This window comes from Schistocerca cancellata, chromosome 10 (assembly GCF_023864275.1).
Source record: "Schistocerca cancellata isolate TAMUIC-IGC-003103 chromosome 10, iqSchCanc2.1, whole genome shotgun sequence".
NCBI lineage: Eukaryota > Metazoa > Arthropoda > Insecta > Orthoptera > Acrididae > Schistocerca > Schistocerca cancellata.
In genome coordinates, this window is record NC_064635.1 from 24,173,846 (window position 1) to 24,245,934 (window position 72,089).

A 72,089-nucleotide genomic window follows, 5' to 3' on the forward strand; every position below is an offset into this window, starting at 1 on the left:
TTTTTAGTGTCTTGATGGCTTTATGGTAGAGAATGAAACAGAGTAGACAAAATGTATTGCACTAACGACTGTTGCTGCCCGTGCTATGTCTGGCTGTTACTCAGTTCCGATTGCCATAGTGACCGCTGTTGGCCCTTCTGTTCAGTGGAGTCACTGTAGCCTGCACCGAGGGTCCCTTGTATGTAAAGGTCTGTCTGTAAGCCTAAAGTAAATCATTAAAGACGCAGTGAAAATTGTAAATTTCATTAAATCTAGACCCAAAAATTCAAGACTGTTTGCCATACTTTGTGATGAAATGGGCAGTGAGCACAAAGCACTTGCCGTCCGGAGTGGCCGTGCGGTTCTAGGTGCTACAGTCTGGAACCGGGCGACCGATACGGTCGTAGGTTCTAATCCTGCCTCGGGCATGGATGTGTGTGATGTCCTTAGGTTAGTTAGGTTTAATTAGTTCTAAGTTCTAGGCGACTGATGAAGTGGCTCTGAGCACTATGGGACTTAACATCTGAGGTCATCAGTCCCCTAGAACTAAGAACTACTTACACCTAACTAACCTAAGGACATCACACACATCCATGCCCGAGGGAGGATTCGAACCTGCGACCGTAGCGGTCGTGCGGTTCCAGCGACTGATAACCTCAGAAGTTAAGTCGCATAGTGCTATCGAGTATCATGTCGTTTTTGGAAACCCAGAATCTACTATGTAGGAATCAACATGGATTCCGGAAACAGCGATCGTGTGAGACCCAACTCGCTTTATTTGTTGATGAAACCCAGAAAATATTAGATACAGGCTCCCAGGTAGATGCTATTTTTCTTGACTTCCGGAAGGCGTTCGATACAGTTCCGCACTGTCGCCTGATAAACAAAGTAAGAGCCTACGGAATATCAGACCAGCTGTGTGGCTGGATTGAAGAGTTTTTAGCAAACAGAACACAGCATGTTGTTATCAATGGAGAGACGTCTACAGAGGTTAAATTAACCTCTGGGGTGCCACAGGGGAGTGTTATGGGACCATTGCTTTTCACAATACATATAAATGACCTAGTAGATAGTGTCGGAAGTTCCATGCGGCTTTTCGCGGATGATGCTGTAGTATACAGAGAAGTTGCAGCATTAGAAAATTGTTGCGAAATGCAGGAAGATCTGCAGCGGATAGGCACTTGGTGCAGGGAGTGGCAACTGACCCTTAACATAGACAAATGTAATGTATTGCGAATACATAGAAAGAAGGATCCTTTATTGTATGATTATATGATAGCGGAACAAACACTGGTAGCAATTACTTCTGTAAAATATCTGGGAGTATGCGTGCAGAACGATTTGAAGTGGAATGATCATATAAAATTAATTGTTGGTAAGGCGAGTACCAGGTTGAGATTCATTGGGAGAGTCCTTAGAAAATGTAGTCCATCAACAAAGGAGGTGGCTTACAAAACACTCGTTCGACCTATACTTGAGTATTGCCCATCAGTGTGGGATCCGTACCAGATCGGGTTGACAGAGGAGATAGAGAAGATCCAAAGAAGAACGGCGCGTTTCGTCACAGGGTTATTTGGTAACCGTGATAGCGTTACGGAGATGTTTAACAAACTCAAATGGCAGACTCTGCAAGAGAGGGGCTCTGCATCGCGGTGTAGCTTGCTCGCCAGGTTTCGTGAGGGTGCGTTTCTGGATGAGGTATCGAATATATTGCTTCCCCCTACTTATACCTCCAGAGTAGATCACGAATGTAAAATTAGATTCGAGAGCGCACGGAGGCTTTCAGACAGTCGTTCTTCCCGCGAACCATACGCGACTGGAATAGGAAAGGGAGGTAATGACAGTGGCACGTAAAGTGCCCTCCGCCACACACCGTTGGGTGGCTTGCGGAGTATAAATGTAGATGTAGATAGTGCTCAGAGCCATTTGAACCATTTTGAACAAAACACTTACTCCTGCCCTGTCAAGTACGCTAGCTGTCAAGAGGGAAAGTGCTGTCAAGTTTATTTGTGCTTCGAGATGAGCTAAGAATCTTTCTGTTGAGGGCAAAAGTGATGCGAAATCTGTGAGCAATTTCTTGGACATGTTAAATGACGAAACTGGCTAATACACCTTTCATATTTGGGTGACATATTCAGTCCTCGTAACAGCCTCAATTTATCGCTGCGAAGGAAGGATGTCCACGAGTCCTACGTTCAAGATAAAATACAAGCAACTATTAAAAAACTTGAAAGGTGGTCCAGTAAAGTGAAAGAGAGCTGTTTTGATGCACTTCTTAGAAACATACGGAATCAAAGTTAACGAGGAAACAGCAGCTGCCATGAAGGAACATCTTGAAGCACTGGCTTCTAGTTTCAGATACTTATTTTGAAATAATTTTACTAGTAATCGCTTAGATTGGAAGTATTCCTTATTAAACATGTTTATAATTTTGATGTTATTGTTTTTCAGCGAATACAGAAAAGTAACAATTAAGTTCAACCAGCTCCATTTTCAAAATGATGGGCCGCCTCTACATAGAGAACTCAAAAGAATCTGATAGCTTCACGTTAATCCTACTGACAGTTGTTTGCTTATACAAGAGTGTTACTTAATATTGATTTTTTGTTGTAGGTATTACTTTCCAAGAATTCCTGATGAACTGCTACGGATAAGTAATCCGTTTGAAGAGAACAATCGTAAAAAGTTAAAACTGTCGGCATCTAAGGAAGACTCCCTGATAGGACTACATCTACATCTACATCTACTTTTATACTCCGCAAGCCACCCAACGGTGTGTGGCGGAGGGCACTTTACGTGCCACTGTCATTACCTCCCTTTCCTGTTCCAGTCGCGTATGGTTCGCGGGAAGAACGACTGTCTGAAAGCCTCCGTGCGCGCTCTAATCTCTCTAATTTTACATTCGTGATCTCCTCGGGAGGTATAAGTAGGGGGAAGCAATATATTCGATACCTCATCCAGAAACGCATCCTCTCGAAACCTGGCGAGCAAGCTACACCGCGATGCAGAGCGCCTCTCTTGCAGAGTCTGCCACTTGAGTTTGTTAAACATCTCCGTAACGCTATCACGGTTACCAAATAACCCTGTGACGAAACGCGCCGTTCTTCTTTGGATCTTCTCTATCTCCTCTGTCAACCCGATCTGGTACGGATCCCACACTGATGGGCAATACTCAAGTATAGGTCGAACGAGTGTTTTGTAAGCCACCTCCTTTGTTGATGGACTACATTTTCTAAGGACTCTCCCAATGAATCTCAACCTGGTACCCGCCTTACCAACAATTAATTTTATATGATCATTCCACTTCAAATCGTTCTGCACGCATACTCCCAGATATTTTACAGAAGTAACTGCTACCAGTGTTTGTTCCGCTATCATATAATCATACAATAAAGGATCCTTCTTTCTATGTATTCGCAATACATTATATTTGTCTATGTTAAGGGTCAGTTGCCACTCCCTGCACCAAGTGCCTATCCGCTGCAGATCTTCCAGCATTTCGCTACAATTTTCTAATGCTGCAACTTCTCTGTATACTACAGCATCATCCGCGATCGTGTGTTTCTTCTTAGAAACCTTTGTTTCAAGAATTAAGCCTAATCCCATTTTGGGTCAAATTAAGTGGAGACTATCGAGTGCTTGCAAACATAGCTTTTAAGTAAGTAATGGGATTCACACCTACTTACTTATGTGAACGTGCTTTTTCTAGCTTGGTTTTTTTTTTTAAATATAGAAACAAAATTTGCTTGCTAAACGACTTACAACTAACAAGCTTCAGTCCAGATATAGAAAGTGTCATTAACACCAAGACTAAACAATACCACAAATCCCATTAAGTTCGCCATTTAATTTGCATGAAATAAAATTGTTATCGGAGAAAATATTGTTTCTTTTCTTCATCCATGTTTCCTCTGCCATTTTCAAAATTATTACTCAGCAAATCATTTTTTCATACAATTCTAAGTTCAGTCTCATATTATGTATAATAGTTATATTACTATTAACTACTGCGTATTGACTGTAGTGGTGGAGTATACTTATGTATATACTGGGTCGCGAAAATGTTTCCAGAAACATAGTGGGTCGCCTTACAAAAAAGTTAAGAAACCACTGTTTTACAGTGACGATTACAAAAAAACAGATCTTTTATTGGGAGAAATGTGTTCGCCGCCAGGGTGACTGTCTTGAGAAATAAATATGTAGACATTGTAAGGTGTCGGGTTTTATGAACTTCTAAGATGAAGTAATTAGAACAGCACTTGTATTTTAATTGCGGTAGGAGATCAAGTTATTTTGAACACGGACATCTCTGGGCAATCAAGATGACGTTACTATCGCCGGTATTGCGTGCTCAAGGGATGATTGGAAGTCGGAATACGGCTCTCTAAACACAATGAAATTAAGAAGTCTTAACAGCAGTTGTACAGTAGAAGTCCCCTTCATTCTCGTGCTCTGTCTCAATCTGGCCAGTGCGCAAGCAGCCAATCTCACTCGGACACGGTACTATACCAGAGCAGATCACACAGAGGAGTATTACTGAGTAGGCAGGTTTCAGAGCTGAAGCGAGCGTATAGCGACGGTGCGGGAGTCGCAATCAGACAGTCAGCTGTAGTCGCTTTCACTGTCGTTTTGCATATTGCTCATGAAAACCACTCATTGCATGTTGTACCACCGTACTGCGAGAGCTTCAGACGTGGTGGTCCACATTGCTGTACACTCCGGAACCTCTAATACCCCGTAGCACGTCCTCTTGCATTGATGCATGCCTGTATTTGTCGTGGCGTACTACCCACAAGTTCATCAAGGCACTGTTGGCCCAGATTGTCCCATTCCTCAACGGAGATTCGGCGTAGATCCCTCAGTGGTTGGCGGGTCACGTCGTCCGTAAATAGCCCCTTTTCAATCTATCCCAGCCATGTTCGAGGGGATTCATGTCTGGAGAACATGCTGGCCACTCTAGTCGAGCTATGTCGTTATGGTGAAGGAAGTAGTTCACAAGATGTGCACGATGGGGGGGGGGGGGCGCGAATTGTTTCCATGAAGACGAATGCGTCGCCAATATGCTGCCGATATGGTTACGCTAACGGTCGGAGGATAGCATTCACGTATCATAAAGCCCTTACGGCGCCTTCCATGACCACCAGCGGCATACATCGGCCCCACGTAACACCATCCAGAAAGATCAGGGAACCTCCACCTTGCTGCACTCGCTGGACAGTGCGTCTAAGGCGTGCAGTCTGACCGGGTTGCGTCTAAACACGTCTCCGACGATTGTCTGGTTGAAGGCATATGCGACACTCATCCCGACCGGACGATTCGGCATGTTGTTGGACCTATATGTACCGCGCTGCATGGTGTCGTCGTGGTTGCAAAGGTGGACCTCGCCATGGACGTCGGGAGTGAAGTTGCGCATCTCGCAGCCTACTGCGCACAGTTTGAGTCGTAACACGACGTCCTGTGGCTGCACGAAAAGCATCATTCAATATGGTGGCGTCGCTGTCAGGGTTTCCCCGAGTCATAATCCGTAGGTAGCGGTCATCCACTGCAGTAGTAGCCCTTGGACGGCCTGAGCGAGGCATGTCACCGACAGTTCCTGTCTCTCTGTATCCCCTCCATGTCCGAACAACATCGTTTTAGTTCACTCCGAGACGCCTGGACACTTCACTTGTTGAGAGCCCTTCCTGGTACAAAGCGCGGACGCGATCGAACCACGGTATTGACCGTTTAGGCGTGGTTGAACTACAGACAACACGAGCCGTGTACCGCCTTCCTGGTGGATTGACTGTAAGTGATCGACTGTAGGACCCCCTCCGTCTAATAGGCTCTGATCATGCATGGTTGTTTACATCTGTGCCGGCCGTGGTGGCCGTGCGGTTCTAGGCGCTGCAGTCCGGAACCGCGGGACTGCTACGGTCGCAGGTTCGAATCCTGCCCCGGGCATGGATGTGTGTGATGTCCTTAGGTTAGTCAGGTTTAAGTACTAGGGGACTGATGACCTAAGATGTTAAGTCCCATAGTGCTGAGAGCCATTTTTGTTTACATCTTTGAGCGGGTTTAGTGACATCTCTGAACAGTCTGTGATACAATATCCACAGTCAACGTTTCTCTTCAGGAGTTCTGGGTACCGTGGTGATGCAAAACTGTTTTTGATGTGTGTATCTCTTCCCCTTTTTATAATCCCGCCCCCCCTCCAACAAAGTAAAGTGCAGCGCACGTTGACCCTGAACGAGCTGTCCAATAACGCCTGCGTCCGCTGATTCTGCAAGCGATAAAATTCGGACAGTACATCTGGAGATTGTGGCGAAGCCATGACACAAGCAAATTATTACAAACTCTATTGGCTCGTCGCTAATGATGTGTTGGCAAATGTGCCAATACCTTGTAGATAGAGGAGGCCTAAATGCACGCTATAATCTAACGCAGACGGGCGTGAGGTCTGAAACAGGATACGTTATGAATGCTATAAAAAAAAGTACGTAGCTTCTTTAATACTTAACTTTAATTCATCCTTGTGGTACATCGCTCTTGATAATACAAGTGAGACTCTCTCCAGAAATGGTTAATGGCGCCTTGCTAGGTCGTAGCCATGGACTTAGCTGAAGGCTATTCTAACTATCTCTCGGCAAATGAGAGAAAGGCTTCGTCAGTGTAGTCGCTAGCAAAGTCGTCGTACAACTGGGGCGAGTGCTAGTACGTCTCTCTAGACCTGCCGTGTGGTGGCGCTCGGTCTGCAATTACTGACAGTGGCGACACGCGGGTCCGACATGTACTAATGGACCGCGGCCGATTTAAAGCTACCACCTAGCAAGTGTGGTGTCTGGCGGTGACACCACATAAAGAATAAAGATGCAGAATGTTAACCCAGTCTGTTTTACTTACAAGCCTGAAGAGTTTTCACATGAAAATTTAGGAAGCTTTACTTTTTACTTTTCAGCGGGACCTCGCGTTTGACACGAGACCAATGGTTGCGTCTTATTACAAAAAATATCGGCAGAGCTCAATACTTCCCCGTTATTGTTCTGAAATATTGGAGCGGACGACACGAACGTTACCGATTCACTAACACGGAAAACGATGACGCGTTTCTAGAACAGAGAAGCGATAAAACACGGCTCGTCGGCGAATAGCTTTACAGCGGCAGGGTCGATCCACTGCCAGGTGATTCGATAGATCGCCACTCCCGGCGGTAATCGCATTAGCGAGCTAAATGGAGTCGATACGAGCCTTTGTACCTCGCTGTGAGCGGGTCACAACGCGTCGCGGCGGTTCCGGCTTAAAACGATTGTAAATGTGCTGCCCGTATTTTCAGATACACGTCTCGTTGTCCACTTTGCAGTATTAAACCTCTGTTCCGACTCGCTGAGTGACCATACTTCTCTGCAACAGTTTTATTCAGCACGTAAAGTAGTCCAGGGCGCGCTCCTGCAACTACAACGGCCGGGGAAGGATGTGTCATTCTACCTCACGCCAGTGCATACCCCCCCCCCCCCACCCCCTCATCCGCCGTGTCGCCTCTATAGTGCTGTTATAAGTGAGTGTCCAGTGCTGTGTGCTTACCCTGTCAGTGTTTCAGCGTTGCGAACAGCCACTATACTGTCGCTAGTTGTGTTTTTATCTCATGCGAACAGAAACCAGACTGTCGCCGTGTCTTTTAATGGTGCATGTCCCCCCCCCCCCCCCCTGTGTGTATTCATCCGCATCGTCGACGCCGTCTTTTTGTATTTTACGTTCCGCCGTTTTAATGTTTTTAACGAAGTCACCGTTTTATCGCCTTTTTTAGATATTGTTTGTTCTCTCCATTGTTTGTTTACGTTCTCTGTTGGCTGTAGAGCAGCGTATTATGCTGCTGTGAGCCCGCCCCTCTCCAGGTGGAGGGAATCGAAAATCAGTAAAGGAAAAAAAAAAAAACAGTGCATGGTTATGAAGGAACTTTTATTCTATTTCATTTTATTATCTGCTATTTACAGATATCTGCGACCAAGATTTTAAGACAGGTGTGTTTTACACATGCACATACAGAATAAACAAATTGATTGAAAACATCATGTTACCAGTAACCGAAAAAATGCCTCTTAATAGCTACAAAACTGAAACACTACAAAACAGTCACACAGCCGCAAATAACGTATGCTAGCGGAATTATATTTAAAACAACCAAAAATGTATCAATAGATAGATTACTCAGAAAGAAGGACACTTAGAAAATGTTGTTGTTGTTGTGGTCTTCAGTCCTGAGACTGGTTTGATGCAGCTTTCCATGCTACTCTATCCTGTGCAAGCTTCTTCATCTCCCAGTAACTACTGCAACCTACATCCTTCTGAATCTGCTTAGTGTATTCATCTCTTTGTCTCCCTCTACGATTTTTACCCTCCACGCTGCCCTCCAATACTAAATTGGTGATCCCTTGATGCCTCAGAACATGTCCTACCAACCGATCCCTTCTTCCAGTCAAGTTGTGCCACAAATTTCTCTTCTCCCCAACCCTATTCAATACTTCCTCATTAGTTATGTGATCTACCCATCTAATCTTCAGCATTCTTCTGTAGCACCACATTTCGAAAGCTTATATTCTCTTTTTGTCCAAACTATTTACCGTCCATGTTTCACTTCCATAAATGGCTACACTCCATACAAATACTTTCAGAAATGACTTCCTGACACTTAAATCTATACTCGATGTTAACAAATTTCTCTTATTCAGAAACGCATTCCTTGGCATTGCCAGTCTACATTTTATATCCTCTCTACTTCGACCATCATCAGTTATTTTGCTCCCCAAATAGCAAAACTCCTTTACTACTTTAAGTGTCTCATTTCCTAATCTAATTCCCTCAGCATCACCCGACCTAATTCGACTACATTCCATTATCCTCGTTTCGCTTTTGTTGATGTTCATCTTATATACTCCTTTAAGGACACTACCCATTCCGTTCAACTGCTCTTCCAAGTCCTTTGCTGTCTCTGACAGAATTACAATGTCTTCGGCAAACCTCAAAGTTTTTATTTCTTCTCCGTGGATTTTAATACCTACTCCGAATTTTTCTTTTGTTTCCCTCACTGCTTGCTCAGATGTATAAATTATAAATTCAAAAAACACAGAGTTTGGAGAATAACTTCAAACGAGACAGTTTATAAAGAAATAGAACCGGTGACAAGTATGAGGTTCATTCACATAAAGCCTGGTCAGTGCATCTACCTTTGCCTTGCACGTAAGGTGGCACCAACTAACTGCGGGTTGGTGGCGCCATCTATTGGTAGAGAGACTATCGCGTGCGCACCGTTTGATGTTGCACAGCACTAGTGTGCTAACAGAAGAGAAGGTAATCACACAAGTTGTCGTCTATTACCGAACATGCAGGCGAGTACGCAGCAACAACCTGGAGTGATTCGATTTTTGGCGGCGGAGGGAGTTGGAGGCCGTGAAATGTATCGACGGGTGAAGGCTGTGAACGGTTACTACAGTCTCAGTCGTTCAAGTGTTGTGGAATGGCGCAAACGATTACTTGAAGGGCGCGAGTCACTGGAATACGATGCTCGTCCTGGACAGGCTCATCTTGTCATCACGCTGGAAATGGTTATGGAAGTGACTGCTTTAGTCTTGGACAACCGCATAATCACCGTGGGCGAGATCCATCGGTTACTGGGCACCGACCACACCATAATGTATCAGCACTTGAACTTTCGAAAAATTTATGAGCAGTGGGTTCCCCACCAACTGACCACCGAACAGCGCAATACTCGAATGGCGCTCTCTTTGAGTCATCTACAACATCATCATGAGGAGGAATACGGCTTTCTGTCGCGTACTGTGACACGTGACGAAACATGGTGTCACCATTTCGAACTGGACAGCAAGCGTGAGAGCAATCAGTGGAAACATGCGGCTTCACCAGCTCCGAGGAAATCAAAGGCCTTACACACCATTTTTGGTAAGGTCATGATGTCCTTTTATGACCACGAGGACCGACAGATTGTCGAGTACGTGGAACGGTGAATCACCATCAATGCCCAGATTTATAAATTCGCTTTACAGAACCTTGGATGAGCCATCAAGTCTAAACGCCGTTGCATGTTACCCAATGGCGTTATCCTCCTGCTTGGTAATGCCCGACCACACACTGCCAATGCGGTGAAGACGACATTGAAGCAGTTTCGGTGGGAAACGCTGAAACATCCACCGTACAGTCCCGCGTGTTACTTTCATGTGTTTGGACCTTTAAAACAAGCTATTCTCGGATATCGATTCGCAACAGACGACGCAGTGTATGACTGGGTCCAGGCCTGGATCCGACAGCATCCTACTAGCTTCAAGGACCGAATCCACCAGCCAGTGTCGCAGTTTTGGCGACTACACTACTGGCCATTAAAATTGCTACACCAAGAACTGATGCAGATGATAAACGGGTATTCATTGGACAAATATGTTATACTAGAACTGACATCTGATTACATTTTCACGCAAATTGGGTGCACAAATCCTGAGAAATCAGTACCCAGAACAACCACCTCTGGCCGTAATAACGGGCTTGATACGCCCGTGCATTGAGTCAAACAGAGCTTGGATGGCGTGTACAGATACAGCTGCCCACGCAGCTTCAACACGTACCACAGTTCACCAAGAGTAGTAACTGGTGTATTGGGACGAGCCAGTTGCTCGGCCACCATTGACCAGACGTTTTCAATTGGTGAGAGACCTGGAGGATGTGCTGGCAAGGGCAGCAGTAGAACATTTTTTGTATCAAGAAAGGCCCATACAGGACAGGTCGTGCATTATCCTGCTGAAATGTAGGGTTTCGCAGGAATCGAGTGAAGGGTAGAGCCACGGGTCGTAACAAATCTGAAATGTAATGTCCACTGTTCAAAGTGCCGTCAGTGCGAACAAGAGGTCACCGAGACGTGTAACCAATGGCACCCCACGCCGGGTGGTACGCCAGCATGGCGATGACTAATACACGCTTCCAATGTGCGTTCACCGCGAAGTCGCCAAACACGGATGCGACCATCATGACGCTGTAAACAGAACCTGGATTCATCCGAAAAAATGGCGTTTTGCCATTCGTGCACCGAGGTTCGTCGTCGAGTACACCATCGCAGGCGCTCCTGTCTGTGATGCAGCGCCGAGGGTAACCCCAGCCATGGTCTCCGAGCTGATAGTCCATGCTGCTGCAAACGTCGTCGAACTGTTCGTGCAGATGGTTGTTGTCTTGCAATCGTCCCTATCTGGTGACTCAGGGATCGAGAGGTGGCTGCACGATCCGTTACAGCCATGCGCATAAGATGCCTGTCATCTCGACTGCTAGTGATACGAGGCCGTTGGGATCCAGCACGGCGTTCCGTATTACCCTCCTGAACCTGCCGATTCCATATTCTGCTAACAGTCATTGGAACTCGACCAACGAGAGCAGCAATGTCGCGATACGATAAACCGCAATCTCGATAGGCTACAATCCGACCTTTATCAAAGTCGGAAACGTGATGTTACGCATTTCTCCTATTTACACGAGGCATCACAACAACGTTTCACCCGGCAACGGCGGTCAACTGCCGTTTGTGTATGAGAAATCGGTTGGAAACTTTCCTCATGTCAGGACGTTGTAGGTGTCGCCACCGGCGCAAACCTTGTGGGAATGCTCTGAAAAGATAATAATTTGCGTATCACAGCATCTTCTTCCTGTCGGTTAAATTTCGCGTCTGTAGCACGTCATCTTCGTGGTGTAGAAATTTTAATGGCCAGTAGTGTAGTAGCATGTCATTCCATCTGGGACCTGCCCCCGTTTCTGGGAGGGGGATGTGGACCGGCTCCTATTAGAATTCGCCCAGCTGATAAACGACGAGGGTAGGTGTGGTGTCCAGCCTGGATGTTGTTTTCAGATGGTATCCCACATACGACTAGGTGAATAGGGTGGAACTCACCCGCCACCTCAGATACACCTTACACAAATGTTTAGAAAATTTTCTCGCATGTGCACATGGAATGTACTTTACATGTAGACAGGTGGGTTACAGTGGTTCTGTCCTGTGAGGAATGATGATATCAATCCTCATTTTCCCTGAACCCTTAATCAGCACCAGCAATGGCCCAATCTGTGGGTGTTATATTCCGTAGCCACCTTAAGATGCGTTAAGAAGCTAATGACACTTCGTGACAAATAATACACTCCTGGAAATGGAAAAAAGAACACATTGACACCGGTGTGTCAGACCCACCATACTTGCTCCGGACACTGCGAGAGGGCTGTACAAGCAATGATCACACGCACGGCACAGCGGACACACCAGGAACCGCGGTGTTGGCCGTCGAATGGCGCTAGCTGCGCAGCATTTGTGCACCGCCGCCGTCAGTGTCAGCCAGTTTGCCGTGGCATACAGAGCTCCATCGCAGTCTTTAACACTGGTAGCATGCCGCGACAGCGTGGACGTGAACCGTATGTGCAGTTGACGGACTTTGAGCGAGGGCGTATAGTGGGCATGCGGGAGGCCGGGTGGACGTACCGCCGAATTGCTCAACACGTGGGGCGTGAGGTCTCCACAGTACATCGATGTTGTCGCCAGTGGTCGGCGGAAGGTGCACGTGCCCGTCGACCTGGGACCGGACCGCAGCGACGCACGGATGCACGCCAAGACCGTAGGATCCTACGCAGTGCCGTAGGGGACCGCACCGCCACTTCCCAGCAAATTAGGGACACTGTTGCTCCTGGGGTATCGGCGAGGACCATTCGCAACCGTCTCCATGAAGCTGGGCTACGGTCCCGCACACCGTTAGGCCGTCTTCCGCTCACGCCCCAACATCATGCAGCCCGCCTCCAGTGGTGTCGCGACAGGCGTAATGGAGGGACGAATGGAGACGTGTCGTCTTCAGCGATGAGGGTCGCTTCTGCCTTGGTGCCAATGATGGTCGTATGCGTGTTTGGCGCCGTGCAGGTGAGCGCCACAATCAGGACTGCATACGACCGAGGCACACAGGGCCAACACCCGGCATCATGGTGTAGGGAGCGATCTCCTACACTGGCCGTACACCACTGGTGATCGTCGAGGGGACACTGAATAGTGCACGGTACATCCAAACCGTCATCGAACCCATCGTTCTACCATTCCTAGACCGGCAAGGGAACTTGCTGTTCCAACAGGACAATGCACGTCCGCATGTATCCCGTGCCACCCAACGTGCTCTAGAAGGTGTAAGTCAACTACCCTGGCCAAGATCTCCGGATCTGTCCCCCATTGAGCATGTTTGGGACTGGATGAAGCGTCGTCTCACGCGGTCTGCACGTCCAGCACGAACGCTGGTCCAACTGAGGCGCCAGGTGGAAATGGCATGGCAAGCCGTTCCACAGGACTACATCCAGCATCTCTACGATCGTCTCCATGGGAGAATAGCAGCCTGCATTGCTGCGAAAGGTGGATATACACTGTACTAGTGCCGACATTGTGCATGTTCTGTTGCCTGTGTCTATGTGCCTGTGGTTCTGTCAGTGTGATCATGTGATGTATCTGACCCCAGGAATGTGTCAATAAAGTTTCCCCTTCCTGGGACAATGAATTCACGGTGTTCTTATTTCAATTTCCAGGAGTGTAATATGTTGAAGACATCACAACGCAGTCTCCTGTGTAAGACTTCCTCTCTTAATAAGTATCGACTGCTCTTCCTTGTGCCAGTAATTGTTCAAGTACTGAAAATGGCGTATATCGGGTGCCTAATGACAAATAGTCAATACGACTGGAACGATCATTCGAAGTAAAAAGGTGTAGTAAAAGCGATCTCTGAAATCCATACCTGCCGTCCGCAGTGGGTGAGCGGTTCTAGGCGCTTCAGTCTGGAACAGGTCGACGGCTACGGTCGCAGGTTCGGATCGTGCCTCGGGCACGGATGTGTGTTATGTACTTAGGTTAGTTAGGCTTAAGTTGTTCTAAGTTCTACTTTTGAAATCCATACCCTCAGAGCTAACAGCATTTGTTGACCTTCGATACTGTGAAACATCTCTTCTACTGAACAAGTGCCTGTAACTGTTAAGGTATGCGTGTTAGAGGCCAGGTTTAGTAGAAAATTTCTTCTCGGTTTGATCCATACTATCGCATCTGAAAATCTTTAAAGCAAGGAGCTTGCAGTGTTTCACAGTATCGAATATGAATAGACGCTCTTAGCTCTTAAGATTTGCATTTCAGAGATGGTGTTTTCTAGAATGTTTTTCCTGGAATGATCGTTCGTATCATACCCCCTGACTACTGACAATACCTCCTCGGATACACAGTATCATACAATCGGGCGAAACATACAAGGTGTTTAACAGTTCATGTTACACACTTCGAGAGTTGGGACTTCGTAGATCAAGTTTTAGACCCATGTCCGGAAACGGTTCGTATCCATGTAACAAGGAAAACTAGATGTACAGATTTCATTCCTATTTACTGTGCTATTACAAACAGCTGTTTGATACGATGACCACCAAGTTCGGTGCATCTACGCAGTAATTTCGTATAAACTCCATCCATTTTGCGTGATGTATGGTTAATCACTTCTGCCACAACCATTATCCGTAAAAGCAGATCTCTCCACCGCCTGGAGACGGGTCTCGTAAACAACGCTCTTCAGGTGGTCCCACATGGAGAAGTCCAAAGGAGTTAAATCTAGGGATCTTCGTGGCCAAGCAGGTGGTCCACCTCGACCGATCCACTTGCCCCCGTAGACTAGGTCCAGATGGTTTCGGACGCGAATTGCAGAATGTACTGGCGCACCATCATGATGGAACCACAATTCGTGGCTAATGTCCAGTGGCATATCTTCCAAACTCCACCAGCACTTGCTTCAGCAAGTACCGCTCGGCCACAACCACCAGCACTTGCTTGTTTCAGGAATATCAAGTACCGCCGGCCGTTGTGGCCGAGCGGTTTTAGGCGCTTCACTCTAGAACCGCGCGACCGCTACGGTCGCAGGTTCGAATCCTGCCTCGGGCATGGATGTGTGTGATGTCCTTAGGTTGGTTAGGTTTAAGTAGTTCTAAGTTCTAGGGGACTGATGGCCTCAGATATTAAGTCTCATAGTGCCATAGTGCCATTTTTTAGATATTCCACATTCAGTGCATCATAAACCGCTTCGCATGTTTCTATAATTATTTTTGGTTGATGTTCAATGTGGTTTTCGAGGTCTGCTGGAGTAGTTCTCTTCTGTATGAAGAAATCGTAGTGTCAAAGTTCCCTGCCTTCTGCACATGCATTTTAAGCGCCACGTCAAAGATTTTTGTGAAGGAAATCTGACGTATATTTGATCATATTTCTTTGTCAAAAAAATATGATAGCGTAATAGCGGCCGAAGTGGCCTTGCGTTATAGAGCTGTGTAGGCAAGCGGCCGCCAACTGGCGGCTACCTGCGCCACTAACGGATGACGCCATCCCGCCCCGTCCCGCTCTCGAAGCTGGAGTCCCGAGCAAACATGGCGACTGGTCGCGCAATATCCGCGGGCAGGTCGGCGCACACGGAACCCAGCCTCGGCTACAGCTCCAGCGGGGGCAGTCGGCACACAGCTACACCCTGAGGTCTCGCTCACCTCACGCTGGAGACGCTGTGGTAGCAGAGGATACTCCTCGGGCCAATGCACAGAGCAGCGCGAAGGATGATCCTACCTATTGTAAGTAGGCTGTTTAGGTTTTTCTACTGGTAACGCCACGTAGCGCTCTGTATGATAATCACTGGCTGTGCTGAGTGCAGTCTGTGGCTGGGTGGCATTGTTGGAATTTGCCATTGAAGTTTGGGCAGCTGGCTGTTAACAGCGCGTAGCGTTGGAGGTGAGCCGCCAGCAGTGGTGGATGTGGGGAGAGAAATGGCGGAGTTTTGAAATTTGTAAGACTGGATGTCATGAACTGCTATATATATTATGACTTTTGATAACTATTAAGGTAAATACATTGTTTGTTCCCTATTAAAATCTTTCATTGGCTAACTATGCCTATCAGTAGTTAGTGCCTTCCGTAGTTTGAATCTTTTATTTAGATGGCAGTAGTGGCGTTCGCTGTATTGCAGTAGTTCGAGTAACCAAGATTTTTTTGAGGTAAGTGATTTGTGAAACGTATAGGTTAATGTTAGTCAGGACCATTCTTTTGTAGGGATTTTTGAGGGTCAGATTGCGTTGCGCTAAAAAATATTGTGTGTCAGTTTAACCACAGTCATGTACAATTTTTCTAAGGAGACGTTTCACTATTCCACATGATGGTCGCATCCGTCTTTGGCGACATCGCGGTGAACGCACATTCGAGGCGTGTATTCGTCATAGCCATACTGGCGTATCACCCGGCGTGATGGTATGGGGTGCCATTGGTTGCACGTCTCGGTCACCACTGACAGATAGAAATATGTGCTTTCATACTGTGTGCGTGCAGTAATCTCTACCATTCTTTTTCCACCCCCATGTAACAGTTCAGCACATCCGCCGTCATTCCCCTTCCCCAAACTATTGCACTACTGGCCATTAAAATTGCTACACCACGAAGATGACGTGCTACAGGCGCGAAATTTAACCGACAGGAAGAAGATGCTGTGATACGAAAATGATTAGCTTTCCAGAGCATTCACACGAGGTTGCCGCCGGTGGTGGCAGCTACAACATGCTGACATGAGGAAAGTTTCCAACCGATTTCTCATACACAAACGGCAGTTGACCGGCGTTGCCTGGTGAAACGTTGTTGTGATGCCTCCTGTAAGGTGGGGAAATGCGTACCATAACGTTTCCGACTTTGTTAAAGGTCGGATTGTAGCCTATCGCGATTGCTGTTTATCGTATCGCGACATTGCTGCTCGCGTTGGACGAGACCCAATGACTGTTAGAGGAATATGGAATCGGTGGGTTCAGGAGGGTAATACGGAACGTCGTGCTGGGTCCCGACGGCCTCGTATCACTAGCAGTCGAGATGACAGGCATCTTATCCGCATGGCTGTAACGGATCGTGCAGCCACGTCTCGATCCCTGAGTCAACAGATGGGGACGTTTGCAAGACAACAACCATCTGCACGAACAGTTCCACGACGTTTGCAGCAGCGTGGACTATCAGCTCGGAGACCGTGACTGCGGTTACCCTTGACGCTGCATCACAGACAGGAGCGCCTGCGATGTTGTACTCAACGACGAACCTGGGTGCACGAATGCCAAGACGTCATTTTTTCGGATGAATTCAGGTTCTGTTTACAGCATCATGATGGTCGCATCCGTGTTTGGCGACATCGCGGTGAGCGCACATTGGAAGGGTGTATTCGTCATTGCCATACTGGCGTATCACCCGGCGTGATGGTATGGGGTGCCATTGGTTACACGTCTCGGGCACTTTGAACAGTGGACGTTACATTTCAGACGTGTTACGACCCGTGGCTCTAACCTTCATTCGATCCCTGCGAAACCCTACATTTCAGCAGGATAATGCACGACCGCATGTTGCGGGTCCTGTACGGGCTTTTCTGGATACAGAAAATGATCGACTGCCGCCCTGGCCAACACATTCTCCAGATCTCTCACCAACTGAAAACGTCTGGTCAATGGTGGCCGAGTAACAGGCTCGTCACAATACGCCAGTCACCACTCTTGATGTATCGTGTTGAAGCTGCATGGGCAGCTGTACCTGTACACGCCATCCAAGCTCTGTTTGACTCAATGCCCAGGCGTATCAAGGCAGTTATTACGGCCAGAGGTGGTTGTTCTGTGTACTGATTTCTCAGGAACTATGCACCCAAATTGCGTGAAAATGTAATCACATGTCAGTTCTAGTATAATATATTTGTCCAATGAATACCCGTTTATCATCTGCGTTTCTTCTTGGTGTAGCAATTTTAATGGCCAGTAGTGTACATCCTTCCTCCTCCCCCTTCCCCAAACTATTAATTCCAAACGAAAACTTAGGATAATGTACGATAGTCGTTGGCTGAGTGATAGGTGTAATGAATCTTATGTCCTCAGAACTTTCCTATTTCATCTGAAATGTTCAGTTCCGTATAAATTTCGGCCTTACTTAATTTTATACTTACATTTCTATATTCCACATCTAAAGATAAGTTCACGCATTTTAATCATTAAAACAAAACTTTTCTGATAGTACGGGGTGTTCAAAAAGTCTCTCCGCAGTGCCGTATGATTGTTAACCGCACGTGCCGTATGATTGTTCGCCTGCCTGGTTTGCTTCCCTTCAAGTGGACTCTCCCAACATTCCTCTGTTTCGTTTATCTCAGCCAGCGTCAGTAATATCGTTTGGGTGTATTCGTTACGTGTTGACGTTTAAGTTTAGTTCCTTTGTTCGTTTGTTTCGTTTTTGTCACTGTTAAAATGCCAACCATTGAAGAACGTGTGTTTTTAGTCGAACAAGTGTTCAAAGGTGGCGGTAAATAAACAGTTTCGGTTCTTCAAACATTGAATTCAGCTTTTCCGGAGACAACACTCCAAATTTGCTATACTGTGCGAGCCGGCCGGTGTGGCTGTGCGGTTCTGGGCGCTTCAGTCTGGAACCGCGTGACCGCTACGGTCGCAGGTTCGAATCCTGCCTCGGGCATGGATGTGTGTGATGTCCTTAGGTTAGTTAGGTTTAAGTAGTTCTAAGTTCTGGGGGACTGGTGACCACAGATGTTAAGTCCCATAGTTCTCAGAGCCATTTGAACCATTTTTATACTGTGCGAGATTTGATTAACAAATTTCAAAGTACGGATTCAGTGACAGACGCACCGAGAAGTGGTCGTCCTAGCGTTATGTCTGAGGATAAACTATTCGATATTTCCGATAAAATGTCCGTGAGTCCGAACAAGTCAGTAAGAAAAACTCGCTCGGGTAATCGAATTTAGTGTCGGAACGGCCCACACAACTGTGAGGGAAAAATTAGAACTTTTCCCATACAAAGTGACAGTCGTGCAAGATCCGAAAAATACTGATAATGGCAAGAGACTGCATTATTATCAACAGTTCAAAAATTTCGTTCAACAAAATTGAAGGGATGTTCTTAATGAAACGTTTTTCACTGATGAGGCGTGGTTTCATTTATCCGTGTACATGAACTCGCAAAATTCTCATATGTGGAGTATTGCAAATTCATTGTGCATTCATTAGGAACCACTTCATTCTGTGAGAATAGGAGTTTGGATTGCAATTTCTAGACGTCGGATTGTGGCTCCCATGTTTTTCAACGAAACAATAAGCGCACAATGATACAGCAGTGATATTCTGTACCCGTTCATAGGAGAACTTGTGTTAAGTGAAATACTCAAGGGTTATTTTCAACAAGATGGTGCAACCGCGCATACAGCTCGCGTTTCAGTGTCACTGCTTGCTGATGTTTTTGGTGATCGCATAGTTTTACCGGGACTTTGGCCTCCACGATCGCCTGACCTAACACCACCTGACTTCTTCTTCTGGGGTTTGCATCGAAAGCAATTGTCTATAAAAACCGTCCAAAATCCATCGATGAATTGAAAACTGCAATATCCACTTTCACTGCTTCTGTTACAGAAGAAATGTTACAGCTTGTGTTTGGAGACATGATTTGACGAACTGAATATGTATTCAACAACAGGGGGGACACTTTCAACATTTAATGTGCAAATTTGTAAGTGAAAATGAATATTCAATAAATTTATAACTTGTATTTCACTGAGTTTCATTTCGGTATATTCACTGCGGCATTCGGCACGCTCGGGTAACAGCCATACGGCAGTGCGGAGAGACTTTTTGAACACCCCATATATTTAGCAACATTGATATTAAACCATGAAAATTAGTTACCACAGTTGTTAACTTAAATGACTCAAAAACCACTTTGCAGTGAAACTAATATTATTATGCTTTAGTTTTCAAGTAAACAACATTTTTTCTTTCATTTTTAATTTTTCTAATTTTACTGTTGATAATTCAGATGACAGTTACATAAAAACACGAAACTGATTTTATATTGTCAAAATTTGAAATTTTCAATCTTCATTATTAATTATTAGTCCCTTAAATCGTTATATAAGTAATTATTTCCAGAAATCATTATGTCATCTGTACCTGGACAACAATTTCAAATAAGACCGTTACAATAAAATTCGTTTGAACTACATCGTTCTCGAAGAAAGTGGAAGCTGTGTTCGTAATACTTAGAGAAATTTTAAGCGCCAAACGCGCCGTAATAATTTCAGCTGCTGGCCAGATTGGCAAAGTAACTTAACAACTCCTTTGTGTTGTGTTGAAATGTTTCACAATGTATTTACTTAACAAGTGATGTTTACTTAACAAGTGGTGTCAATAATTTATGACTAAATACTGACGATGTCAAAAAAAGGAAGAGTATTTCAGCGACTTTTACTGGAACGTAACACCTTAGACGTAACAAGAACCAACACCCTAGATAACGAGACAGCCAAGCAAGATAAGTAACAGTAATCGGCTAATAAGAGGAGCGTTTGGAAAGTCCGAGCAAAGTCCGAGAGATGGCACCATCGGCGCGTATCGAGGTCACGTTTAGTTAGTAGCATCTTTGGAAAGCACGCACACAAAGTTTCAGCCATATTGGTCTATTTCTTTGTGTTTGGCATTCGTGTGAATCAAGTAAGTCGAGTGACTGTCAAAAAATGGACGAAAAAGAATTTCGTGTGGTGACTAAACATTACTTTATGAAAGGCAAAACGCCTCAGGAGACAAAAGACGAAGCTTGATAAACATTACGGTGATTCTGTACCTTCGATTAAAACAGTTTATAAGTGGTTTCAAAATTTTCGGAGTGGCCATATGGGCACAAGTGATGCTGAACGTTCTGGACACCCTAATATGGTGATGGATGAGGGAAGAGTTAAGGTGCGTGAGATTGCTAGTGCTGTGGGTATCTCGAATGAATTGGTACATAATATTTTGCATAAACATTTGGGCATGAGAAAGTTATCCGCAAGCTGAGTTCTGTGATTGCTCACACTTGACCAAAAACGGACCGTGTGAAGTGTTGCAAGGATGGTTTGCAGCTGTTCAGGAAGAATCTGCAGGACTTTATGCGTCGTTTCGTCACTGTGGGTGAAACATGGATACATTACTATACTCCTGAGATCAAAAAACAATCTAAACAATGGGTTGCCACGAAGGCAGAATCTGCACCAAAAAAGGTGAAGACCATTCCTTCGGCCGGAAAGGTAATGGCGACTGTCTTTTGTGATTCGCAAGGGATAATCCTCATCGATTATTTGTAAAAGGGTAAACCTATTACAGGTGAATATTATTCGTCATTATAGGACCGTCTGAAAACCGAGCTGCAAGGAAAACGCCGGCGTTGGACAGATGAACCGCTGACTATGAAGACTATATTTTGACACAGACCACGAGCTGCAGCCCAGAGTAGAAAATTGTCGAAAAGCACTGGCGGCTGTCTTTTGTAACGAGGGAATTGAAAAGTTGGTACAATGCTATGACAAATGTCTAAGTCTGAGAGCGACTGTGTAGAGAAGTAGCTGGAAGGTGTAGCTAAAGGTTGCAAATAAAACAGTTTTGATTTTCACTGTGGTTTCCATTTCGCGACCTACCTTTCCTTACTTTCCGAATAGCCCTCATAACGTAGGAGAATGATATTTGTGTTTGGTGATGATTGTATTGACAGCAGAAACGTGCGAAGTTGGGTTGTTCGTGCTCGTAACGAAGGAAACGGTGGAGCTAACCTCAACATCTGTGACAGAGCATGGAGTGTTTCCAAAAATTAAATAACACCTTCGAGAAATTCACTTTGATTGTGATGAGGCGGTGCAAGCAGATGTGAGGTTGCGGCTCCGTTGACATTGTCAAACATTCTACCGCCACACTGGAAGAAATGTGTTCGTCACCAGGGTGACTGTGTTGGGAAATAAATATATAAGACATTAAAGGTTTATCTATTTGAAAAACTTGAAGAGTTTCCACATTAAAATTTACAAGGAATTACTTTTCAACACGCCCTTGCAGAATGTATTTGTTAGTTTTTGTTTCCTATTCACGCCTGACTGATATCTATATACAGGGCTATTACAAATGATTGAAGCGATTTCATAAATTCACTGTAGCTCCATTCATTGATATATGGTCACGACAGACTACAGATACGTAGAAAAACTCATAAAGTTTTGTTCGGCTGAAGCCGCACTTCAGGTTTCCGCTGCCAGAGCGCTCGAGAGCGCAGTGAGACAAAATGGCGACAGGAGCCGAGAAAGCGTATGTCTTGCTTGAAATGCACTCACATCAGTCAGTGCAACGACACTTCAGGACGAAGTTCGACAAAGATCCACCAACTGCTAACTCCATTCGGCGATGGTATGCGCAGTTTAAAGCTTCTGGATGCCTCTGTAAGGGGAAATCAACTGGTCGGCCTGCAGTGGGCGTAGAAACGGTTGAACGCGTGCGGGCAAGTTTCACGCGTAGCCCGCGGAAGTCGACGAATAAAGCAAGCAGGGAGCTAAACGTACCACAGCCGACGGTTTGGAAAATCTTACGGAAAAGGCTAAAGCAGAAGCCTTACCGTTTACAATTGCTACAAGCCCTGACACCCGATGACAAAGTCAAACGCTTTGAATTTTCGGCGCGGTTGCAACAGCTCATGGAAGAGGATGCGTTCAGTGCGAAACTTGTTTTCAGTGATGAAGCAACATTTTTTCTTAATGGTAAAGTGAACAGACACAATGTGCGAATCTGGGCGGTAAAGAATCCTCACGCATTCGTGCAGCAAATTCGCAATTCACTAAAAGTTAACGTGTTTTGTGCAATCTCACGGTTTAAAGTTTACGGCCCCTTTTTCTTCTGCGAAAAAAACGTTACAGGACACGTGTATCTGGACATGCTGGAAAATTGGCTTATGCCACAACTGGAGACCGACAGCGCCGACTTCATCTTTCAACAGGATGGTGCTCCACCGCACTTCCATCATGATGTTCGGCATTTCTTAAACAGGAGATTGGAAAACCGATGGATCGGTTGTGGTGGAGATCATGATCAGCAATTCATGTCATGGCCTCCACGCTCTGCCGACTTAACCCCATGCGATTTCTTTCTGTGGGGTTATGTGAAAGGTTCAGTGTTTAAACCACCTCTACCAAGAAACGTGCCAGAACTGCGAGCTCGCATCAACGATGCTTTCGAACTCATTGATGGGGACATGCTGCGCCTAGGAACTTGATTATCGGCTTGATGTCTGCCGAATCACTAAAGGGGCACATATCGAACATTTGTGAATGCCTAAAAAAACTTTTTGAGTTTCTGTATGTGTGTGCAAAGCATTGTGAAAATATCTCAAATAATAAAGTTATTGTAGAGGTGTGAAATCGCTTCAGTCATTTGTAATAACCCTGTACTTTTGCGCCAAGCACGGTCTATTCCAGTCTACACGAGGGCTGTTCAGAAAGTAAGGTCCGATCGAGGGCGAAATGGAAACCACAGTGAAAATCTGGTGAAGTTTGAACAGGTATGTTGGCCAGTGTGTCTAGTATGCCTGTCGATGACGTCACGTCGCTCTTTTCGACTCGGAGCGCACAGTGAGCACGTAAAAATGCCTACAACAATAGTGTCTCCCGTATGAGGGACTGAAGCTCATAATTTCTTCAACACATTACGAAAGCTATGTACCGGGTGATCAAAAAGTCAGTATAAATTTGAAAACTGAATAAATCACTGAATAATGTAAATAGAGAGGTACAAATTGACACACATGCTTGCAATGACAAGGGGTTTTATTAGAACCAAAAAAAATACAAAAGTTCACAAAATGTCCGACAGATGGCGCTTCATCTGATCAGAATAGCAATAATTAGCATAACAAAGTAAGACAAAGCAAAGATGATGTTCCTTACAGGAAATGCTCAATATGTCCACCATCATTCCTCAGCAATAGCTGTAGTCGAGGAATAATATTGTGAACAGCACTGTAAAGCATGTCCGGAGTTATGGTGAGGCATTAGCGTTGGATGTTGTCTTTCAGCAGCCCTAGAGATGTCGGTCGATCACGATACACTTGCGACTTCAGGTAACCCCAAAGTCAATAATCGCACGGACTGAGGTCTGGGGACCTGGAAGGGCAAGCATGACGAAAATGGCGGCTGTGCACACGATCATCACCAAACGACGCGCGCAAGAGGTCTTTCACGCGTCTAGCAATACTTGTTTTTTTTTTTTTTTGTTCTAATAATACCTCGTGTCATTCCAAGCATGTGTGCCAATTTTTACCTCTCTATGTACGAGGGCAGTTCAATAAGTAATGCAACACATTTTTTTTCTCGGCCAATTTTGGTTGAAAAAACCGGAAAGTTCTTGTGGAATATTTTCAAATATTCCCGCTTCGTCTCGTATAGTTTCATTGACTTCCGACAGGTGGCAGCGCTGTACGGAGCTGTTAAAATGGCGTCTGTAACGGATGTGCGTTGCAAACAACGGGCAGTGATCGAGTTTCTTTTCCCGGAAAACCAGGGCATCTCAGATATTGATAGGCGCTTGCAGAATGTCAACGGTGATCTGGCATTGGACAAAAGCACGGTGAGTCGTTGGGCAAAGCGTGTGTCATCATCGCCGCAAGGTCAAGCAAGACTGTCTGATCTCCCGCGTGCGGGCCGGCCGTGCACAGCTGTGACTCCTGCAATGGCGGAGCGTGCGAACACACTCGTTCGAGATGATCGACGGATCACCATCAAACAACTCAGTGCTCAACTTGACATCTCTGTTGGTAGTGCTGTCACAATTGTTCACCAGTTGGGATATTCAAAGGTTTGTTCCCGCTGGGTCCCTCGTTGTCTAACCGAACACCATAAAGAGCAAAGGAGAACCATCTATGTGGAATTGCTTGCTCGTCATGTGGCTGAGGGTGACAATTTCTTGTCAAAGATTGTTACAGGCGATGAAACATGGGTTCATCACTTCGAACCTGAAACAAAACGGCAATCAATGGAGTGGCGCCACACCCACTCCCCTACCAAGAAAAAGTTTAAAGCCATACCCTCAGCCGGTAAAGTCACGGTTACAGTCTTCTGGGACGCTGAAGGGGTTATTCTGTTCGATGTCCTTCCCCATGGTCAAACGATCAACTCTGAAGTGTATTGTGCTACTCTTCAGAAATTGAAGAAGTGACTTCAGCGTGTTCGTAGGCACAAAAATCTGAACGAACTTCTCCTTCTTCATGACAACGCAAGACCTCACACAAGTCTTCGTACCCGAGAGGAGCTCACAAAAGTTCAGTGGACTGTTCTTCCTCATGCACCCTACAGCCCCGATCTCGCACCGTCGGATTTCCATATGTTTGGCCCAATGAAGGACGCAATCCCTGGGAGGCACTACGCGGATGATGAAGAAGTTATTGATGCAGTACGACGTTGGCTCCGACATCGACCAGTGGAATGGTACCGTGCAGGCATACAGGCCCTCATTTCAAGGTGGCGTAAGGCCGTAGCATTGAATGGAGATTACGTTGAAAAATAGTGTTGTGTAGCTAAAAGATTGGGGAATAACCTGGTGTATTTCAATGCTGAATAAAAGAACCCCTGTTTCAGAAAAAAAATGTGTTGCATTACTTATTGAACTGCCCTCGTACATTATTCCGTGGTTTATTAAGTTTTCAAATTTATACTGACTTTTTCATCACCCGGTATGTGTGTATGTACGTATGTACATACCTCGCAACCTGCTCCCAAACCACTGGTCCGAATTCACTCAAACATTTTACACATACACTTACTGTCTGCAAAGAATCGCTGTCTGGGTGTGAACCACATACCTGTCAAGGGGGCGAGGTGGACGTGAAAGAGAAGTGTCGTCCACGACTCGTGAATCTGTAGACTTTACTCATCCATTAATTGAGAATGACAGCACTTAGTAAGTTGTATCTTTATATGAGCCGTAAGCATATAAAGAAGCACTGGGCTCACAGAGGGAGTTGGAGTTGACTACTCGGCGTCTCTCTGTTCGCCATAATATGCACTGCTAACATCATTGTAACTACATGATCCACATCTGTACAAATGGTGGACATGTTCCCATCCACTTCGCAACTTTGTCATGGATACTCAAACAGTGGATCAACGAAACTGGTCCCACTAGCGACTCATCATTTCCTTCACAAAAGCATACCTCTTTTCCACAACCTCTCCACAAAATCCTCCATTCACCTTTCCTGAAGTTGACTTCGTAATTGTCCCGTTTCATATCGCTTCTCAACGTCATCCACCAAATTATATGACGTGACTAGCAACGAGGCACTTCGCAGTTTTGTCCACTCGTTATCATGTCTGTTGAGTGTCTCTCAAATCATTGTGACACAAAGTGGGAGGAACTTGAGCGGCGCATTATCTTGTTGAATTAACTATGCAGCGCAGTGACCGAACAGACCGATACACTTCTTCAGACAACAATTTCCTGTACGCTCGCTGGCGAGGAAAAGCACCGATCCTTTCGTTGGTGTAAAGTATTGCATCTGTACTTTGTTATGAATGTTAAGTACTGTACCACCATGTTCAACATTGTTGGATGTATCATTGTACGGCGAAAGGTGGGAACACGTCATGCTCCCAGGAACATTGTCGAACAAAATCGTTTTGGTGGTGTAGGCGTTATGCTGAGGAGAAGGACGTTGCATGAGGATACGGAGATTCAAATCTTTAGACACGGTACGTTCACTGGTCAACGTTATAGTGACACTGTAGGGGAGAGTGGGGGAATTTGGCGCACCGGGTTAAAATAACTGACGTCAATACGTCTTCAACTGTGAGAGCTAGTCTTACCTGATCGGTGCTGCCATCTTGTGCTCAATTATTCAAATAAGTGTACATAACGCGAGGACCGTTACTTGCTAGTTGTCGGGGCAAGAACCTAGACTGTGTTTTGTTTTTGTTTCTTCAGATATTTGATCTCTAGTTTCTAAGAGGAAAGCCATTTCAAATTATGTTGAAAGATAAGTTTTAGTTGTTATGCGTATCCTTGCACATTAATACTCATGAATACGTAATCATTATTTCTCTGAAGCAAAGTGCGAGTGTGGAACGATAGTTTTATGTAAGGGGTAACTTGACGTACGGAGGCCGAGTGCGTCATTGTATCCAACTAATCAAAATAGGTATCTAAGTAAGATGCGTTAATGCACGAGGTAAGTCAATTATTATCCGCAATTTAGTTATATTTTTGTTTATTTTGGTAGTACTGCCGTTTTACGTTGATAACGCATGCTTTGTTTGTTTGTTGTTATATCTTTGCAATTTTCAAGCTGCTAGGTTGTAAGTAGGCTGTTTAGGTTCTTATATTGGTAACGCCGCCGCCACGTAGCGCTCTCTGTATGAAAATCACTGGCTGTGCTGTGTGCAGTCTGTGTCTAGTTTGCATTGTTGTCTGCCATTGTAGTGTTGGGCAGCTGGACGTGAACAGCGCGTAGCGTTGCGCAGTTGGAGGTGAGCCGCCAGCAGTGGTGGATGTGGGGAGAGAGATGGCGGAGTTTTGAAAGTTTGTAAAAATGGATGTCATGAACTGCTGTATATATTATGACTTTTGATGACTATTAAGGTAAATACATTGTTTGTTCTCTACTAAAATCTTTCATTTGCTAACTATGCCTATCTGTAGTTAGTGCCTTCCGTAGTTTGAATCTGTTATTTAGTTGGCAGTAGTGGCGCTCGCTGTATTGCAGTAGTTCGAGTAAGGAAGATTTTTGTGAGGTAAGTGATTTGTGAAAGGTATAGGTTAATGTTAGTCAGGGCCATTCTTTTGTAGGGATTTTTGAAAGTCAGATTGCGTTGCGCTAAAAATATTGTGTGTCAGTTTAAGCACAGTCATGTACAAATTATTCTAAGGGGACGTTTCATAAGGTTTGTTTGGCTATCCCTACAATGCTGTTAATCATGGCTGCTCCGCTGTCTATTTGCACCAAAGAAGAGCAACGTTCAGCGATCCGTCTTTTGTGGTCGGAAGGGGTATCAGGGGCCGAAATTCGTCGAAGACTTTCGGCACAGTACGGGAACAGTGTTTTGCCACAACAGTGTGTCTGCGAATGGATTGAAAAATTCCGAAACGGTCACATGAGTGTTACGCACGATGAAGGAGCCGGACGACCTTATACCAACACAAATGAGGAAACCATTGAGCGTTCACGTGAAATGATTCCCTTAGACAGACGATAAACTATTGACGAAGTGGCACATCGTCTGCTAATTAGCCAAGGTTCTGCCACAATATTGTTGTGGTGTTCGGACTGGTGTGATGCAGCTCTCCATGCTACTCTATCCTGTGCAAGCTTCTTCATCTCCCAGTACCTACTACAACCTACATCCATGTGAATCTGTTTAGTGTATTCATCTCTTGGCCTCCCTCTACGATTTTTACCCTCCACGCTGCCCTCCAATACTAAGTTGGTGATCCTTTGATGCCTCAGAATATGCCCTACCAACCGATGCCTTCTTCTAGGCAAGTTGTGCAACATATTTCTCTTCTCTCCAATTCTATTCAATAGCTCCTCATTAGACTTGGGTTTCATAAAGTTTGTGCAATGTGGGTCCCAAAATAACTCACATAGTTGCATAAACAAACGCTCTTGAACATCTGCAAAAACACTTGGATCTCTGTGGTAACGAAGGGGACAACTTCTTTGAAAAGATCATTACTGGTGACGAAACATGGATCCATCATTACAAGCCGGAGAGCAGACGGCAGAGTATGGAATGGAAACATCCAAATTCGCCGCGCAAGGAAAAGTTCAAGACCCAACCGTCCGCAGGAAAACTGATGCTTATGGTTTTTTGGGACGCACAATCTCCAGTGCTGGAACATTGTGGGGAAAGGGGGACAACAATAAACAGTGTACGTTACAGTGAGATGCTTACTGCCAGGCTAACGCCTGCAATTCGAAGCAAACGCCGAGGATTGCTGTCAGAAGGTGTTGTGTTGTTGCATGACAATGCCCGTCCGCATACTGCTGCCCACACTGCTAAAACGCTCCAGAAACTCAAATTCGAAGTATTGGATCATCCTCTGTATAGTCCAGATCTTGTCCCTTCCTACTGTCACTTGTTTGGTCCACTCAAACAGGCATTAAGGGGCCGTCGATTTGCCTCGGACGAAGCAGTGAAAGAAGCGGTGCATTCCTGGCTCGCAGCTCAACCGAGAATCTTCTTTTATGAGGGCACCAGGTAGCTTGTACAACGATGGACCAAGTGCGTTGAAACGCAAGGAGACTATGTCGGAAAATGATGTTCTTGTACGTTTCCTATTTGATTGCAATAAAATTTTATAACTACTTTGCGGACAATTATTGACTTACCTTCGTATATTTACTGAAAGTCAAAATAACATAGTATATCACTTTTATAAGAATGGGTTCCTCTATTCACATGCTGAGGACGTACATCCATACGACAGACAGAGCTTCTTGGATGGCAGGCGGATTAAGAAATGTGTGTAGTATCTGCTGAATTCCGCAAAAATGGCGAGGAATGGTACCGATGTGTTCCTTGTGTCATTCTGAGTGCAGTGGGTGGGACGGTCCTGAAATCAATAACTGAGAGTCCTGTCTGAAGAAGCTTTAGTTAATGATTGTGATGTGAAGCCACAGTCGTATAAAACATTTTGAAATATACAACCGCCATTTGACTGGTTGTGCAATCACTCTGTCCACAATCTAGACTTCGATTTTAGGCCATTTTCAAGTGTCACCAGTATGATTTTTGACTTCACTGACAGTCCTACAAAAACTGTTTTCGCTTGTAACTTCAGACTCGTTAGTTTCCGGTACAGGATCCCTTACCTCAAATTAATAGATTTATCCTTATCCATCACCATAGAAAGTTTGTAACATCATCACAGAATCATCCTTTTTTTTTTTTTTTTTTTTGATCATCGGTCTACTGACTGGTTTGATGCGGCCCGCCACGAATTCCTTGCCCGTGCTAACCTCTTCATCTCACAGTAGCACTTGCAACCTACGTCCTCAATTATTTGCTTGACGTATTCCAATCTCTGTCTTCCTCTACAGTTTTTGCCCCCTACAGCTCCCTCAAGTACCATGGAAGTCATTCCCTCATGTCTTAGCAGATGTCCTATCATCCTGTCCCTTCTCCTTATCAGTGTTTTCCACATATTCCTTTCCTCTCCGATTCTGCGTAGAACCTCCTCATTCCTTACCTTATCAGTCCACCTAATTTTCAACATTCGTCTATAGCACCACATCTCAAATGCTTCGATTCTCTTCTGTTCCGGTTTTCCCACAGTCCATGTTTCACTACCATGCAATGCTGTACTCCAGACGTACATCCTCAGAAATTTCTTCCTCAAATTAAGGCCGGTATTTGATATTAGTAGACTTCTCTTGGCCAGAAATGCCTTTGTTGCCAGAGCGAGTCTGCTTTTGATGTCCTCCTTGCTCCGTCCGTCATTGGTTATTTTACTGCCTAGGCAGTAGAATTCCTTAACTTCATTGACTTCGTGACCATCAATCCCGATGTTAAGTTTCTCGCTGTTCTCATTTCTACTACTTCTCATTACCTTCGTCTTTCTCCGATTTACTCTCAAACCATACTGTATACTCATTAGACTGTTCATTCCGTTCAGCAGATCATTTAATTCTTCTTCACTTTCACTTAGGATAGCAATGTCATCAGCGAATCGTATCATTGATATCCTTTCACTTTGTATTTTAATTCCACTCCTGAACCTTTCTTTTATTTCCATCATTGCTTCCTCGATGTACAGATTGAAGAGTAGGGGCGAAAGGCTACAGCCTTGTCTTACACCCTTCTTAATACGAGCACTTCGTTCTTGATCGTCCACTCTTATTATTCCCTCTTGGTTGTTGTACATATTGTATATGACCCGTCTCTCCCTATAACTTACTCCTACTTTTTTTCAGAATCTCGAACAGCTTGCACCATTTTATATTGTCGAACGCTTTTTCCAGGTCGACAAATCCTATGAAAGTGTCTTGATTTTTCTTTAGCCTTGCTTCCATTATTAGCCGTAACGTCAGAATTGCCTCTCTCGTCCCTTTGCTTTTCCTAAAGCCAAACTGATCGTCACCTAGCGCATTCTCAATTTTCTTTTCCATTCTTCTGTATATTATTCTTGTAAGCAGCTTCGACGCATGAGCTGTTAAGCTGATTGTGCGATAATTCTCGCACTTATCAGCTCTTGCCGTCTTCGGAATTGTGTGGATGATTCTTTTCTGAAAGTCAGATGGTATATCGCCAGACCCATATATTCTACACACCAACGTGAATAGTCGTTTTGTTGCCACTTCCCCCAATGATTTTAGAAATTCTGATGGAATGTTATCTATCCCTTCTGCCTTATTTGACCGTAAGTCCTCCAAAGCTCTTTTAAATTCCGATTCTAATACTGGATCCCCTATCTCTTCTAAATCGACTCCTGTTTCTTCTTCTATCACATCAGACAAATCTTCACCCTCATAGAGGCTTTCAATGTATTCTTTCCACCTATCTGCTCTCTCCTCTGCATTTAACAGTGGAATTCCCGTTACACTCTTAATGTTACCACTGTTGCATTTAATGTCACCAAAGGTTGTTTTGACTTTACTGTATGCTGAGTCTGTCCTTCCGACAATCATATCTTTTTCGATGTCTTCACATTTTTCCTGCAGTCATTTATGTTGTGTCTAGACAAGACAGTCTAGACACAAGGCGAGGAAGCCGAAAGGGCACGCGTCAACTCACGCCGGCTTGCGTTAAGTCTGAAACAGGATACGTAATGAATGCTATAAAGAAAAGTACGTAGCTGCTGGAATACTTAACTTTAATCCATCAATTGTATACAGCATTCTTGATGATACAAGTGAGACTCTCTCTAGTAATGGTTAATGGCGCCTTGCTAGGTCGTAGCCATGGACTTAGCTGAAGGCTATTCTAACTATCTCTCGGCAAATGAGAGAAAGGCTTCGTCAGTGTAGTCGCTAGCAAAGTCGTCCGTACAACTGGGGCTAGTGCTAGTACGTCTCTCAAGACCTGCCGTGTGGTGGCGCTCGGTCTGCAATTACTGACAGTGGCGACACGCGGGTCCGACATGTACGAATGGACCGCGGCCGATTTAAAGCTACCACCTAGCAAGTGTGGTGTCTGGCGGTGACACCACAATTTCGTCTTAGCTTCCCTGCACTTCCTATTTATTTCATTCCTCAGCGACTTGTATTTCTGTATTCCTGATTATCCCGGAACATGTTTGTATTTCCTCCTTTCATCAATCAACTGAAGTATTTCTTCTGTTACCCATGGTTTCTTCGCAGCTACCTTTGTACTTATGTTGTCCTTCCCAACTTCTGTGATGGCTCTTTTTAGAGATGTCCATTTTTCTTCAACTGTACTGCCTACTGCGCTATTCCTTATTGCTGTATCTATAGCGTTAGAGAACTTCAAACGTATCTCGTCATTCCTTAGTACTTCCGTATCCCACTTCTTTGCGTATTGATTCTTCCTGACTAATGTCTTGAACTTCAGCCTACTCTTCATCACTACTATATTGTCATCTGAGTCTATATCTGCTCCTGGGTACGCCTTACAATCCAGTATCTGATTTCGGAATCTCTGTCTGACCATGATGTAATCTAATTGAAATCTTCCCGTACCTCCCGGCCTTTTCCAAGTATACCTCCTCCTCTTGTGATTCTTGAACAGGGTATTCGCTATTACTAGCTGAAACTTGTTATAGAACTCAATTAGTCTTTCTCCTCTTTCATTCCTTGTCCCAAGCCCATATTCTCCTGTAACCTTTTCTTCTACTCCTTCCCCTACAACTGCATTCCAGTCGCCCATGACTATTAGATTTCCGTCCCCCTTTACATACTGCATTACCCTTTCAATATCCTCATACACTTTCTCTATCTGTTCATCTTCAGCTTGCGACGTCGGCATGTATACCTGAACTGTCGTTGTCGGTGTTGGCCTGCTGTCGATTTTGATTAGAACAACCCGGTCACTGAACTGTTCACAGTAACACACCCTCTGCCCTACCTTCCTACTCATAACGAACCCTACACCTGCTATACCATTTTCTGCTGCTGTTGATATTTCCCGATACTCATCTGACCAGAAATCCTTGTCTTCCTTCCACTTCACTTCACTGACCCCTACTATATCTAGATTGAACCTTTGCATTTCCCTTTTCAGATTTTTTAGTTTCCCTACCACGTTCAAGCTTCTGACATTCCACGCCCCGACTCGTAGAACGTTATCCTTTCGTTGATTATTCAATCTTTTTCTCGTGGTAACCTCCCCCTTGTCAGTCCCCTCCTGTAGATCCGAATGGGGACTATTCCGGAATCTTTTGCCAATGGAGAGATCATCATGACACTTCTTCAAATACAGGCCACATGTCCTGTGGATACACGTTACGTGTCTATAATGCAGTGGTTTCCATTGCCTTCTGCATCCTCATGTCGTTGATCTTTGCTGATTCTTCCGCCTTTAGGGGCAATTTCCCACCCCTAGGACAAGAGAGTGCCCTGAACCTCTATCCGCTCCTCCGCCCTCTTTGACAAGGCCGTTGGCAGAATGAGGCTGACTTCTTATACCGGAAGTCTTCGGCCGCCAATGCCGATTATTTATCAAAATTTAGGCAGTGGCGGGGATCGAACCTGGGACCGACGACGTTTTGATTATGAGTCAAAGACGCTACCGCTAGACCACGGGCTATATAGACATACATTTACAAACGTCGGCGCCTGTAACTTTGACGCTCTGTAGCGTCCTTGAATGACGTTTCCGGGCAGGGGTTCCTGTATAAAACTTGATCGACTAACAAGGGCTCCCTGCATACTGTAAATCACGGATTTTGATGCGCTTCAAATATGTTGTGGATGCACTTACCCTGAGTACCTGGCTATCCGTTTTTTTTAGCAACGGGCCGTGATTTTTGAGAAAATCGATTTTGAAGTTCATTGTGTGTATAGCCGAAACGTTACATATATTCCGAGCAAGTCAGCTTAGAGCAGCGGTAGAGACTCACGGCTACCGCGCTGGAGGTACCGTGTTCGAATCCTCCTCCCATATGGTTTTTTTTTATGTACGCAAGAACCGTCCGGCAAATTTGGTCCTAACGTTAAAAAATGAGTAGACGAATTAACTGGGAAATACAGAAATGTAGTCGTGTTCTCCACGAAATCCGGGAAGTTCACGAAACTGGTCCAAAAATGGCTCGGAGCACTATGGGACTGAACATCTATGGTCATCAGTCCCCTAGAACTCAGGAACTACTTAAACCTAACTAACCTAAGGACATCACACAACACCCAGTCATCACGAGGTAGAGAAAATCCCTGACCCCGCCGGGAATCGAACCCGGGAACCCGGGCGCGGGAAGCGAGAAGCGAGAACGCTACCGCACGACCACGAGCTTCGGACATAAAAAACTGGTGCACGAAGAATTTTTGCGTTCTGTACCTCTTCCGTGGGACAGAAAAAATTTTTGCACATTATCGATTCGTGGGGAGGGAAAACCGATTCAACTTTACACGATGTACACTGATGAAGAGAAACCGAGCACGTGTACCCTAAAAGTGGTCCCACCAAAGTGCACTCCTTATTGACAGCCCTGCGACGTTTATTTTTACCGACAGATGAAAATCTTCACGAAAATTATTCAGTATTTTCCCGACTTGATGAAAGACAACAGAGAGAACGCTTCTAGGGAAGATTCGATAAAATTACATTCGGTAATCCTACGTCAATTCAGCGCACCTAATTTTGAAAGCATGATTAGATACGCATGGATCGCATCGAAATTAGCGGATGAACAAGAAATCTTTTGAGTGCAAAAGAATTGTGTTTCCTGGTATTGCTCGTGAAGAAACCGTCAGACTGCAAGACGGTTGCCGGCCGGGGTGGCTGAGCGGTTCTAGGCGCTTCAGTCTGGAACCGCGCGACCGCCACTGTCGCAGGTTCGAATCCTGCCTCGGGCATGGATGTGTGTGATGTCCTTAGGTTAGTTAGGTTTAAGTAGTTCTAAGTTCTAGGGAACTGATGACCTCAGCAGTTAAGTCCCATAGTGCTCAGAGCCATTTGAACCATTTTTGCAAGACGGTTGCTTTCATAAAATGCGCGTGGTGCTGCGAAAATTTGTGCTTCGGTTGTTTCTATGACAAGTATCAGCCATAATATTTTTCTGGCACACCAAGCAATGTGGACGATGAAAAATAAGACTTTGTAATATTGTATGACAGAAAAATTAATAACTGAATATATCTTTATAATTTCGCTAGCCTTACACTGTTTGTTGATATTCTTTGAGACAAACTTGAAAAATTCTATCGAATTTGGAAAAAAAAGAAACAAAAGTAGACAAGCAGGATTCGAACACGGTACCTACAGCGCGATATCTGTGAACTCTTATCGCTGCGCTACGCTGACTCGCTCGGAGTATATGTAATGTTACAAGTATATAAATCGCACAATGAACTTCAAAATCGATTTTCTCAAAAACCAAGGCCCGTCGCCAAAAAAAACCGGATAGCCAGGTACTCAGGGTATGTGCGTCTACAACATACTTGAAGCGCATCGAAATCCGTGATTTACAATATGGAGGGTCCCCTTGTAAGTCCCCCCTACGACCTCTAGAAGTGTGTAACACGAATTGTGAATCAATCTGTGCAATTGAAAACCTGAAGTCAAAGGATATGGGGAAATGGAAAGAGGAACTAAACCTGTACCGACTGTAGGCGGGTTGTTATCACCAACTGCTTCGACCTTTATTTGCTTTTGCTCTCTGAATTCGTCAGGAGCTCGAGCCACGCACGTCGGATGTGCGCCCGTTATGCCGCCTTTAATCGAGACGTGATTACTCTCGTCTGCCGCTCTCGTCGTTCATGACTCGCCAGAGAAATCCATTACTGCGACGGGAGCGGAAGCAAATTGGAACGCGCCGCCATCTCCGCAGAGTAATACGTCCACATACACGGAATTTCCTTTCGCCTCCGAAGGGACGTAAAGAAGCGCGACGCGGATATTAAAACTTGAGGACTTTCTGCATTTTGCCGGCAGCGCCCGGGGGGCGAGGGGCGGGGGTGTCTCCTATAAGGCGGAGTTTTCTGAGCTGAGCAAACAGCATCCAATATCAGCAGCGGCGCGCAGCACCGCCTATCGGGCAGTGCCAGGATTTCTCCCAAAGGTCACGGGGTCACACCAGGCGCTGCGGTGGAGGGCCGCTTTCCGTTCGTCTCCTCCGCTACCTCTTCTCGTACCTTCTCTTTTCTACTTCTACGTACCCAAGGCGACATGCTCTGTGTTATAATTGCAGTGAATTTTCACCACTTTTCACCAATACAAGGTCGATTACTTCAGACGTAAGGCTTATAAAAAGGTTTCTCTCGTGTAACGCAATAGATTCATTCGGCTACAACGACGTAGATTCACTCAGGTTTGACTGAGCAGCGGCAAAATGTGAGGAACTTGTTGTCTAGGCCACCAGAAATGACAGCAACCACGCCAAAACGTGGCCTTGGATGTACCAGTCCCTTTTGCGATCCACGGCAGTGCACACCACCGTAATCGCAAGGTGGTTCAAGGAGAGATCGTGTTCCCCCGAGGTAAATAAGCCGAGGCAACCATGGCTCCGGTATATAAGTTTTGATTACGAGGGCAGTTCAATAAGTAATGCAACACATTTTTTTCTGAAACAGGGGTTGTTTTATTCAGCATTGAAATACACCAGGTTACTCCCCAATCTTTTAGCTACACAACACTATTTTTCAACGTAATCTCCATTCAATTCTACGGCCTTCCGCCACCTTGAAATGAGGGCCTGTATGCCTGCACGGTACCAGCTGTGCCCGGCCGGCCCGCACGCGGGAGATCAGACAGTCTTGCTTGACCTTGCGGCGATGATGACACACGCTTTGCCCAACGACTCACCGTGCTTTTGTCCACTGCCAGATCACCGTAGACATTCTGCAAGCGCCTATGAATATCTGAGATGCCCTGGTTTTCCGCCAAAAGAAACTCGATCACTGCCCGTTGTTTGCAACGCACATCCGTTACAGACGCTATTTTAACAGCTCCGTACAGCGCTGCCACCTGTCGGAAGTCAATGAAACTATACGAGACGAAGCGGGAATGTTTGAAAACATTCCACAAGAAATTTCCGGTTTTTTCAACCAAAACTGGCCGAGAAAAAAAATGTGTTGCATTACTTATTGAACTGCCCTCGTAGATTATGAAAACTTTAGGGGTAAGACAAGGCTGCAACCGGTCTCCAATGTTGTTCATATTATTTATGGATCATATGGGTGAGATTAAGATATGTGAACACAAAATAAGTAGTCTTGCATATGCGGATGACCTAGTTGTGATGGCAGATTCGATTGAAAGTTTGCAAAGTAATATTTCAGAGCTGGATCAGAAATGTAAGGACTATGGTATGAAGATTAGCATCTCCAAAACGAAAGTAATGTCAGTGGGAAGGAAATATAAACGGATTGCGTCCCAAGTAGGAGGAACAAAGTTAGAACAGGTGGACGGTTTCAAGTACTTAGGATGCATATTCTCACAGGATGGCAACATAGTGAAAGAACTGGAAGCGAGGTGTAGCAGAGCTAATGCAGTGAGCGCTCAGCTACGATCTACTCTCTTCTACAAGAAGGAAGTCAGTACCAAGACTAAGTTATCTGTGCACCGTTCAGTCTTTCGACCAACTTTGTTGTATGGGAGCGAAAGCTGGGTGGATTCAGGCTACCTTATCAACAAGGTTGAGGTTACGGATATGAAAGTAGCTAGGATGATTGCAGGTACTAGTAGATGGGAACAATGGCAGGAGGGTGTCCACAACGAGGAAATCAAAGAAAAACTGGGAATGAATAGATGTAGCAGTCAGGGCGAACAGGCTTAGATGGTGGGGTCATGTTACACGCATGGGAGAAGCAAGGTTACCCAAGAGACTCATGGGTTCAGCAGTAGAGGGGAGGAGGAGTCGGGGCAGACCGAGGAGTAGGTACCTGGATTCGGTTGAGAATGATTTTGAAGTAATAGGTTTAACATCAGAAGAGGCACCAATGTTAGCACTGAATAGGGGATCATGGAGGAATTTTATAAGGGGGCTATGCTCCAGACTGAACGCTGAAAGGCACAAACAGTCTTAAATGATGATGATGATGATTATGACGATACGAAAAATGAAATTTCATTTGTTAAAGGGTTTAGACTGACAATAATTTAGTATGATACGCTATGTGATCAAAAGTATCCAGATACCTCCAAAACCTACGGTTTTCATATCAGGTGCATTGTGCTGCCACCTATATCAGGGAGCTCGTCATTTTTATATTAAAAATGAAAAAATTCCTCCAGCTGTATTGAATGTGTCGACTTTATTTTGGCAACTAGTTTCAACGTTGTACCAACGTTATATCCAGGCCCATACACTTGTTGACGTCAACTGCGTGCGGCTGATACTAGGAGTCAGTAGTGAGTATACTAGTTACTACTAGTTGCTATCCACCTTCCACACGGAGCACGTCCATATCTCACCTCTGACTTCTAGTATCAGCCGCACGCAGTTGACGTCTACAAGTGTATGGGCCTGAATATGAAGTTGGTACAGCGTTGAAACTAGTTGCCAAAAAAAAGTCGACACCTTAAATACAGCTGGATGAATTTCTTCATTCATCATCATCATCATCATCATCATTTAAGACTGATTATGCCTTTCAGCGTTCAGTCTGGAGCATAGTCCCCCTTATACAGTTCCTCCATGATCCCCTATTCAGTGCTAACATTGGTGCCTCTTCTGATGTTAAACCTGTTACTCCAAAATCATTCTTAACCGAATCCAGGTACCTTCTCCTCGGTCTGCCCCGACTCCTCCTACCCTCTACTGCTGAATCCATGAGTCTGTAGAGGGTAGGAGGAGTCGGGGCAGACCGAGGAGAAGATACCTGGATTCGGTTAAGAATGATTTTAAAGTAATAGGTTTAACATCAGAAGAGGCACCAATGTTAGCACTGAATAGGGGATCATGGAGGAACTGTATAATGGGGGCTATGCTCTGACGTCCCACTGTCCTCCATTTCAACTATGGATGTACGAAGATCAGTAGTCATCAGACATAGTGAGAGAACAGAATGGGGCGCTCCGCGGAACTCATGTACTTCGAACATGGTCAGGTGATCGGCTGTCATTTGTGTCATACGTCTGTACGCGAGATTTCCACACTTCTAAACACCCATATGGCACTGTTTCCGATGTGATAGCGAAGTGGAAACGTGAAGGGACACGTACAGCGCAAAAGCCTACAGGCCGAACGCGTCTGTTGACTGACAGAGACCGCCGACAGTTGAAGAGGGTCGTAATGTGTATAGCCAGACATCTATCCAGACCATCACACAGAAATTCCAAACTGCATCAGGATCCACTGCAAGTACTTTGACAGTTACAGGGTGTTTCAAAAATGACAGGTATATTTGAAACGGCAATAAAAACTAAACGAGCAGCGATAGAAATACACCGTTTGTTGCAATATGCTTGGGACAACAGTACATTTTCAGGCAGACAAACTTTCGAAATTACAGTAGTTACAATTTTCAACAACAGATGGCGCTGCGGTCTGGGAAACTCTATAGTACGATATTTTCCACATATCCACCATGCGTAGCAATAATATGGCGTAGTCTCTGAATGAAATTACCCGAAACCTTTGACAACGTGTCTGGCGGAATGGCTTCACATGCAGATGAGATGTACTGCTTCAGCTGTTCAATTGTTTCTGGATTCTGGCGGGACACCTGGTCTTTCAAGTATCCCCACAGAAAGAAGTCACAGGGGTTCATGTCTGGCGAATAGGGAGGCCAATCCACGCCGCCTCCTGTATGTTTCGGATAGCCCAAAGCAATCACACGATCATCGAAATATTCATTCAGGAAATTAAAGACGTCGGCCGTGCGATGTGGCCGGGCACCATCTTGCATAAACCACGAGGTGTTCGCAGTGTCGTCTAAGGCAGTTTGTACCGCCACAAATTCACGAAGAATGTCCAGATAGCGTGATGCAGTAATCGTTTCGGATCTGAAAAATGGGCCAATGATTCCTTTGGAAGAAATGGCGGCCCAGACCAGTACTTTTTGAGGATGCAGGGACGATGGGACTGCAACATGGGGCTTTTCGGTTCCCCATATGCACCAGTTCTGTTTATTGACGAAGCCGTCCAGGTAAAAATAAGCTTCGTCAGTAAACCAAATGCTGCCCACATGCATATCGCCGTCATCAATCCTGTGCACTATATCGTTAGCGAATGTCTCTCGTGCAGCAATGGTAGCGGCGCTGAGGGGTTGCCGCGTTTGAATTTTGTACGGATAGAGGTGTAAACTCTGGCGCACGAGACGATACGTGGACGTTGGCGTCATTTGGACCGCAGCTGCAACACGGCGAACGGAAACCCGAGGCCGCTGTCGGATCACCTGCTGCACTAGCTGCGCGTTGCCCTCTGTGGTTGCCGTACGCTGTCGCCCTACCTTTCCAGCACGTTCATCCGTCACGTTCCCAGTCCGTTGAAATTTTTCAAACAGATCCTTTATTGTATCGCTTTTCGGTCCTTTGGTTACATTAAACCTCCGTTGAAAACTTCGTCTTGTTGCAACAACACTGTGTTCTAGGCGGTGGAATTCCAACACCAGAAAAATCCTGTGTTCTAAGGAATAAACCATGTTGTCTACAGCACACTTGCACGTTGTGAACAGCACACGCTTACAGCAGAAAGACGACGTACAGAATTGCGCACCCACAGACTGCGTTGTCTTCTATATCTTTCACATCACTTGCAGCGCCATCTGTTGTTGAAAATTGTAACTACTGTAATTTCGAAAGTTTGTCTGCCTGAAAATGTACTGTTGTCCCAAGCATATTGCAACAAACGGTGTATTTCTATCGCTGCTCGTTTAGTTTTTATTGCCGTTTCAAATATACCAGTCATTTTTGAAACACCCTGTAGGCGGGAGGTAAGAAAACTTGGATTTCATGGTTGAGCGGCTGCTCACAAACCACACATCACGCCGGTAAACGCCAAACGACGCCTCGCTTGGTGTAAGGTGCGTGAACACTGGACGATTGAACAGTGGAGAAACGTTGTGTGGAGTGACGGACCACGGTACACAACAAGGCGATCCGATGGCAGGGTGTGGATATGGCAAATGCCCGGTGAATGTCATCTGCCAGCGTGAATGTAGTGCCAGCAGTAAAATTCGGAGGCGGTGGTGTTATGGTGTGGTCGTGTTTTCATGAGACCTTGTATGCCCGTTAGTCATTGTTCAGTGATGTATTGAGCCGAGTGTTGTGTCGCACAGTTTGCGAATTTCGAGATGGCAGAGTTAGCGGAGAAACGCTTCTGCGTTACATTTTGCTAGAAATTCAAGAAAACCTTTACAGAGGCACACACCAAATGATGCAGGAAGCCTACGGTGATGAGTGTTTAAGCTGTACTCGCTATTACGAATTTTTCAGACGGCTTAAAAAATGGTCGAACAATAGTTAAAGATGACACTCTGTCAGGACGCCCTTCGTCATCTACCGACGACGCTTTCGTCAGGAACGTCAAGGAAACTGTGCATGCCAGTCGAAGACTGACAGTCCGATAGATTTCAGAAGAATGTAACCTTTCAGGTGGATTATGTCATAAAATCGTTTTGGATTGCATCCTGTTGCCACCAAGTTCGTCCCGCGACTAACGAGTCAAGGCTAGAAAGACCTCACAAAAACATGAAATTCACAATAGAACATGAGGACAACAAAAGCATAAATGTCCTGGACCATAAAATCACCAACCATCAACAAAAAAAAAAAAAAATTCAGCATACACTGAACAACTCATCATGCCATCCCACTACACAGAAACATGCTGCATTTAGGTCCATGTTACACTCTCTTGATCTAGAAGGAAACATCCTCAGTAATGAGATATGTACAATAAAGAGAATTGCCATAAGGAATGGCTACATAGCCTAAACAGTTGAAAATTTAGACAGACAAATACACAAAAGCAAGACAAAGAATGACAACACTACGAAAGAAGAGAAATATTTGCCAGTATGCCATACCTGGACTCCATTCACAAAAAAATAGCTAACCTTTTCAAAAAAAAAATCTAACAGTTTCATTCTCAACTAATAATAAATTAGGAAACTTACTCATCCGTAACATAAAATCAAATACATAAACATACAACAACAGTGGAGTACACACAGCACCATGCCCCAGTTGTCCTGCCTACTATGTAGGGAAAACAGGCAGAAACTTCAAAACCCGTTTTCAAGAACATGTAAATACTTTCAGGCTCAACCACTCTGAAAAATCAGTTTGCACAACCTATGTTGCAAACGAAACATGTCATCAACAATCTAGAAAACAATTTGGTAGTATTACATAATGAAGCCAATGGTAAGACCCTAAATCTGTTAGAACAACTGGAGATATACCTTCACAGAATCAAAAAACCAGAATCGATGTTAAATGAACAAACAGATTTCGCAAGCCATAGCAATTTCAGTAATTTTAAAGATCTGTTCTAAAGTTATTTCCTGCATATGTCAATTATTCCCTGCATTTGTCAATTGTTTAATAATTATATCTTTAGCACTATGAAAAATTCATCTTTGACCACACAATGTACAAAAACACCTGTGAAGTGTTTTCAAACATGTGCTTGCGAATGTGCCTCTTGAATGAAATGATATGCTTGAAAACGATGAAGGAAAAAACTTATGTTGTTACTAAAACGTTAAAAACGCTTTTCTTGGATTATTTGGTAAGTGTTCGTTATTCATCTTTTCCACCATTTCACACATACACTACTGGCCATTAAAACTGCTACACCACGAAGATGAAGGACGCGAAATTCAACCGACAGGAAGTAGATGCTGTGATAAGCAAATGATTAGCTTTCCACAGCATTCACACAAGGTTGGCGCCGCTGGCGACACCTACAACGTGCTGACATGAGGAAAGTTTCCAATAGATTTCTCATACACAAACGGCAGTTGACCGGCATTGCCTGGTGAAAAGTTGTTGTGATACCTCGTGTAAGGAGGAAAAATGCGTATCATCACGTTTCCGACTTTGATAGAGGTCGGATTGTAGCCTATCGCGATTGCGATTTATCGCATTGTGACATTGCTGCTCACGTTGGTCGAGATCCAATGACTGTTAGCAGAATATGGAATCGGTGGGTTCAGGAAGGTAATACGGAGCGCCGTGCTGGATCCCAACGGCCTCGTATCACTAAGTAGCAGTCGAGATGACAGGCATCTTATCCGCATGGCTGCAACGTATCGTGCAGCCACGTCTCGATCCCTGAATCAACAGATGGGGACGTTTGCAAGACAACAACCATCTGCACGAACAGTTCGACGACGTTTGCAGCAGCATGGACTATTAGCTCGGAGAGCACGGCTGCGGTTACCCTTGACGCTGCATCACAGACAGGAGCGCCTGCGATGGTGTACTCAACGACCAACATGGGTGCACGAATGACGAAACGTCATTTTTTCGGATAAATCCAGGTTCTGTTTACAGCATCATGATGGTCGCATCCGTGTTTGGCGACTTCGCGGTGAACGCACATTGGAAGCGTGTATACGTCATCGCCATACTGCCGTATCACCCGGAATGATGGTACGGGGTGCCATTGGTTACACGTCTCGGTCACCTCTTGTTCGCATTGACGGCACTTTGAACAGTGGACGCTACATTTCAGATGTGTTACGACCCGTGGCTCTACCCTTCATTCGATCCCTGCGAAAGCCTACGTTTCAGCAGGATAATGCACGACCGCATGTTGCAGGTCCTGTGCGGGCCTTTCTGGATACAGAAAATGTTAGACTGCTGCCCTGTGCAGCACATTCTCGAGATCTCTCACCAACTGAATACGTCTGGTAAATGGTGGCCGAGCAAATGGCTCGTCACAATACGCCAGTCACTACTCTTGATGAACTGTGGTATCGTGTTGAAGCTGCATGGGCAGCTGTACCTGTACACGCCATCGAAGCTCCGTTTGATTCAATGCCCAGGCGTATCAAGGCCGTTGTTACGACCAGAGATGGTTGTTCTGTGTACTGATTTCTCAGGAACTATGCACCCAAATTGCGTGAAAATGTAATCACATGACAGTCCTAGTATAATATATTTGTCCACTGAATACCCGTTTAGCATCTGCATTTCTTCTTGGTGTAGCAATTTTAATGGCCAGTAGTGTATTTTCCACGTTTGAATTACGAAGTTCGTAACCTAAGATCAAACGTTCTCGTGACAGGAATATGCATTTCATCTCATTCAAGAGAACAAATAAATCATCTATTAAGACGAATTACACCTGAAGATGGACCCACAGGGTCCGAAATACATCGTGTACTGCATAAAACACGAGAAATTGTGACTGAAGGCGTTTTTTAATTCATACAGGCTGTAAAAATATGGTTAAAATTAAAAAGAGAGGCCTTCGCCTCGAAATCTGTGAAGAGCTTTTGGATTGCGGAATGAGAACGAGATGTTCTTTAAGAGAATTATAACCGGTGATTGGACGTGGATCTACGGTTATGATGTTGAGTCCATGGTTCAATTTTCACAACGGGTCGGGAAAAGTTCTACAAGGTCGAAAAAAGCTCATCAGGTCATATCAAATGTCAAAGCCGTGCTGATAGTTTTCTTTGCTTTTGAAGGATTAGTTCGCCATGAAGTCGTGCGACAGGAACAAACTTTTAATCGATGGTACTATCGGGATGTGTTGTGACGCCTGCCAGAAAATGTGGGAAGGGAACGACCTGAAATGTGGCGAGACAATTCATGGCTCTTGCTTTACGATGACGCGCCCGTACATTCATCCCTGTTGGTACGTCACTACTGCACATGAAACGAAATCGCTGTGCTGCCTCATCCTCCTTACTCTCCAAACCTGGCCTCTGTGGACTTATTTTTATTTCCAAAGTTGAAAACCCCGCTGAAAGGACGAAAATTTGCAACGACATACGAGGTAAAAGAAAATTCGCAAACGGCGCTTCACGCGATCCAGAAAAATGTGTACTAAGTCTGCTTCAGAAAGTGGAAACGGCGTTGGGAGAGGTGTTTCAGTTGTGGAGGAGAGTATTTCGAAGGAGGCGATGCACAGTAAGTAAAAGTATGCGTCGAAAAATTTTGTGTTCGAAGCTCCGGAATTGTTTGCATAGGCCTCGTACTTCTACTTAGGAACACGAATATAACTTGAGGCTGTGTAATTCAACACATTGAGTAGAAAAAAAATGACATTTAGAATACTTAGTAAATATTTGTGATTTGCCTCATATTGCATAATGCATTTGAGTGTAAGTACAATTACTGTTATTAACCAATTACTCATCTGCCTACGCAGACAAAAACTCGTCTGCCACTTACAGTTACAGTGTCACATCTTTGGGCCGCTGAGGATGGCAGCAGTCTGAAAGCGAGAACAGTCAACTCAAGTGTTCCGTATAGTACCGACCTTTAACGACCAGTACTCGTACATGTCCGTCTTACAATAGCTAATCTACTGGAAGCGCATAACATACTAATTTACGTAGGTTACGTTACCAATTAATAATAAGAGCGATACATATGCGGCCCGAGATCCTACCTCACAATGGCAGTATTGACTGCTGAGCAAATAACTTTGACAACCACCGTTCTAGATCTTATTGTCAGAATCCAGTTCTGTTAGTAGGGCTATTATTGCCTGTTCTGGGGTATATAGACTAATGGTAAGATCGTGGTACATATGGTTTAGTGCTTCATGGTCACATTCGTGCTGGTTACAGTCCAGTGGCTAACAAACTCTGCGGCTTACCACGTTATATTCCAATCGAAATGGTTCAAATGGCTCTGAGCACTATGGGACTAAACATCTGTGGTCATCCGGCCCCTAGAACTTAGAACTACTTAAACCTAACTAACCTAAGGACATCACACACATCCATACCCGAGGCAGGATTCGAACCTGCGACCGTAGCAGTCGCGCGGTTTCGGACTGAGCGCCTAGAACCGCTAGACCACCGCGGCCGGCTATATTCCAATCCATCGAGGCTAAATCAGCGTAGCCCCTTCCACTTATGTTACCAGCTTAGCAGGCGTGCCATTGGTGTTGCAGACAACTCGGGCAACTTATACGTACGGACTCTGCTAACCGCTGTCAAGTACAAGACAGAGGGTACTTAGCATCACTAAATCTCACAATTTCTTCTCCTTTCATGCGCGGGAAGGATGACTGCTTGATTCCTCTACGCTTGCCATAATTAATCTGATACGCTCTTCACGGTCCCTGTACGAGCGATAGACGAACATCTCTAAATTTTTCACTTAATACTGGTTGTTGAGTCTTTATAAGTGTTCATAGTTCACCTCTGTCTTCGGCAGTTTGCCAAATCAGGTGTTTCAACGTTTCCGTGAGGTTCTCCGCTGAGTTAAATAAAGCAACCAGCATTCGTAACGCTCTTCTGCATACAGGATGAATCACCTAAAACTTGCACCGCAAATATTGCGGAAATCATAACTGCTATTGACATGCGGTTTTCGCACTATGGATTTGCAGTCAGCAGCTAAAACTATTAGCCAATAAACGGATTGTAATAACACGCAGAAAGTGTATATTTTGTGCAAGCAAACAATGATTTAAATGGAACAATGCCTATTGACAATAACAAACTAAAAGTAGGATAAATTAGAATTCCACTGGTGTTTGCTGCAGGATTCTAGCGCGAGTTGTTTACGAGATATAGTATCTTGAAAATTTTTCACACCGACATTTGTCTGCTCCATTCAACCTGCGTAGTTACTAGGTACGATGTTGTTATGTTTGCTTACAATGTGCTTGTGTGTTCCTTGACTTCAATGTGACTTGGTCAGTTACTGAGTGACTGGCCAAGCAGTAGGCCGTGATTGGCGATTGGAGTTACCAAAGCTGGGAAAGACGTCATGCTGATGATGTAGACAGAGTTAGCAAAAATGCAGTTCGTTCTTGCATGGCGTATGCTGCAAGATATCGCATACACGCCAATCACCTCGACAATTATTTATCAACTTCTTCAACCAGATGCGTGAAATTGGTAGTGTAACACCTAGACAGCGGAAGAGAAGGTAATAAATGACGACGGAAGAGGGGAAATTAATGTTCTTGCTGCTGTTACAGCTGATCCGAACGTTAGCTCCCGCGCAATCGCACGAGAGAGTTGCATGAGTCAGACAAGTGTTCTATACATTCTCCATCGACACACATCCCATCCCTATCACATCTTTCTCCATCAAGAGCTGTATGGAAACGATTATGAGAATCGTGTTAACTCCTGTACATGGGCATTAAGACAGGACACACTAGATCAGCGCCGGCCAAACGCTGCACAGTGTGCAGACGTGCAGAAGTGCTGCACATGTGCGCACGTGTCCGACAGCGAGCGACAGCGACATCTGTTAGTAGACATGTGTCCTAAATTAACGGCGGCCTCTCTACTTCCCTGTTTATGTGGTACAAGCAAGAGCGCAACATACTCGGTCTCGTTTACCCCTGGTAAAAACACGCAAACAGTTTGAACAAGAAAGAGGAAAGCCTTAAGGTAAACGGATCCTGGCTTCCCGTACTGCAGCGAACGACCGTCGCAGGTAGCGAGAGGAGAACCGCACCGGAAATGACCGCGGAGAAGCCCTCGGACGTTGGCGCGCCAGGTACATATAGTCTGCGGCCGCCAGCTCGGTTCCAGTTCACCACCGGCAATGGAGGGTGAAGCTTTGACAGTGCCGGCCACTCGTGCTGGCGAAACGTCAGAAAAATCATTAGATGAACGTCGGTCGAAGAACCCGAGGCAGAAGCCAATAGGCAGTTTGTCAAATTAATAAGATTAAGATTAACTTGTTGTTGTTGTTGTGGTCCTCAGTCCTGAGACTGGTTTGATGCAGCTCTCCATGCTACTCTATCCTGTGCAAGCTTCTTCATCTCCCAGTACCTACTGCAACCTACATCCTTCTGAATCAGCTTAGTGTATTCATCTCTTGGTCTCCCTCTACGATTTTTACCCTCCACGCTGCCCTCCAATGCTAAATTTGTGATCCCTTGATGCCTCAAAACATGTCCTACCAACCGATCCCTTCTTCTAGTCAAGTTGTGCCACAAACTTCTCTTCTCCCCAATCCTATTCAATACCTCCTCATTAGTTACGTGATCTACCCACCTTATCTTCAGCATTCTTCTGTAGCACCACATTTCGAAAGCTTCTATTCTCTTCTTGTCCATACTAGTTATCGTCCATGTTTCACTTCCATACATGGCTACACTCCATACAAATACTTTCAGAAACGACTTCCTGACACTTAAATCTATACTCGATGTTAACAAATTTCTCTTCTTCAGAAACGATTTCCTTGCCATTGCCAGTCTACATTTTATATCCTCTCTACTTCGACCATCATCAGTTATTTTACTCCCTAAATAGCAAAACTCCTTCACTACTTTAAGTGTCTCATTTCTTAATCTAATTCCCTCAGCATCACCCAACTTAATTCGATTACATTCCATTATCCTTGTTTTACTTTTCTTGATGATCATCTTATATCCTCCCTTCAAGACACCTTCCATTCCGTTCAACTGTTCTTTCAAGTCCTTTGCTGTCTCTGACAGAATTACAATGTCATCGGCGAACCTCAAAATTTTTACTTCTTCTCCATGAATTTTAATACCTACTCCGAAGATTAACTTAATGACACAGTATTTTGTATAAATGCATTGATTACTTTGTTAACGTAGTGAATACAATCTATATAAATAAAAATGTAAATGTTTGTTTGCACAAAATCGTAAATCTGCGAATGTTCTTCACCGATTGCTTCGAAATTGTGGCACAACGTAGCGCTTGAATACATGGCGCTCCCGGGGCGGTTGATAGATCCGCAACAGGGCGCCTTCCCATGTGGCGGATAGGGGAATGCCTCCTAGATACAGGTGGTACCGGGCAAATGAAATACTCGGGGCGGACCACAACTATCAGTAGCGGTAGTTCCCACAGTGGGCGCCTACAAATGGCGTCTGTATTACATGTTAGCGGCGGCCTCAACCAACCTCCTGATCCGGAAAATCAGGTTGTACTCGAGAATGCGCCACAAATCCAACGACTAAACACCATGATGGAACAACGACGAAAATCGCACTACCCCGGGCTCCAGTCAATGGACTGGAACGGCTGTGAGTGTCAGATTCCGGGGCTCAAGGACATCATGAGAAGAATCGGAGCTTCTCAAACTGCCTCAAGACAAAACAGAAAACACTACTTCGCAACACTCAACGAGAACGCACTACTCAAGATGGGCAAGCTGAAACCGCTCACAGATACTTTAGAAAGGTTCAAGATCCAAATTTGTGCACTACAAGAAACAAGGTTCCCAGACGAAGACCGCTTCAACACAGGAAACTGCAGATTATACGAGGGCTATCCACAAAGTACATTACGTTTTGGAATTAAAAATAAATAAAGAATTGGAATTTTTTTTATTATATACGTTCTAGGCGCGCAGTCTGGGACCGCGCGACTGCTACGGTCGCAGGTTCGAATCATGCCTCGGGCATGGGTGTGTGTGATGTCCTTAGGTTAGTTAGGTTTAAGTAGTTGTAAGTTCTAGGGGACTGATGACCACAGATGTTAAGTCCCATAGTGCTCAGAGCCATTTGAACCATTTTTTTTATTACATACAGATGAAAGCCACACTTAAATACTACTTTTCTACATAGTTGCCATTTAAATTAAGGAACTTATCGTAGCGATGGACGAGCTTGGAAATTCCTTCGTCATAAAATTCGGCCGCCTGTGCCTTCAACCACGTAATGACTGTCTTTTGGGACAGAAAAGGTGTTATTTTTGTGGATTTCCTGGAAAGAGGCACTACAATAAACTCTCAAAGGTATTGCCAAACTCTGCACAACCTCAGAAGAGCAATACAAAACAAGCGCAGGGGAAAGTTGGGCTCAAAGATCTTGCCGATTCACGACAACGCCCGGGCCCACACGGCAAACGCCACTCGTGAAGTTCTGGAATCTTTTAAGTGGGATTTGTTTCCACATCCGCCGTACAGTCCCGACCTGGCACCGAGCGACTTCCACTTATTCCCAGCAATGAAGAAGTGGTTGGCTATGCAGCGTTTTGATGACGACGCACAGCTTCAAGAAGAGGTAACCACGTGGTTGAAGGCGCAGGCGGCCGAATTTTACGACGAAGGAATTTCCGAGCTCGTCCAGCGCTACGACAAGTGCCTTAAAATGGTTCAAATGGCTCTGAGCACTATGCGACTCAACTTCTGAGGTCATCAGTCGCCTAGAACTTAGAACTAATTAAACCTAACTAACCTAAGGACATCACACACATCCATGCCCGAGGCAGGATTCGAACCTGCGACCGTAGCGGTCACGCGGTTCCAGACTGAAGCGCCTTTAACCGCACGGCCACACCGGCCGGCCAAGTGCCTTAATTTAAATGGCAACTATGTAGAAAAGTAGTATTTAAGTGTGGCTTTCATCTGTATATAATAAAAAAAATTTCCAATACTTTATTTATTTTTAATTCCAAAACGTAATGTACTTTGTGGACAGCCCTCGTACAAGGGAAAACCATCGGTACACAGGAGGAAGCTCGGGCTTTATGGCACAGGATTCGCAGTAAACAGAACGATAAAAGACGCAGAAATGGACTTCACATCGGCTAACGAAAGAATCAGCACACTGACAATTAAGTCGGCAAACAGGGCACACAAGATCATAAACGCACACACACCAACAAATGACCACAACAGGAAGGACCTAGACGCCATTGAGGACCTTAGGACAGGAATGGAGCAGACAATCAAGAAAATACCTACACACCGAACTAAAAGTATTCTAGGAGACTTCAACGTAAAACTAGGAAAAGAACAAAACTACAGACACGTTACAGGAAGATACACAGCACACCTTGACACACAACTGAACGGGAGACACCTCATAGAATTCTGCCAGACCCAAGTCATGTCAACGAACTTCAAGAAACCCATACAAGAATTAACCACATGGAAACTCGAAAATGGCAAGAGAGAATTACAGATCGACCACGTCGTAATACATAGAGAAGCACAGGAGGAAATCCAGAACATCAACACACGGAAGGGCTTCTTTGACTAAGATGACCACCAACTACAGATAAAGACACGCCTAACCCCTAAGAGGAAACAACAGAAAACTAAGATCATTACACCAGACCCAGAATACCTGACACTCAACCAAGAGAAAATACTGCACTAAATTAAGATAGGAATAACGCAAAACTGGGAACAGCTATCAGGAAAGTTTCAAATGGTTCAAATGGCTCTAAGCACTATGGGACTTAACATCTGAGGTCAGCAGTCCCCTAGACTTAGAATTACTTAAGCCTAACTAACATAAGGACATCACGCACATCCATGCCCGAGGCAGGATTCGAACCTGCGACCGTAGCAGCAGCGCGGTTCCGGTCAGAAGCGCCTAGAACCGCTCGGCCACAGCGGCCGGCGGAAAGCTTCAGGAAGCGATGAAAGTAGCAGTACCACCGAGAACCAGGAAACACCGCTGGAACCACGCATGTGGCCCAGCAGTCGAAAGACGAATCAACACACGGAAGTAGTTCAATAGCAACAAGATACCAGAAAACTGGCAAGAATTTCTCAAAACACAGAAACAGACCGTAAAATTATCCGCAAAGAAAACGAAACTACGGCAAACAGAAACTAGAAGAAATAGAAGCAGACTTCACAAGGAACAACATGAGGAATTTCTACAGAACGTTCAGAGAAAACATGATGAAACACCACCCAGCCGGAGTGGCCGAGAGGTTCTAGGCGCTTCAGTCTGGAACTGCGCGACCGCTACGGTCGCAGGTTCGAATCCTGCCTCGGGCATTAATGTGTGTGATGTCCTTAGGTTAGTTAGGTTTACGTAGTTCTAAGTTCTAGGGGACTGATGACCTCAGATGTTAAGTCCCATAGTGCTCAGAGCCATTTGAACCATTTTTTGATGAAACACCAAGCACAACGTCTACTTTAGGAGACCGGACGGCACACTAGAGACCGATACCAAGGACAACTGTAACCTCATAGCGAAGTACTGCGAGAAACTCCTAAACGCAGAATCACCAACAGACAAACTGGACACAGAGGAACCCGGAACCGCCATTGACAGAAGAAGTAAGAGAAATCATCAAGATCCTCAAGAACGATAGAGCACCAGGGAGGATGGAGTCATCGTGGAATTCTGGAAACTACAAAACCCGGATGTCACAGAACACATACACATCATGGAACAGATATGGGAAACAGATTGGCGCACAGCACTTGATACACCCTCTACACAAGAAAGGGGATAAGTCGGACCCGAACCATTACAGGGGCATCTCACTGTTACTTGTCACGTATAAGATCATTACACCAGACCCAGAATATCTGACGCTCAACCAAGAGAAAATACTGGACAAAATTAAGATAGGAATAACGCAAAACTGGGAACAGCTATCAGGAAAGTTTCAAGCACTGCGAAATAGACTACAGAAGTAAACAGACCATCTGTTTGGCAAATACCAAGCTGAGTTCCGTAAACACAGGTCGTGCGCTGAACAGATATGGAACCTTATGATGGTACTGCAACACCAACAGAACATAACCATCACCTTCGTCGATTTCAAGATGGCGTTCGACTCAATAGACAGAGAAACCGTCTTAAAAATCCTGAAAGAATACAGAGTAGATAGGAAGACACTAACCATAATTCAGCAAACACCAACAAGCACGACATCTAAAGTGAAGTTCTGTGGAGAGCTCTCAGAACAATTCGAAATCAGAACAGGAGTCATGCAGGGCGAAGGCCTTTCACCATTGCTGTTCGCCATAGTACTGGACAAAATAGAGAAGGAATGGGAAAACACACAGAAAAGAGTCTTGTTAGGGATAGCAAGAGTCAAGTGCCTAGCGTTCGCAGACGATTTAGCCATAGTAACGGTACGAGAAACAGAAACAATAAGAGCCATAGAGGAACAACACGAAATCGCAGCCAAGACCGGACTACAGATATCATAGAGAAAACACAGTTCATGAGCACCCAGAAATACCCATCAATACACACAAAATATGGGACAATACACAGAACACTAAATGTCAAGTACCCAGGAGAAACAATACAGGTTACAGAAAGACGAAAGGTGTCTAATGAAGAGAGAAGAGCGCAACTATAGAAGGCCTACAAACTGACTTGAAATCACTAAAATAAGAAAGCTACCTCACTACGAGGCGGTGATGCTACCAGAAGCACTATACGCAGCCGAGAGCAGAGCAGTTCAAGGACAGACACGAATCAAACAGAGAGAGCAGACGGAACGAAAAACACTCAGGAAAATATTCAGGGCGACGCTAACAGACGGGTTGTGGATAAAGAGGCCAGCTGAAGAACTATACAAACACATAGAGAAAAAAACAGACCAAATCAGGAAACAAAGACTACAGTTTTACGGACACCTCAGCAAAATGGCACCACATACGATAACGAGACAGATCTTGGACTGGGTTAGCACAAGGAACAACAACAAACGGGTGAATGAACAAAGAAATGACGTGAAACAACTCAACATCACACAGGAAACAATACAAAACAAGACACTCCTTAGGAACCTGATCAGAAGAAACAAACTGAAAGAGACACCACACTACAAACGAACACAATGGACCGAACGGAGACGACAAGAACACAGTCAGAGGGTGAAGGAACACTGGGCGAACAGGAAAAAAGAGAAGCCGAAGAGAACACATTACCTAAAGTGGACCGAAGAACGGAAGCACAAACACAGCAATGGGCATGAAGTTTAGTCTAAATGCGCTCTTCAACTGCAACAAGAATGTATAAGTGCAGCTATTTCTATTGGTGATTGAAGACAGTGTACTTTACATCATTATTTACTTTATCTGCAAACTAATAATTGTAGCTATTATGAACAGTTACGTTTTTGGGTTGGTTAGTGCGTCCAAGTACAAGTGGCATGAGCAAGCCAACAGTGATACTTTTCTCCTGGGCAGTAGGTCAGGTGTTGAAGTGTAGACATGTTAACCCAAAACAGATAGTCTATTCTGACAGGCGTAATCCACTTAGTGGCCCAATTACGGCCAAGCGGAAAACTTCAAGACGTAAAGTTTTTGACATGTATGTATATTAACAATGAAGATACGTTGTTAGCAAAAATCTTATCTTCGTTTGTTCAAAATCTTAGCCGCGCGGGATTAGCCGAGCGGTCTCAGGCGCTGCAGTCATGGACTGTGCGGCTGGTCCCGGCGGAGGTTCGAGTCCTCCCTCGGGCATGGGTGTGTGTGTCTTTGTCCTTAGGATAATTTAGGTTGAGTAGTGTGTCAGCTTAGGGACTGATTACCTTAGCAGTTAGGTCCTATAAGATTTCACACACACATTTTTCAAAATCTTAAATTTCCGAAAGTTCTTCACCGACTGCTTCGAAATTTTGTCAGAACGTTGGATTCGAACAGCGTGTGTTATTATACACTAATTTTTAATATGTTTAAATAAATACGTAATATATAAAGGGAGAAAGTTATTCCAAAAGTCGCTAAAGTTCTTGACCGATTTATTTCAATTTTTACAGAATACTCTGACGAACACTTGGGCGGACATAGTCTGTGAAAAGTTACTAGGAAGCAGGAAAGTTCTATTTACGACTTATCGCTTTATGATTTGAATACTACTACAGAATCTGAATTTTCAATAATAATAAACAAGGTTGAAGATCAGCAAGAGGAGGGAAGAGGAAATGGACAGAGGGGTTGGAGGATTGGTTGGTTGGTTGGTTTGGGGAAGGAGACCAGACAGCGTGGTCATCGGTCTCATCGGATTAGGGAAGGATGGGGAAGGAAGTCGGCCGTGCCCTTTCAGAGGAACCATCCCGGCATTTGCCTGAAGTGATTTAGGGAAATCACGGAAAACCTAAATCAGGATGGCCGGACGCGAGATTGAACCGTCGTCCTTCCGAATGCGAGTCCAGTGTGGGGTTGGAGGAAATCGACATAGAAAGCTGAAATGAGGAGATGGACAGAGGGAGCAGGAGGAGATGGAGAGAGAGAGAGAGAGAGAGAGAGAGAGAGAGAGAGAGAGAGAGAGAGAGAGAAGACAGGAGGTGGACATAGAGAGCCGGAGCAGGAGGTGATGAAAAGAGAGTAGGGGAAGGAGGAGAAGATGGACAAAGAGAGGGGGAATAGGAGAAGGACAGAGACAGGAGAAAGAAGGAATTTGTGCGTATTAAAAATGTGTGCTTTCTCTTTCTTTTCTTTGCAATTGAACTGGACAGAGTCACAGTATTGCGCGGCCGGGAACAGCGAGTAACTAATAAATAGTTCGTAAACACTTTCGAACGGAGCTGATGCGTCGAGCGTCGTTCACGAGCACGTCTGGACGAAAACTGGTCAACTTTGACTTCACATCAAAGACAGACCACCCACTCAGATCGGAGTCCCGCTTGCGCTCGCCGAACGTCGCACGTCCGCCGCCGCCTGAGTTGTCTGCAACACTAACACCACCGCTGCTCGGCGGCCAACATAAGCGGAAGGCGTAAAGCCGATTCTGTCCTGACGGACTTCGGCGCAACCTGGAACGCCGTGGCGTCTGGTAGCAACTGCACAGTTACTGGCACAAGTGTGAACCTGGAGCACTAAACCGTATCACTAGCGTATCATTTGTCGGTGGACAGGTAACGGAAAAGGTGATAAGAGTTCTCTTAGCGGAACTGCATTGTGGCAATACGATCTGGAATGTTAGGATGTAATCCAGATAGAAGTGTCAAGACACGTCGTTTCCTTCAGTAAAATAATCTGAAAACATAAAATGGGAAATTCTATATAACTGCAAATGAATGTATTGAACACATAAGCGGAACAGGAGTGAAAGTAGTATAAAAAGAGAAAGTATTTGCAAATATGTTTTGCTATGAAAAAGTGTTTAATAAAAGATATTAGATTCACCTTAATCTTTTTAAATTACTTAAAGTATTATAGAAGGTGCCTGGGAAGTAAGTTCCGTGAGACAGGTAACAACTATGAGAAATCGCAAATGTAATTTCCACACCAAATTGTTACGCCTATTACGGTTCTTCTGAAACGGGTTTACGAGACAGCTTCGTGACCGTCATAGCGTCCAATGGAAAAACCCTTTAGCTGTGGCAAATGGCGTGTCGTCATGCCAAGTTGGAGGCCCGAAACGGTACTACTGTTACCCTTCAGAACTGCCGTTGAAATTGTCCTCCTGAAAATGGCCACTTCTACATACAGGGTGTTTCACAATTCATGTTACACACTTCTAAAGGTTGTGGAGGAGACGTAGTAGATCAGGTTTTGCATAGGAACCCCTTGTCTGGAAACGTCATCCAGCGCCGCTACAAAGTGTCAAAAAAGATGTAGGTGCCTGCGCTGTAAATGAATGTATATACAGGGTGAACCATTCTGGGATAAATGTTTCTCAAATTCCTCGCCGCGTCAGAGTTGTCCGTAGATTCAAGCTTTCGACCAGTTGCTCTCTCCTCATCGTCACGATTTGCCATATGAGTATAGCCTGTGTCACCATAGTGATCGAGGTGCTAAGTCGGCCACATCTAAGAAACACAGATACCCAGTCATCTCAAGATCGTCAGTCCATAGCACCCCTTCTTTATTCCGATTTACAACGAAGAGAGTAGGCGTGATCCTAGACAAAGTATTCAGTCCATTTACCGACCATCGGAGTGAAAGTCAACCTTGTTCCCAGTGTTCCTGGAATTTATAACATTCGTTATGAATGCTATAGAAATTACTTCGGTCATAGCAATTACTTCACACAATTTTTTTTTTTTTTTTTTTTTTGTGTCATCAGTCTTCTGACTGGTTTAATGCGGCCCGCCAGGAATTCTTCTCCTGTGCTAACCTCTTCATCTTAGAGAAGCACTTGCAACCTAAGTTCTCAATTATTTGCTGGATATATTCCAGTCTTTGTCTTCCTCTACAGTTTTTACCCTCTACGGCTCCCTCTACCACGGACGTCTTTCCCCGATGTCCTAACAGATGCCCTAACATCCTATCCCTCCTTCTTTTCAGTGTTTTCAATACATTCCTTTTACATCTAATTTTCAACATTTTTCTGTAGCCCACATCTCAAATGATTCGATTCTTTTCTGTTCCGGTTTTCCCCCAGCCCATGTTTCACTACCATACAATACTGTGCTCAAACACATATTCTCAGAAATTTCCTCATCAAATTAAGGCCTATGTTTGATACTAATGGTCTTCTCTTGGCCAGGAACGCCCTTTTTGCCATTGCTAGTCTGCTTTTGATGTCCTCCTTATTCCGTCCGTCATGGGTTATTTTGCTGCCTAGGTAGCAGAATTCCTTAAATTCTACTTTGTGATCACCAAATCTGATTTTACGTTTCTCGATGTTCTGATTTCTGCTACTTCGCCTTACCTTCCTCTGTCTTCGATTGACTCTGGATCCATATTCTGTACCCATTAGACTTTTCTTTTCATTCAACGAATCCTGTAATTCTTTTTCACTTTCCCTGAGGGTATCGGTGTCATCAGCGAATCTTATCATTGGTATCTTTTCATCTTGAATTGTAATTTCACTCTTGAAACTTTCTTTTATTTCCGTCATTGCTTCTTCGATGCACATATTGAAGAGCAGGGGGCGAAAAAGAAATGAAACTTCCTGGCAGATTAAAACTGTGTGCCCGACCGAGACTCGAACTCGGGACCCGAGGCAAAGGTCCCGAGTTCGAGTCTCGGTCGGGCACACAGTTTTAATCTGCCAGGAAGTTTCATATCAGCGCACACTCCGCTGCAGAGTGAAAATCTCATTCTGGAAACATCCCCCAGGCTGTGGCTAAGCCATGTCTCCGCTATATGCTTTCTTTCAGGAGTGCTAGTTCTGCAAGGTTCGCAGGAGAGCTTCTGTAAAGTTTGGAAGGTAGGAGACGAGATACTGGCAGAAGTAAAGCTGTGAGTACCGGGCGTGAGTCGTGCTTCGGTAGCTCAGATGGTAGAGCACTTGCCCGCGATAGGCAAAGGTCCCGAGTTCGAGTCTCGGTCGGGCACACAGTTTTAATCTGCCAGGAAGTTTCATATCAGCGCACACTCCGCTGCAGAGTGAAAATCTCATTCTGAAAAAGAAATGGTTCAAATGGCTCTGAGCACTATTGGACTTAACATCTGTGGTCATCAGTCCCCTAGAACTTAGAACGACTTAAACCTAACTAACCTAAGGACACCACACACATCCATGCCCGAGGCAGGATTCGAACCTGCGACCGTAGCGGTCACGCGGTTCCCAACTGAAGCGCCTAGAACCGCACGGCCACACCGGCCGGCCAGGGGGGCGAAAGATTACATCCCTGTCATCCCTTAATTCGAGCACTCCGTTCTTCTATTCTTATTGTTGTGACGTATCAAGACAGCCACGCCACTCGGAAGTAGCCGAAATGCACGAGTTAAATTGAAGCAGGCTTGCTGAGGTCTGAAACAGGATACGTAATGAATGCTATAAAGAAAAGTACGTAGCTGCTGGAATACTTAACTTTAATCCATCATTTGTATACAGCATTCTTGATGATACAAGTGAGACTCTCTCTAGATATGGTTAATGGCGCCTTGCTAGGTCGTAGCCATGGACTTAGCTGAAGGCTATTCTAACTATCTCTCGGCAAATGAGAGAAAGGCTTCGTCAGTGTAGTCGCTAGCAAAGTCGTCCGTACAACTGGGGCCGAGTGCTAGTAAGTCTCTCAAGACCTGCCGTGTGGTGGCGCTCGGTCTGCAATTACTGACAGTGGCGACACGCGGTTCCGAAATGTACTAATGGACCGCGGCCGATTTAAAGCTACCACCTAGCAAGTGTGGTGTCTGGCGGTGACACCACACTTATTACTCCTTCTTGATTCTTTTACGTATTGTATACTACCCGTCTTTCTTTATAGCAGTCTAGACCGCAATTTCGACAAATCTGCTGTTGAGGAACAAAGCCTCACAAACAAACATACGACTACGTTTTAGGAAACGAACGTCTTATCCTATGCTTCTAGCTACTGGAATTCTATAAGAAAGAAGCTGTTAAAGGTCAGAATGTCTAGCGGTAGCTTTTACCAGTACAGCGACGATAATGTTAGTGGAGTATGGAAACAGGAGCTCGGTACAGAGAAGTTGCAGCGAAATTAGACATGTTAAGTGGTCCACCGTCTGCCGGAATCAGAATCTAACTTGTCACTCCATCACAGACATCTATAAATACTTTTCGATAGCACACGCAAGCTTCGTGACCTGGTGATGTCTCCATTACATAATGCAGCCAACTAAATACAAATGTACCACATGGTGTATTAGCACGACAGTTAACTCGTGATGATGAACGAGTGCTGAAATCGTCAAAAGCTTGAGTTTACAAAGGAAAGTGAGACGACAACAAAGCCTAGAGACATTTACCCAAGACTGGGAGCACAGTCGGAAGATCTTTGGGTACTACTTCTTCCTTCGATTTCGATCGTCTACGGACCACGTGAACTAACTTCCACACGATTTTGTCTTTTTCCCTGATTTCCGGTCTTCCCAGTACTTCTTAATTCTTTTACTGTGTCCTTGTCTTCTTTCATCTGTTCATACAGGCGTCCCCCAGGATTCGGTACTGGGTGCTATTCTGACTGTACGTCAACGATGTCTCATCAGTTTTGTCGTGGTACAAATCCCACATATACGCTGATGACCTCTCGCTGTATCTAAGTGCAAGACCTGAAGACATCTGTCGAGGATCTCAGTACAGACCTATGTGCACTATCGAAATGGGCGCAGGATATAAAGTTAAAAGACCAACCCACCCAAAATTCAAATGGCACTGGTCGGTCATTCTAGGCTCATTAGCACGAAATATCGGGAATCCCTACTACCTTTACCACTTAATGGAAAAATACCAATTTCTCTCGTTCATTAGAGTCTGGAAGTACAGGGTTATTACAAATGATTGAAGTGATTTCACAGCTCTACAATAACTTTATTATTTGAGATATTTTCACAATGCTTTGCACACACATACAAAAACTCAAAAAGTTTTTTTAGGCATTCACAAATGTTCGATATGTGCCCCTTTAGTGATTCGGCAGACATCAAGCCGATAATCAAGTTCCTCCCACACTCGGCGCAGCATGTCCCCATCAATGAGTTCGAAAGCATCGTTGATGCGAGCACGCAGTTCTGGCACCTTTCTTGGTAGAGGAGGTTTAAACACTGAATCTTTCACATAACCCCACAGAAAGAAATCGCATGGGGTTAAGTCGGGAGAGCGTGGAGGCCATGACATGAATTGCTGATCATGATCTCCACCACGACCGATCCATCGGTTTTCCAATCTCCTGTTTAAGAAATGCCGAACATCGTGATGGAAGTGCGGTGGAGCACCATCCTGTTGAAAGATGAAGTCGGCGCTGTCGCTCTCCAGTTCTAGCATGAGCCAATTTTCCGCGGGCTACGCGTGAAACTTGCCCGCATGCGTTCAACCGTTTCTTCGCTCACTGCAGGCCGACCCCTTGATTTCCCCTTACAGAGGCATCCAGAAGCTTGAAACTGCGCATACCATCTCCGAATGGAGTTAGCAGTTGGTGGATCTTGTTGAACTTCGTCCTGAAGTGTCGTTGCACTGGTATGACTGACTGATGTGAGTGCATTTCAAGCACGACATACGCTTTCTCGGCTTGTCTCACTGCGCTCTCGAGCGCTCTGGCGGCAGAAACCTGAAGTGCGGCTTCAGCCGAACAAAACTTTTATGAGTTTTTCTACGTATCTGTAGTGTGTCGTGACCATATGTCAATGAATGGAGCTACAGTGAATTTATGAAATCGCTTCAATCATTTGTAATAGCCCTGTAATAATGGATGAAAATCTAAATTGCACTGAGTACGTAACTGCAATGTGCAAGACGCTATCAGGATATTTCCATGCCCAACAAAAATATTAAAAGAAGTCTTCCTTCTTGAACTGAAAAAGAAACTTTTACAACTACGTCGAGTTATTGATTACAGCGACGTTATCTTGCAAGGTCTCCCCAGGAAAGCTACGGTTTCTGGAACTGGTTATCAATGCCTGTGTTGGTTTTATCTGTGATGTTCGACTCTTTGAATACACTGCTTCATCAGACTCCAGGCTATCCTCGCTGCGTGCAAAGATTTCCATACCCTCTGTGTTCTCGACCGTCTTCTCAACTTACATTGTCCACCATGTCTGTCCTCAACCTTAACGCTCTTATTTGAACCAACACGGCAGAAACACCCGTTCCCACCAGAGCAGAATCCTTTCTGTCCCACTCCATCATTCAGCCACTTTCTCGAAATCCTTCGCAGTAGCACAAACCCGACTCTGGAATAACCTCAAGCATTATACGAGAGAAACGAATAACATCTCCAGCTTCAGATGACAGTTAATGGCATCTCTACTAAAGCAACAATAATGATTACCAATGTCTCTGTACGCACTCGTTATCCTCGTACGCTCTTCATTCCAGCCAGATCTTCCTCATTTCCCAGAATTCTTAGGTCAAGCAGTCTCCTTAAATTTCCTTCCTCCAGAACTCGCTACATAAGTAAATATCTATTTTGCACACATAAAACTTTTTAAAATATTGCCACTGTCATTACTGATACTGTTATTATCATCATCACTATTAGTGGCTACAGCGGTAGTAGTAGTAGTAAAAGTACTGTCACTATACACTTTCTTAGTCCGTAGTAAGTATTACATACTGACATTGTCACTGTAGACACACAAATCATTTTAATACAATTTCTCATACTGAAATTGTTAGCCGCGCGGGATTAGCCGAGTGGTCTCAGGCGCTGCAGTCATAGACTTTGCGGCTGGTCCCGGCGGAGGTTCGAGTCCTCCCTCGGGCATGAGTGTGTTTGTCCTTAGGATAATTTAGGTTAAGTAGTGTGTAAGCTTAGGGACTGATGACCTTAGCAGTTAAGTCCCATAAGATTTCACAAACATTTGAACATTGAAATTGTTATTTCTTAGGTAACTGTAACGTAAAAAAATTACTGTATGTGTGCGTGCGTGTGTGTGTGTGTGTGTGTGTGTGTGTGTGTGTGTGAGAGAGAGAGAGAGAGAGAGAGAGAGAGAGAGAGAGAGAGAGAGAAACACTAGTCCGATGTAGGACTAATCAGGTAGCATAAATATAAGAATAAATACAGAGATGCGGTTTCTGACCATTTCCTGAAAGTCACGAGCTTTCTAATCTTGTTTCTTGTCTAGGATTTCCGCTTTCGAAAAGTTATTTTCTGCTACGTCCTGTTTCACTTCCCTGAGCCAAGTGGATTGCGTTTTGAGATTCTTGTCGAGAACGTCAAAAATTTTTTAGTCCGTCTTTCTAGGTTTATTCGAACTAAGTGACCATGAAACGAAATTCATGTTTTCCTGACAGCACGAGACAGTTTATTTTTTCGGGTGGACACTTCTTCATCACGTCTCATCCAGGTACTCCCAGTTTTCCTCGGACCGATTATTTCCATGGTACTTTCCTTTCAGTTTTTCCCCAGCTCTACAATTTGAGTAAACACTCCCCCGGATACAGAAATTCCGGGTATATGACAGTGTTGCAGCGCTACACATACCTTTTTACTGGGTGTAATTTTTTATTGTAAATGTCGTTCATTAACTTCTAAGCCGTTTACATTTCCTGGATTCTATTTTATTCCTTATTTGTACGAGGTAATCACCTAAAATTTGGAACGCAAATATCGCGGAAACGGAAAGTGCTTTTGATGTATGGTTTTCACAGCGTGGGTTGATAGTCAGCGGCTCCTATTATGAACGGATCAAAACACTGTAATAACTTTTTTTTTGGTCATCAGTCTACTGACTGGTTTGATGCGGCCCGCCACGAATTCCTTTCCTGTGCTAACCTCTTCATCTCAGAGTAGCACTTGCAACCTACGTCCTCAATTATTTGCTTGACGTATTCCAATCTCTGTCTTCCTCTACAGTTTTTGCCCTCTACAGCTCCCTCTAGTACCATGGAAGTCATTCACTCATGTCTTAGCAGATGTCCTATCATCCTGTCCCTTCTCCTTATCAGTGTTTTCCACATATTCCTTTCCTCTGCGATCCTGTGTAGAACCTCCTCATTCCTTACCTTATCAGTCCACCTAATTTTCAACATTCGTCTATAGCACCACATCTCAAATGCTTCGATTCTCTTCTGTTCCGGTTTTCCCACAGTCCGTGTTTCACTCCCATACAATGGTGTACTCCAGTCGTACATCCTCAGAAATTTCTTCCTCAAATTAAGGCCGGTATTTGATATTAGTAGACTTCTCTTGGCCAGAAATGCCTTTTTTGCCATAGCGAGTCTGCTTTTGATGTCCTCCTTGCTCCGTCCGTCATTGGTTATTTTACTGCCTAGGTAGCAGAATTCCTTAACTTCATTGACTTCGTGACCATCAATCCTCATGTTAAGTTTCTCGCTGTTCTCATTTCTACTACTTCTCATTACCTTCGTCTTTCTCCGATTTACTCTCAAACCATACTGTGTACTCATTAGACTGTTCATTCCGTTCAGCAGACTATTTAATTCTTCTTCACTTTCACTCAGGATAGCAATGTCATCAGCGAATCGTATCATTGATATCCTTTCACCTTCTATTTTAATTCCACTCCTGAACCTTTCTTTTATTTCGATCATTGCTTCCTCGATGTACAGATTGAAGAGTAGGGGCGAAAGGCTACAGCCTTGTCTTACACCCTTCTTAATACGAGCACTTCGTTCTTGATCGTCCACTCTTATTATTCCCTCTCGGTTGTTGTACATATTGTATATGACCCGTCTCTCCCTATAGCTTACCCCTACTTTTTTCAGAATCTCGAACAGCTTGCACCATTTTATATTGTCGAACGCTTTTTGCAGGTCGACAAATCCTATGACTCGTAATGATAATATTATGAAAAGTAGTCCGCCTGCTTAGCTGGGCGGTAAGGTGCACATCTTCTGTGCAAGCGGGCCCGGGTTCGATTCCTGGCCTGGTTGGAGATTTTCTCCGCTCGGGGACTGGGTGTTGTGTTGTTCTCCTCATCATCTCATCCTCATCACTGGCACGCAAGTCGCCCAATGTGGCGTCGAATGAAATAAGACCTGCAGTCGGCGGCCGAACTTCGCCGAAGAGGAGCCTCCCGGCTAGCGATGCCATACGCTCATTTCCATTATGAGAAGTATCGTTCCCACTGACTCTATGGCGGTGACACTGAGCCGCGGATACGGACCTTGTTTTAGACTGTAATAATAGTTACGAAGTATATTTTTGTGCAAAGATACACATTTAAAATGGAACAATGCCTGTTTACATTAACAAGTTTGAAGTAGAGTAAACTACGAGGGCAGTTCAATAAGTAATGCAACACATTTTTTTTCTGAAACAGGCGTTGTTTTATTCAGCATTGAAATACACCAGGTTATTCCCCAATCTTTTAGCTACACAACACTATTTTTCAACGTAATCTCCATTCAATGCTACGGCCTTACGACACCTTGAAATGAGGGCCTGTATGCCTGCACGGTACCATTCCACTGGTCGATGTCGGAGCCAACGTCGTACTGCATCAGTAACTTCTTCATCATCCGCGTAGTGCCTCCCACGGATTGCGTCCTTCATTGGGCCAAACATATGGAAATCCGACGGTGCGAGATCGGGGCTGTAGGGTGCATGAGGAAGAACAGTCCACTGAAGTTTTGTGAGCTCCTCTCGGGTGCGAAGACTTGTCTGAGGTCTTGCGTTGTCATGAAGAAGGAGAAGTTCGTTCAGATTTTTGTGCCTACGAACACGCTGAAGTCGTTTCTTCAATTTCTGAAGAGTAGCACAATACACTTCAGAGTTGATCGTTTGACCATGGGGAAGGACATCGAACAGAATAACCCCTTCAGCGTCCCAGAAGACTGTAACCGTGACTTTACCGGCTGAGGGTATGGCTTTAAACTTTTTCTTGGTAGGGGAGTGGGTGTGGCGCCACTCCATTGATTGCCGTTTTGTTTCAGGTTTGAAGTGATGAACCCATATTTCATCGCCTGTAACAATCTTTGACAAGAAATTGTCACCCTCAGCCACATGACGAGCAAGCAATTCCGCACAGATGGTTCTCCTTTGCTCTTTATGGTGTTCGGTTAGACAACGAGGGACCTAGCGGGAACAAACCCTTGAATATCCCAACTGGTGAACAATTGTGACAGCACTGCCAACAGAGATGTCAAGTTGAGCACTGAGTTGTTTGATGGTGATCCGTCGATCATCTCGAACGAGTGTGTTCGCACGCTCCGCCATTGCAGGAGTCACAGCTGTGCACGGCCGGCCCGCACGCGGGAGATCAGACAGTCTTGCTTGACCTTGCGGCGATGATGACGGACGCTTTTCCCAACGACTCACCGTGCTTTTGTCCACTGCCAGATCACCGTAGACATTCTGCAAGCGCCTATGAATATCTGAGATGCCCTGGTTTTCCACCAAAAGAAACTCGATCACTGCCCTTTGTTTGCAACGCACATCCGTTACAGACGCCATTTTAACAGCTCCGTACAGCGCTGCCAACTGTCGGAAGTCAATGAAACTAGACGAGACGAAGCGGGAATGTTTGAAAATATTCCACAAGAAATTTCCGGTTTTTTCAACCAAAATTGGCCGAGAAAAAAAATGTGTTGCATTACTTATTGAACTGCCCTCGTAGAATGTCCGGGGTATTTGCTGCAGGCTTCTACTGCGAGTCGTTTACGAGATCTCGTATTTTAAAAAGTTCCCACAGCGACGCCTGTACAATACCTGTGGTGGCACACACTAGAGAACAACGCAAGTGAATACACTAGTTACATGGATTTCGCCCATTAACGAGACAATTGACCATCGCAAGTTGTGCTCAAACTGACCACTGACAACGGCGTTACATCCTTCCAGTCTGGTATGGAACGACTGCTGCACACGTGAAAGCATTTTAGTGAAGATGTCCGAGCGGGCTGCACTGATACTTCCGTGCAACTCATCGGGTGTAGTTCAGAATGAGATTTTCACTCTGCAGCGCTGATATGAAACTTCCTGGCAGATTAAAACTGTCTGGCGGACCGAGAGTCGAATTCGGGACCTTTGCCATTCACGTGCAACTGCTCTACCAACTTAGCTATCCAAGCACGACTGACGCCCCGTCCTCACAGCTTTACTTCTGCCAGTACCTCGTCTCCTACCTTCCAAACACTATAGAAACTGCCGGCCGGAGTGGCCAAGCGGTTAAAGGCACTACAGTCTGGAACCGCACGACCGCTACGGTCGCAGGTTCGAATCCTGCCTCGGGCATGGATGTGTGTGATGTCCTTAGGTTAGTTAGGTTTAAGTAGCTCTAAGTTCTAGGGGACTTATGACCACAGCAGTTGAGTCCCATAGTGCTCAGAGCCATTTGAACCATTTGAACTATAGAAACTCTCCTGCGAACCTTGCAGAACTAGCTCTCCTGAAAGAAAGGATGTTGCGGAGACATAGCTTACCCGCAGCCTGGAGGATGTTTCCAGAATGAGATTTTAACTCTGCAGCGGAGTGTGCGCTGATACGAAACTTCCAGGCAGATTAAAACTGTGTGCCGGTTCCGAGTTCGAGTCTCGGTTCGGCACAGAGTTTTTATCTGCCAGGAAGTTTCATCGGCTTCAAATACGGGGAACAGGCCTGCCAAGGTACAGGTCCTGTGGCTCCCACCCAACGATTTGGGAACAATCCGTGAAGACATGCAGTAGTACGCCGTGCACTGCAGGCTGCACGGCCATTATTTTGGTACCACAGGTTCCTCCTAGTCTGCGGAGAAAGCTCTCCTGGCATCTGTAGAAGTGTTCTTGTAGGAGGCAGCGATACTTGTGCGAATTCAGTGTTCTGTCTATGAAGAACGGACCTATGAGCTGAAGGTTCAGTATCCCACACTACACGTTTAACTCCATGGACACCGCCGTTCGATCTGGCGGAGCGAACAGGGACTGGTAACAGACCAATTGTTCATGTGTCGCCGGTTTACGTGGCCATGACTGGTAAATGTGGGTTCATCAGTACACAAGATATATCTGGGGTATCCTGTCTTAACGCCCACGTACGGAAGTTAACACGATTCTCATATTCGTTTCCAGGCAGCTCTTGATGGAGAGAGATGTGATAGAGCTGGAACCTACACTACTGGCCATTAAAACTGCTACACCACGAAGATGACGTTCTATAGACGCGAAATTTAACCGACAGGAAGAAGATGCTGTAATATGCAAATGATTACCTTTTCAGATCATTCACACATGGTTGGCGCCGGTGGCGACACCTACAACGTGCTGACATGAGTCAAGTTTCCAACCGATTTCTCATACACAAAAAGCAGTTGACCGGCGTTGCCTGGTGAAACGTTGTTGTGATGCCTTGTGTAAGGAGGAGAAATGCGTACCATCACGTTTCCGACTTTGATAAAGATCGGATTGTAGCCTATCGAAATTGCGGTTTCATCGTATCGCGACATTGCTGCTCTCGTTGGCCGAGATCCAATGACTGTTAGCAGACTGTGGAATCGGTGGGTTCTGGAGGGTAATACGGAACGCCGCGCTGGATCCCAACGGCCTCGTATGACTACCAGTCGAGATGACAGGCATCTTATCCGCATGGCTGTAATGGATCGTGCAGCCACGTCATACCTGAGTCAACAGATGGGGACATTTGCAAGACAACAATCATCTGCACGAACAGTTTGATGGCGTTTGCAGCAGCATGGACTATCAGCTCGGAGACCATGGCTGCGGTTACCCTTGACGCTGCACCACAGGCAGGAGCGCAGGCAATGGTGTACTCAACGATGAACCTGGGTGCACGAATGGCAAAACGTGTTTTTTCGGATGAATCCAAGTTCTGTTTACAGCGTCACGATGGTCGCATCCGTGTTTGGCGACATCGCGGTGAACGCATATTGGAAGCGTATCTTCGTCATCGCCATACTGGCGTATCACCCGGCGTGATGGTATGGGGTGCCATTGGTTACACGTCTCGGTCACCTCTTGTTCGCACTGACGGCACTTTGAACACTGGACGTTACAGATGTGTTACGACCAGTAGCTCTGCCCTTCATTCGATCCTGCGAAACCCTACATTTCAGGCGGATAATACACGACCGCATGTTGCAGGTCCTGTACGGGCCTTTCTGGACAGAGAAAATGTTCGACTGCTGCCCTGGCCAGCACATCCTCCAGATCTCTCACCAATTGAAAACGTCTGGTCATTGGTGACCGAGCATCTGGCTCCTCACAATACGCCAGTCACTACTCTTGATGAACTGTGGTGTCGTGTTGAAGCTGCATGGGCAGCTGTACCTGTACACGCCATCCAAGCTCTGTTTGACTCAATGCCCAGGCGTATCAAGGCCGTTATTACGGCCAGAGGTGGTTGTTCTGGGTACTGATTTCTTAGGATGTATGCGCCGAAACTGCGTGAAAATGTAATCACATGTCAGTTCTAGTATAATATATTTGTCCAATGAATTCCCGTTTATCATCTGGTCATGCCAGTTTGTCGTGCAATTAGACGGAAGCTAACGTGAGGATCGCCTGAAACAGCAGCAAAAACGTTAATCTCCTCCTCTTCTCCCGTCACTAATTTCCTTCCGTTACGATGTCTAGGTGCTACAGTACCACTTTCAGGTAACTGACTGAGGAGGCTGATATATAACGGTCGAGATGGTAGTTTTATGTTGGGACATCTAGCCGCATTCTTCCTACACTCTCCACACGGTATGAGCATGTCGGTTTTCTCTGCATTGGAAAATCACGACCTATTGCTTGGACTGTCACACATCAACTGACCAGCAAGTCGCAGTGCACTAAAGGAACACACGAGGACACTGTAGGCAAATATAACAACATCGTATGTAACAACCATGCATGTTCAATGGCAGTAACAATATTCAGTGTGAGAAATTTCCAAATACGATGTTTCGTCAACGACTCGAACTAGAATTTTGCGACAAACACCACTGACATTGTGATTTACCCTACTTTTAGTTTTATGATGTCAATAGACGCTGTTCTATTCAAAAAAATATATGGTTCCATAAAAAATGCTCTTTCTAAGTATTACTACATTCCGTTTATTAGCTAACAGTATGAGCCGCTGACTACGAATCTGTGAAAACGGCACATGCATAACACTTCCCATTTCAGCAATATTTGCGGGTCAAGTTTTACGTGATTCGCCCTTTATAAACCGCCTCGATGTATTATCTCCCCTAAGTCCTTCACTGTATTCAGCCTGTTGTGTATTTGAAACATTTTAAATATTAATTACGAATTGTGTCTTTTCGGAGGAAATTTTTACTGTAGCCCTCTCCGACGTCTCTTACGACTAGCTGATGTCCCCAATCGCTGTAACGATATTTCAGAAGAGATTGCTAAATGATGTGCAAAGGTTGGACTGTTAGGACTAAGGGGAGATGGCGCTACGTATCCCAGCCGTACTACGTTTTGAAGCCATGGGGACGTGGCTCGCTGCCATGACACACTGACCAAAACATTGCAAGTGTGCTATAGCGCTGCGTGTATTACAGTCGCTAATTGCACCATATACGCATGTAACGTCATCAGATTGGTTTTTTCAAAGTTTTTGTTTAAAATAAAATCTCTTAAAGGCGAAATTCCGCGTTTCTTCTGATTAAAAATAGTTTTTAATGTAATATTACGAATAGCTAGCCTTCAATGTAAACGATACAATTTTGTTAATTCAGTAATAAACGTGTATCACAAACTAAATAATAGAAACTGAAAACTAAGTTAGCTATACCCTCCCTCCAAAGCCCCATAAATACATCTTGTTTGTAATACGTACTGGGACATTTCAGTTACGTTACACTACTGGGAAACACTGTTCATTACCACCAATATTTACTGAAATACGGTACATAGAATGGCAAATCTACACAGTGTCCTATTTAGGCCTATACTTTACACCAGTTAATGTAGTGTTTTCTTTTAATTTGGTACATGATGAAGACAAAGTGAGTTACTCAACACTTCGATTATCGACGATATGTACGTATTATACTGAAACGTGAACTTGAAAACTAAGAATTTAATTCTTTGAATTAACATACCTTTTGCAAATGTTTTGGGTGTGTAGGGAAAACTGATGGTACAGCATTTTCTCGGAGCCTTACTATTGAAAGGGAAGTTCGGTCTATGTCCTCTTCTCGGAAATGCTGAGAACATATAGTGCTCCATTTAGACGCACGCCAATTCTTCCTCCTCACGGCGTTCTCCCACAGAGCTTTCCGACTTTCATTTTTAGGAAATCTAAAATCATACAGGAGAAAAACACGCTAAAGTACCGATGTAGCACACGTTCATTCACAATGAAGTTGTAAAATCACACTTAACGAGACAACTTACACATGAAATGTTATTCCCTTCGATTTCGCATCACAATCAGAACGATTCGTACATCCGAACACCACACGAGTCATCATAACAGCGCAAAATCCTGCCAAAATCGACCGACAAGCCTTTGCACACAAGCTTACAGCAGCAATGTTTTGGTCGGATTGAGATGGCTACCCTCGGCTTCACATAGCTTCGCAGCTGTGACGTCACGGCGTCTCCCTCTAATCTTACCTCCATGGTTAGGAGTAGGACGCTATCGAGACACAATTCCAAAGCTCACCTTTCGTCTTAGCGAGTCCCCACTCTGCCTACACTGCTACGTCACAGGGCGCTTCTACAGGCTGTTTCACAACGTAGTGCCGGCCCTGCCGCGGCGCGAGCTTTAAATCTGTGGCGACGCTGTGTTCAGATACGTCTCAGCTGCGTTCATGTTTAGACAAATGCATTAAGACCATAAGGCATACAAAAAACGATAGCTTCTTTCGAAACACAACATTATAGAGTAAATAATAGTAACATAAGATCGGAAGTCAGGATTCTACTACAAACATAGGACCGAATTGGTGTTCATGTGAATGTATATTCCTCTATTGCTATTCGTAAAACGAACCCCATATAATGCAATAAATATGTAGAATTTAAGGCTTGTTCCTACTTTGTGTTCCTACTAAAAGGCAGAAAAAAAATGGTTCAAATGGCTCTGAGCACTATGGGACTTAACTTCTGACGTCATCAGTCCCCTAGAAGTTAGAACTACTTAAACCTAACTAACCTAAGGACATCACACACATCCATGCCCGAGGCAGGACTCGAACCTGCGAGTGGTTAGACACTAGACTCGCATTCGGGAGGACGACGGTTCAATCCCGGGCCCGGCCATCCTGATTTAGGTTTTCCGTTATTTCCCTAAATCACTCCAGGCAAATGCCGGGATGGTTCCTCTGAAAGGGCACGGCCGGCTTCCTTCCCCGTCCTTCCCTAATCCGATGAGACCGATGACCACGCTTCCTTCCCCAAACAACCCACCAACCATCGAACCTGCGACCGTTGCGGTCGCGCGGTTCCAAACTGTAGCGCCTAGAACCGCTCGGCCACCCCGGCCGGCACTAAAAGGTAGAAGTTTTCTTTGAAGGACTGCATTGAAACGGAGCGACGTGGCGCAGTGGCTAGCACAGTGGACTCGCATTCGGGAGGACGACGGTTCAACCTCGCGTCTGATCGTCCTGATTTAGGTTTTCCGTGATTTTCCTAAATCGCTCCAGGCAAATGCCGGGATGGTTCGTCCTTCCCTAAGCCGATGAGACCGATGACCTCTCTGTCTGGTCTCCTCCCCCAAACAACCCAACCCCAACCCAATTGAAACTTAACAATTCTTGCAACACGAAGAATGTTTAAAAAGTAAGCAGAAATTTATAATTTTTTTGTGTGTAATATTAGTTCGATTTGGACAACTTTTTTATCACTGTCTTCGTAAACCTGTCTCAAAAGTATGTGTACAATGTTATGCGTATTGGGTATTTACTCTGTTGTCAACTGTCAAAAAGGTTACATTATGAAACGTCCCCTTAGAACAATTTATACACGACTGTGCTTAACCTGACATACAATATTATTTAGCGCAACGCAATCTGACTTTCAAAAATCCCTACAAAAGAATGGCCTGACTAACATTAAACTATACCTTTCACAAATAACTTACCTCACAAAAATCTTCATTACTCGAACTA